The 72,089-nt window shown below is 35.5% G+C and overlaps 1 protein-coding gene across 1 annotated transcript; it reads left to right on the forward strand.

Annotated features, from left to right (window-relative positions):
* The first annotated feature begins 46,863 nt into the window (after positions 1 to 46,863).
* LOC143625235 (amino acid permease 6-like) lies at positions 46,864 to 50,704 on the forward strand. Its single transcript, XM_077095644.1, has 7 exons — positions 46,864 to 46,948; positions 47,075 to 47,308; positions 47,386 to 47,479; positions 47,659 to 47,873; positions 47,958 to 48,100; positions 49,935 to 50,162; positions 50,237 to 50,704. Exons 1-7 carry the CDS (start codon positions 46,864 to 46,866, stop codon positions 50,660 to 50,662), a joined length of 1,425 nt encoding a protein of 474 aa, XP_076951759.1. The 3' UTR covers positions 50,663 to 50,704.
* The last annotated feature ends 21,385 nt before the right edge of the window (positions 50,705 to 72,089 follow it).

Consider the following 72,089-nt stretch of genomic DNA (forward strand, 5'->3'; position numbering starts at 1 on the left):
GTTGAATCGTGGCTGGTCTGGAAGACGTCACCATGCCCTGAATCTGCGGTGCTAACCCATCAATGTTCATTTCGATCCTCTTGCTCGGTGGATCCACCATCCGCGGACACATCACAGCCAACTCGTGCGAACGGGTAGTGTAGGCTTCAATTTCCGAGCCCACCATCTTCAGTGACCAGAACTCCGATTCTAACTTCGAAATCTCTTCTCTCGGACAGTACTCCTCTCGCATCATGTTTTTGAACTCCTCCCAGTTCATAGCATTAGCCAGTTCCAATCCAAGGATCTGCACGTTCGAATTCCACCAAGTGAGGGCAGAATCCTCAAGTGTTCCAGCAGCAAATTTAACCCTACTGGCAGGGGGACAATTGCACATCTCAAATGCCGACTCAGCCTTCTCAGCCCAACGCAGGAAGCCTATAGCTCCCCCAGTGCCCTTAAACGTACTGGGCTTGCAGTCAAGGTAGTTCTTGAAGGTACACGTTCCACTTGGACCTCCAGCTTGATTCTGAACGTGTGCGGCTAAAGCGGCCGCTGCATGGTCGTTCAGCATAGTTTGGAGTTCAGCTGCAGTCAAGCTGATGTTACCACGTCCACGTCCAGCGTTTCTTCCAGCCATTTCCTAGAATCACAGTATAAAGTGTTAAACATGAATTTTTCTTTCATATACAACACACCATACATGTAATAAAAAGATAAGTAAGAAAAAATAAGAAACAACATCACATCACAACCACATATTAATCTAAATAAAAATTCATGATTAAAACCATTGTATTCACTATAAAGTATTTCCAATCAATCCTTAAAATCATAGAAAAATAATAGTTCGGATGGAGACAACCCCTCCATCTAAGTGTCATCATCACTAGATGTCATCGTCTGAGGACACCTCTGAGTGTGCCTCTTCCTCAGCCGGTTCTTCTTCGGGTTCCTCCTCGGGATCTTCCTCGGGATCCTCCTCAGGCTCCTCTTCAGGGTCTTCTTCAGGTTCCCCTTCAGGCTCTGCCTCAGGCTCCGCCTCAGGTTCGGCTGCGTTCTGAGCAAGTTGCATTTGTAAGACATCGCAACGCTCTAGAGCTATCTCGGTTCGGGTCCTTGCTACTTGGAGTTGCTCTTGCAAGTCTATCATCTCGGCTTGCATCTTCCCCATAATCTTTATTTGTTGATCACTAGCTTCTTGCATTTCCTTCATTGCCGCTGCCATGCGGGCAATCTCCTCCTTAGTCTCGGTTCCGTCTTTTAACAGTCCGGAAACATTCGCTCTCGTATAGCGCATGTAACCCACGTCACGCTCCAAGCATGAAACAACAGCTGCGAGAACTCGCTCTACAGGTTCGGTTATGGGTGGTAGGGTGTTGGGATAAGCAGGGTGGTTCGGGTGAGGTAACGGGGGAACTTGTTCGCGATAGACCATACGTCTGATCATGTTAGGGTACCAATCCCAGCTAACGTCGTTTTCGTATATGCCTCCGGATAGGCGGTACCTCTTCGGTGCGGGAGCTTCGAGTTCCGGGACTACTCGGGGTGGCGATGCGGTGGGTAACTGCGGTTCCTTCCCGTGAGCATGCGTCATCGAATCGGATGATGATGAGGGTGGCGTCGACCTTCTTACAGGTAAGCCGTGTATGCGCGCGCGTATGAGTGAAAGAGGTAAAGAGATAAGATTACAAGATTACACAAACCTATGCAGTGCGTATCATTATAACTAATGGGTCGTCGCGGTTATAGTCTAGTATGCATGCAGCTTCTAGTTCGCTGTAACCAATGGCTCTGATACCAATCTGTCACACCCTCAAAATCCACTAACAGAGTTTTACCGTCAGAGGGTGTGAACAAACAGGATCGGAATCATCAGTTATAATCAAACCATAAAAACGTTTAAATGAAAATAAGTGCGGAAGCGTAAAACCATAGAAACAATGTTACGTCACGCAGGACGATTTAAAACCAATGATAACAGTTAAAAGTAAGTTTGCATAGTTAAAAGTTTTTCAAGCTATGCATGTTCCTAAACCGCGCGTCCGCCTCGGCTACCTGAGAATAACATACTAAAAGTGTCAACACAAGGTTGGTGAGTTCACAAGTTTAAATAAAAATAAAGCGATTAGCGTTTGCGTTCAGCGTGTTGCGTTAAGCGTTTTGCATTACAGCGTTTTGCGTTACAGCGTTTTGCGTTACAGCGTTTTGCGTTACCAGATAGTGTTATGTCAATTATATATCGATAGGTAGCTAGTCTATACAACAAGTAATACTAAGTGTTCGACACCGAAGCTGACTCGTTTATTAAGTGCCTTGTCACCAGGTCCTCCAGACCATGGTACGTGTTAGTCAAAATTACACCCGTTCGACCTCCAGTCGAGTTTAGCGTTGGGTGGGGTTTGTCAAACCCAGTAGTACTACTCAACAGTGACTCGCTATTCAAAATATTAACCGGTTCGATGTGTAGGACTTCAAATGTTTCGTTTGCCACTTAGCCTTTACAAGTGATATATAATTTATAACAAAATCTTAAATGCGTTGTGGAGTATGTTATCTCCCCCAAGTGAAAAGCGTTTGAAAACAGTTTAAAGAGGTGAAAGTGAAACTCACTGTTTGCGAAGAATTTCCCAAATTAAATCACCAAGATGCGCGTCACAGAAAAACTCTCTCTAGCGTTCTAAAACAACAAAGGGATTTTTCTAAATGTCGGAATATTATCGAGTCTCTAGACCCGGCACATAATACCTATGCACATAACATGTTTCGTGTTTCGTTTGTGAATCGTGTGTGACTTTAACAAGTGTTTTTGTGACACATTACATGTGTAAGCAATCATATACGTGTCATGTATTCATAAAGTACATCACTATCAATTATTCCCCGTAAGGGCATTTTGGTCAACCAATAACAATTAACTAGCCATTATTCCCCATGAGGGCAATTTGGTCAAATCATGGCAATTGATTAGCAATTATTCCCCGCAAGGGTATTTTGGTCAAAACATAACAATTATATAGCAAGTATCATGTTTCATGCATTTTTACACAACTCAGCAGCTAGTTTCACAGAGACAGAAATCCTACTAGAAAGATTGTACTATTTCACCGATCATAGCATCTCAATTAATTTACCAAAAATCATCACAGAAGCACATATGTCTTAGGTTTCCATAACATATTTAATTATATTTTTATTCCACATAGTGTTCTCACAATCATCAAATCATTACAGCAAACTCATAACAGTCAAATTCATGCGCAACAGAATGTTATTTGCAATTCCCGTTAAAAGAAAAATCCAATAAATGCAAGACCACTTGGGTTAGGTTCCTAACTCAATAAGTCAACTTCCAGAAGTGGAACCAACCCAATTGGTCTCGTAGTTCATGAGATATAACATTTACAAAACAACCTAACAGCAGGTCTAACAGCTCAGCTTTGCACAACGTTTTTGTAAAATCATAAAACTTAACTTCTACTTGTCCAAAAATTACAAGTTTATACTTTATAGAAACTAGACTCAACCTAGTTTACTGTAGTACCAATAATCTCAACCAAATTTCACGTTTACACTTCTTTACAGTCACTTAAACATCATATACCCATTCTGTCCAGAAACTGTTTGCATCCAAACTCAATATATTAACAACCTATGAACTATCATGCATTCATATAACACTCTAGACTCCATAAACACCATTCATGCACATCAATTACCCATTACATACATGATTAGGGTTTTTGTTTGAACTCAAACCATAGACACAACAATTAACATGCAACAACATTCAATCTAGTTATCAAATCATCATCAATCAACAACAAACATATTAACTACATACATGAAAAATTGGCAGCTAGGGTTTTCAATTAACCCATTAAACATCAAAATCAAGTAACAAGGATGTATAGGATAATCAATTATACCTTCCTAGCACCTAGTTCTTCAATCAAAGGCTTGATTTCTTGGTGTTATGTGTGTGTATAGTGGACGGCAGCCAAGGGAGCAAAGAGGAAGGAGGCCGATCGGAAGTAGGGAGAAAGAAATAAGAGTTAGGGTTTAGTTGTTAATGATATATTTATAGAATACTAAGTTACACTCAAGTCCCTCCACTATCAATTGTTGTTTTTCTAACTTAACTAACTAGTTTACATCTTGAGTTAATGTTCATAACCATGTTATCACGTAACACATAAGTCTAACACATAATTATCACATAATTACTGTTTTGACGTTTTTCGTTTATTCATCAATCGTTTGCGTCAACTCGTTTGCGTTTCGGTGCAAATCCCAAAAGACTACACATGTAGTAAGTGTTAAGCGTCATTTAAACCCTAGTTTAAATGTAATGAAGTGTGCGTTATAGATTTAGTGATGTTAAGTTTGAATTGACGGAGTTGAGTTAACGGAGTTAACCTGAAATTGACGATTGTCACAATTAATGTCTAATGCTAGGTCTAGTGGGCTAATAATATCATTTGTATTATTGTAAGGGGCTGATTTATCATTATGTAAAGTGTAGCGTATAAGATAGGGTGTATAAGTTTATATATCCGTATAAGCTTATACAGTGCCTAGCTTATACGTTGTTACTATCGACACTATAAATAGGGCTTTCATGTTTTAATCTTGAAACAATTAACATTCTGATCAGTTTTGTACTCTCATTGTTATATCAATATATTGAAGCTTATGAGTGATTGTGTTGTAACTCCTTCATATTATATTTCTGCTATATCGTATAGTATAGTAAATACATGTTATTCGATCCATATCATATCGTTTATACACGTACATGATGTTTTGCAAGATGAGGATCATGATCTTACATTTTTAACTTTCGAGTAAACTTAGGTGTTTTATTTGAAGTTTAACTCGTTCGAGCATACTTGATACTTGTTTTCTATGAATATGTTTAATATTATACTTTCGATTAAACTTTGATGATTATGAAATTTCAAGTAAACTTAGATGTTTTATTAAAAGTTCAACTCATCCAAGCATACTTGATGAATGTTTAATATGAATGTGTCTAAATATGCTTTATGTTTGAGTTTCGAGTAAACTTATGTGTTTTAATTGAAACTTGTCTATTTCAAGCATACTTTATGACTTTTAATTGAAATTGATCAAAATGAATACTTTTCGAGTAAACTTGACTATTTACTTGTTGTTTAGCTCTATCGAGTTAACTTGGTATATTTGTCAAGCATACTTGTTAGAATAATTGATTTACTTATGTGTTGAATATGTGAATATTTTATCTGAAATTGCAAGTTTTTTCGAGTAAACTTTGTTTATTGAGCAAACTTCCTACTTAGAGCACATTTTTATATTAAAATAATAGTTCAAGTGTTCTACAAGCATACTTGCATATTTCGGAAGATTTCAAGCAAACTTTACTTTCCGAGTACACTTTATGCTTTGAGCTTACTTGTATATTAAAAATTAATATATCAAGTCTTCTCAAGCACACTTTGCACTTTTGAAGTATTGTCGGGTAAACTTTGTTTACAAGTATACTTGAATGTATATCTATGAACAATGTTAACTCTTTGCTTTTCTAAGTAAAATCGAGTAAACTCTGTGATGGTAAGGTATTTGAGTAAGGTTTGACATTTAAAAATATTTCTAAGTTACTATTTTGGGATCTTTATTGATCTCGAGCAAGGTTGCCTATTTGATCAATTATACTTGATAATATGGTTTGTGATTAATTTCTCGAGCAATCTTGTATATTCGATAAGCTTCTTTCATTTTATTTACTTAGTTTATTTCTGATAACTTTATAACATGAGCAAACGTTGGGGACAAGCAAACCTTTGATAATACACTTTATCGAGCAAGCTTTGTTCTTGAATATTTGAAATTTGGGTTTTTGGCATTATTCATGTACTAAATGACAACAATTATTTAGAACCCACTTTCAAATAAACAAAGGTACACTATAAAAGAGGGACTTCGAAAAATTTTGACTTTCACCTTTTCCCTCTCTCTCTCTCTCTCTCTCTCTCTCTCTCGCATTATTATCCTCTTGCTCGCGACCTAGACACCTAAACGTTGCTCTTTAATCCTACCCATAATTAGTCACCCACTTAATTCCGACTCGGTAAGCTTCAATTGAATGATTTCTGACACTCATTATATGAGTTTAGGGTTTCCATTTTGTGTTTACTGACACCTTTGTTTTCTGTGTAGGTTATATATTTGTCGAAGAACGGGTTCATAAAGATTATCCTTTTTATACTTTCTTCTTCAATTTTAACTTTATGCATGTTCAATTTATGATATTTAATGATTAATTATTGCTTTGAATGTATTTTTGTTTGTGATTGTGCAGAATAATGGTGTATCCATTTGAGTCGAAGCACAATATGTGCACCTTTCTCCAAATTACAGAGGATAATAGGCATGTGGAGCTAATGATTAGATGGTTGGTGCACTCCAATCTTCGGTTTGCTTTGACGGAAAAACCAATTATATACAGAAATCATCATTTGAATTTATGGCGATCGGCTCAACTAGAAGATGATATTAACGGTCGATGAATTGAGGCCACAGTGTCGAAATTACTGAGAATCTTACTCGTGCAAGTCTCTAACTGCAAGATAATCTGGAAGTACAACTATCTTACACTACTACCTAAAGATTGTTGAGGATATTTCAAGAGACAATGGGGTATCAGGGAAATGTGAATGAAGGCCAATTCCAGAAAGGAATGTTCCCAGTGCTATACAGGTTTCTCATTCATCACGTTAGCCATGGATTTACACCAAGGGGAACTTGGACCCTGATGAGCCGTGAGATCTCAACAGCCACTGTTGATGTTCTATATGATTGCCCTTTCAATTTTTCAAGAATGAGTTTCGAAGGGTTGGTAGTCAACTTGACGAAGGATTAAAAGGATCATTTTCTTATGTATCCTCGATTCCTACAAATTATTTTCAATATTCTGCACCCATACCTTCCAACTACTGGAACTACCCATGTTCTACAAGACCCCAATGTATTTCGAAGAATCAACAGATTGGGTTCTACTAGCTGTTTTAACCCGGAAGTGGAATATGATATCCTTCCGTGGTTGGTTGACAATGAGGTTGAGATTATGGAGGTTCCTGCGTCACCGAGGATGAGCACTGATGAGGAGGATAGTGACGAGGATGAGGATGAAGATACTGTTTCTGATGATGATAATGATGGAGGAGGTGATGTGCAGAAGGGCAATAGTTTTATTGTTGAAGGTGATGTTGAGAGAGAAAACAAAGGTGATGTTCATGGGGAGAATGTAATTGATGAAAATGAAGATGCTGTGAACATGGACAACATTGTTTTACACCACCTACTTCACCACAAACTCAATCAACACCCCAAGACCAAACCCATGAGCCATATATACCTTCACCACCACACCATTCCCAAACATATGAACCTTTCATTCCATAACCACCAACTTCCCCATTAACCCAAGCCCAACCTGAAGCCCAATTAGAAACCCAAACACATAACCAAACCCAAATCCTAACTCACAATGAACCAGAACCTTAAATCCCTGAAATGATCCCATACCATCTAGTAAACCATCCGAATACACCATACCAATCACCAACACACTCCATTCAATTTGAACAACAAGGCACATCTTCATCTTCACCAACCCATGGCCCAACACCTTTGATTCAAACACTTAACCCTTTACCAAGCGTAAGTGATCAACTCATTCAAAGCCCACCCCATCAACCCATACCAACAGAATCCACTAAACCATCCGATTCTGATCCCATTTCCCTAGTTTCATCCCAATACTTATTAAAGACAAACTTTTATTTGATTATTGAAAACAGTGACTTGAAGACTGAAAATCAAAATTTAAAGAGACAGAATCAAGACTTGGAGTCTCAACAAGAACATGCTCTTCTAAAAATTCAAACCCTTGTGACTGAGGTTGAGAAAACCTCAGATGCACCAAAACAGGGGAGAATTTACTTGTTTCTAGTGTGATTATTAATATGGAGGATTATTATTATTATAGATTGTAACGATTCCGGCAAATCCAGGTATACCCTAGCCGGAATATACTATTTACGTGTCATTAAATACTGATTATATGAGTTATAGTACATCTATACGGATATATATGATTCACAGTATGAATCATACTCAATTATATAGTGAATCATATTGGAATTTCGATCAACCAATGATCGGTTATTGAAACCCGAACGGATCGGGAATTACGTTGTAGACGGAATATATAATGTTAAGTGATGTTTACGAAGTATTAATGCTTCGGGATAGGTGAATTATAGCACAGAAAAAGGATTTCGATTTAATGGTACGTCGGTACGCTAAACGAAACCTTTAACACCAAACCAAGCAAGAGACGATCAATCAAGCCGAAAAAGATGCGTAATTATTAATAATATGATGTCTTAATGTCATGGGTTAAGTTTTTAAAGTTTTTAAATCAGTTTTATATAAATTTTATTTTAAACCGAAAAACGACCATTTTATGCTCGTTTTAAGCCGAATTACGAGTTTAAACGAGAAACGAACTGAACCAGATTATCCACAACATTATCCAGATTGCATAATCTAGATTTGTGGACAATATTGAATTTGTGGGGCCACCCCCACACCTCCCTTAGGCCGATCGGCCATAATAATAATAATACACCATAGATTTTTTTTTTCTTTACAACATATGCACCAAACTCTTCCAAAACTTCCACCTTCAAACCATTTTCTTGAACTCCAACCAAGATTTTTAAAGGTATAAGCATATTATCTTGCATAAATCTTGATGTTATTTACTCGGTTTGAATTGTTTTTGCAAGAACCAAAGGGTTCCAAGTGACATATGGGTGAAAACCCGAGATGGAACCGGTTCTTGTGTGATCAAAGGATGTATACAAGTTATACAAAGGATCTTGATCCAAGTAATTAGTTAAAAGTGTTTAGAATAGATTTTTACGGTTAGAATCTTTGTTTTTACATAAAAACCGACACTAGGAAAGGAATGGCTTGATTGTTGGTAAAGTTTGCTTGGTGTGGTGTTGTTGTGCTTGAAAGTGTTGTATCTAGCGGCTAGCAAAGGCTAGAAACCGAGATCCTTGCGATCAAAAGCTAGAAAACACAAAAGAGTTCGGTTTTCGTGTGTATGAGAAAAATGGACAGATTTTCGTGTGCTTAGAGTTGGGTCACGAAATTTCACAGAAATGATCTACACATGAAAATATGAGATCTGTGAATTTTTGGTAATTTTTGGATAAAAGATGAATATTTGGTGAATTTAATGCTCGGTTTTGGCCAAAAATAGTGAAAAATAGTTAAACTTGATGAAAAATTCTGGAAAATTTAGGATAAGCCTTTTATAGCATATAAAAGTCACCCACAAAATTTGAGCTCCGTTGGAAAAGTCTAAAGAGGCTTTTCGGTGAAACGAGTTCTAGGGCTTCTAGCTCGGTTTTGGGTGAAAAAAGGCTTGAAATATGAGTTTTAAAATCTGGAAAAATTCCAGAAAGTTATGAGGATGATAAGGAGCATCCCAGAAAAATTTGGTATTTTTCTAAAGTGTTTTGATATTTTTGACATATTTAGTATTTGATAAAGATTTAAAAATATGTAAAAATATGTAAATTTACAAAAATAAATCTGGAAAATTTCCAGAAAGTTATTAGGATGATAAGGATCATCCCAGAAAAATTTGGTATTTTTCTAAAGTGTTTTGATATTTTTGACATATTTAGTATTTGATAAAGATTTAAAAATATGTAAAAATATGTAAATTTACAAAAATAAATCTGGAAAATTTCCAGAAAGTTATGAGGATGATAAGGATCATCCCAGAAAAATTTGGTATTTTTCTAAAGTGTTTTGATATTTTTGACATATTTAGTATTTGATAAAGATTTAAAAATATGTAAAAATATGTAAATTTACAAAAATAAATCTGGAAAATTTCCAGAAAGTTATGAGGATGATAAGGATCATCCCAGAAAAATTTGGTATTTTTCTAAAGTGTTTTGGTATTTTTGATATATTTGGTATTTTAATAAGATTTAAAAATAGATAAATATATGTAAATTTACAAAAATAAATCTGGAAAAATTTTATAAAATGTTCTTTCTGTCAAAATAAGTTTTGAGCAAAATTTCAAGACCCGAGACTAAACGGGTAATTATTTGTGCTAAAATGAACATAAAAACAATTATTTAAAGCTTAAAACGTGTAAACCGGCAAAGTTCGCATAAGCGAGCTGACTGGTACACGAAAACTTTAAAATAGACTATTTTCATAAATCTAAGTAACTTAAGTAAAAATAAATCATCCGAAAATAATTCGGATGATTTGGGTAATTTTACCCGATTTTACCGTTTCCAGCACCGAAATACCGGAAACGGGCCCCGCGGCCAAACGGGGTGTCAAACCGAGCTATAATTTCATCACCTTAACTAGGATATCAGTGTTCCCCGATGTACAGTTTACATAGATTTAATTTGTGGGAATTATATAGTAACGACTTAGATATCCTATTACAGATCCCAGCACGTAGCTGTTCCTCATATTACCCCGACTCCCAAAAAGGTGAGTTTTCACGAGCCCCTTTTAATGAATTGTTTTAATTATATTTTCCCGGGGCGGAAAGCATGTCTTATTTAAAGTATTTAAGTACATACCGATCGTATGGAAATACTTGTACATTTATATATATATGGACTGATGCATAGAATATATAAAATGTTTATAATGTGTTATTATTCTGGGGTAACATAGTTCCCAGGGGTTATTATTATTGTTCTGGGGCAACATAGTTCCCAGGGGTTATTATTGTTCTGGGGTAATATAGTTCCCAGGGGTTGTTATTATTCTGGGGTAACATAGTTCCCAGGGGTTATTATTATTCTGGGGTAACATAGTTCCCAGGGGTTATTGTTGTTCTGGGGTAACATAGTTCCCAGGGGTTATTATTATTCTGGGGTAACATAGTTCCCAGGGGTTATTGTTGTTCTGGGGTAACATAGTTCCCAGGGGTTGTTATTATTCTGGGGTAACATAGTTCCCAGGGGATTGTTATTGTTCTGGGGTAACATAGTTCCCAGAAAGTTATTGGAAATGTTCTGGGGTAACATAGTTCCCAGCATGATTATATTGTTAATAAATGATTATTAAAATGATTTGTCAGTGTTTATTCAAATTAGTGAAACTCACCAACTATTCGTAGTTGACCCGTTTTCTTTACATGTTTTCTAGGTATGCCCAAGTTGGATTGATTGATGTTTGCTTAACTATCTGTGCTACCTGTTGGAAGCTTGCTGCTCTTTGTTTTGTAATGAATTTATTAATGTCTTATCGGTAAAATATGTGTGTAACACCTAGACAGTAATGAAACTCGCAACAATGTAATATATTATAAATTAATGTAGTGGTATTTTCTTTATAAGCAATGCTGTTGATATCAGATGTGTCTGTTGCATCCCGTGTACGTTTCCGCTGCGGTTACGGGGTGTTACAGAACTTGGTATCAGAGCCATTGGTTATAAAGAATTAGGATGTCTGAAAAAGATACCTAAAATATAACCAGTAGCTCAAGTATTATAGGATCTGAATATCAACTAATAATATATTGTGACGAGATCGGGATGAACTTGGATGGACAAGTGGGTTATTATGGTCCGGAACATAATAACAGACTTGTCTGCACGAGTGAATTCAGGGGAAGTCACGGGGGACTTAAATAGGTAAAACTGGCAACATATGTGTAAATGTATAATAATATTATTATGTGGCTAAATTGTATAAGTAGTGCATGATTTATTTAATTATGAATTACACTATGGAAAAGACTATATGTTTGTTAACTTGTGTGCAGGTAATAATGGAAAGAAACCCTAGTATGTCGACGGAAGAGGACCCGGAAGAGGTCAGTTCCGGGGCCTCTGGAAGCCCAAGTGAAGTACCCAGCTCCGAGCCTTCAGAGGCTAGTCTTAGTGCCTCTAGGCAGACCACCCCAGCTAGGAGTGCTAGTATACCCTCCCCTGTTAGGGTTACCAGGTCTCCTACCCCGCCCGCACCACAGACTGGCCCGATTCCCCTTAGGCGCGGTCCTCGCCTCACGGCGCGGATCAGTGCCCCATATATTCCGCCCACTGTTACCCCACCCCGATCCACTTACCATGTGGGCGAGTCTTCCCGCCCTCAGCCCGAGCCTGCAACCCTACCTGTGTGGGGTCTCCCAAGGCAGGAACGGGACTTGACGGGGTGGCTACGTGTTCTCACCGAGCAGGTGAACGAGCACTCTGCTGCCCTGGTCGTGGGGGTTCAGCGGCGGGCGTACCTAGGGGACAACATACTGGACCACCAGTATGCTATCAACCAGTTAAAGAGGGAGTGCTCATACTCCCACTGGTTGATCGAGCAGATGGAAACCCGAATGCGGGTTATGGTGGCGGTGTTGGTGGCGCTGGTGGCGGTGATGGTGGGGTTGGTTTACCACCATGTGTAGACGTGTTGGGATGGTAGAATTTTGAACCGCTTTTTGATACTCCGTGTAAGTAGTAAGTGGTGATACTAACACGGAGTGAATCTTGTTTAGTTATAGTACAACCACTGGCCCATAGGGGGTCTCTTGTAGGGCATATCATTATCGATACTTTTGGGTATCATTCAAGCACTGACCCATTGCGGGTTATGTCGAGGATGATACCAACATAGGCCCTTTGTATTAAATCTTAGTTGTGTAATGTTGACTGAAAGTATGTAAATTGATGTTTGTGTAATATGAATCAATGTTTATTAATGAATGAAGTATGTATTGTGTTTTATGTTTTGAGATGGTATTGATTATATATATTTCTTTGATGATTGTGTAGAATGGCACCGAAACGATCAACGAAAGTATCGGAAGTAGATGTGAGCCGTTTGATTGCTCAACAGTTGGAGGCGGCGATACCGGATATAGTATCGCGCATCGCCGCCAGTATTAATAACTCGACCAATCCAACCCCTCCGAGCAATCAAACGCCCATAAATAATGATGGGGAACAAAACGCTAATCCTCCAAGGAATGACAACACTATGCCGAGTACTGACGCACCGCCTACGGTGGTCGCTACCGACAGTAATGGCCCAATCCCTACTGTAGAGACCAACCGCACTGGACCATCCAGGGGTTGTTCAATCAAGGATTTTATGTTATGCAAGCCTTTAGAATTTAACGGGTCGGAAGGACCGAATGGGTTAGTGAAATGGTTAGAGAAAATAGAATCAGTGGTAAATATCAGCAACTGTCCTGAGGATTGTGTCGTTAAGTACGCCACCTGTACGTTCACAGACCATGCCTTGACATGGTGGAACACCATAGTACAGACTCGAGGTCAGGCGGCGACAAACCGCATGACATGGGCAGAGCTTAAGGATCTTGTTTTGAAACATTTCTGCCCAAAGAATGAATTGCAGAAACTGGAACATGAGTTGTGGAACCTAGAGATGCATGGGGCGGACCACTTGGGATATACCAACCGGTTTAATGAACTGTCACGATTAGTGCCGTGGTTGGTCACCCCAGAGTCAAAAAGGGTGGAACGTTATATTTGGGGACTTACTCCAGTAGTGAGGAGCATAGTTAACGCGGGAGGGCACCAGACGTATGAGGGTGCAGTGACACAGGCTGGTATTGTCACATATGATTTCTTAAGGAGCGGATCGATAAAGGCGACGGGAGAGTCGGCTGGGGGAAAGCGAGGTACGTATGACAATAGGATCCGAGAGAAGCAGCAAAACAAACGAGCTAGGCCCGCTGCCCAGAGCTATGCCATGACTAGTTCGGGCGGAAGGCAAGAACCGCAGATGGGAACGTTTCCTAAATGCGGGAAATGTGGTTACCACCATAGTGGCGTGTGCAAGGAGGTGGTGTGCCACCGGTGTGGCAGGGTTGGACACTACGCACCAAATTGTAAGACAAATCTGAACAACCTGAACCGTCAACCACAACCTATTCGGGCGCAACCATTTAGAACTCAACCAGCCCGACAGCAGAACACGCAAGGAAACCAGATGGTGACCACTAGCCGTGCTTGCTACGAATGCGGCAGCACGGATCACTTCAAAAGGAACTGCCCGAAACTGAATCAGGGAGGAAACGGGAGACAACTCGCGGGTCAGCCATCGGCGTCCAATCCGGCGCGAGGCCGGGCATTTGTGATGGGAGCGAACGAGGCGCGCCAGGACCCCAGCGTAGTGACAGGTACCTTCCTCGTCTCTGATCATTACGCTTCTGTATTATTTGATACAGGCGCCGATAGAAGTTTTGTCTCCGTTAGATTCCTTTCGATAGCAAACCTTCCTATTGGTGAAACCATAGAACCCTACACCGTAGAGGTTGCTAACGGTAAAACCATGATAGTTAATCGGATTGTTCGGAATTGCCCTATTATTCTAAGCGAACAATCCTTCCTGATTGACTTGTCACCGGTAGAATTGGGTAGTTTTGACGTGATAGTGGGAATGGATTGGTTGGCTCGTAATAGGGTAGAAATAAACTGTGAAAAGAAAACCGTCAAGATCCGGGTGTCGGATGACGAGGAGGTATTAGTGCAGGGAGAAAAATCCGGCACCATGATACCATTTATATCCCACCTCAAGGTGTTGAAATATATACGTCAGGGATGTGTGGCGTATCTAGCGAGCCTGACGGCCGCTGATTCTGAGGAAAAACGGGTGGACGATATTCCCGTGGTGCGCGAATTTCCACAAGTCTTTCCAGAGGAACTTCCTGGATTACCGCCAACCCGACAAGTCGAATTCAGAATCGACTTATTACCTCAAGCCGGCCCTGTTGCTAAGGCCCCTTACAGACTTGCACCGTCCGAGATGCAAGAACTATCCAACCAGTTGCAGGAATTGTTGGATAAGGGGTTTATACGTCCCAGTTATTCCCCGTGGGGTGCACCTGTACTATTTGTGAAAAAGAAGGACGGGAGCCTTCGAATGTGCATTGACTACAGGGAATTGAACAAATTAACCATCAAAAATAGATATCCTCTTCCCCGAATCGATGATTTGTTCGACCAACTACAAGGTGCGAGCTATTTCTCAAAAATTGATCTTAGATCGGGATACCACCAAGTTAGAATTCAAGAGGAGGATATCCCAAAAACCGCGTTTCGGACTCGCTACGGCCACTACGAATTTTTAGTTATGCCTTTTGGGCTAACAAATGCGCCGGCGGTGTTCATGGATCTCATGAACCGAGTCTGTAAACCCTATCTTGACAAGTTCGTCATTGTATTTATTGACGATATTTTGATATACTCGAAGAGTAAAGAGGAGCACGAGCAACACTTAAAGTTAGTTTTAGAGCTCCTGGATCAGGAGAAGTTATATGCAAAATTCTCCAAGTGTAACTTCTGGTTACAAGAGGTGCAATTCCTCGGTCATGTTATAAACCACCAAGGAATACACGTTGATCCGAGTAAGGTTGAAGCTATTAAGAATTGGCAAGCGCCTAAATCTCCGAAAGAAATTCGCCAATTCTTAGGCTTAGCTGGATACTATCGTCGATTTATTGAGAACTTTTCCAGCATCGCCCAACCTTTAACCCTCCTGACTCAAAAGGATCGGAAATATGAATGGGGTGAAGAGCAGGAAACGGCGTTTCAAACACTAAAACAAAGATTGTGCCAAGCGCCAATCTTAAGTCTCCCCGACGGAGACGATGGATTTGTTGTATATTGTGACGCATCCCGTAGAGGGTTAGGATGCGTGTTAATGCAAAATAAAAAGGTCATAGCCTATGCGTCTCGACAGTTAAAAGTTCATGAGAAAAACTACACTACCCATGACTTGGAACTGGGAGCAGTCATCTTTGCACTTAAAATCTGGAGACACTATCTCTACGGTACAAAGTGCACCATATTCACTGATCATAAAAGTTTGCAACACATATTCGATCAGAAAGAACTGAATATGAGGCAACGAAGATGGGTCGAGTTGCTGAGTGACTATGACTGTGACATACGATATCACCCCGGCAAGGCTAACGTTGTAGCCGATGCCTTGAGTAGAAAGGATCGAGTCAAGCCACTACGTGTGCGAGCCTTGGGGATGATAGTCCAGTCGAACCTTTCAGATATGATTCGAGTCGCTCAACGCAAGGCGTTGAAAGAGGGCCAATTGGATAAAGAAGGACTTTACGGGAATGAGAAGAATTTCGAACAGCGTGTGGACGAAATTCTTTATTTCAAAAATCGGATTTGGATCCCGACCCTCCATGACCTTCGTGATTTGATCATGGATGAAGCACATAAATCGAAATATTCCATACATCCGGGATCAGATAAAATGTACAAGGATGTGAAAGAATTTTACTGGTGGCCAGGAATGAAAAAGGATATAGCCACATACGTCGGCAAGTGTACGACGTGTGCGAGAGTTAAGGCGGAACACCAGAAACCCTCGGGAATGCTACAACAGCCGGAAATTCCGGAATGGAAGTGGGAACAGATCACAATGGATTTTGTGACACATCTCCCCAAGACACCCCGAGGTCATGATGCGATTTGGGTAATCGTGGATCGGTTAACCAAATCGGCACATTTTATTCCAATTAGGAATACTTTTAACACTGAGAGACTTGCGCAAATTTATATAAATGAAATAGTGTCTCGTCATGGCATCCCCATCTCGATCATCTCCGATAGGGATAGCCATTTCACCTCCAAACTTTGGCAAGCTGTCCAAGAAGCATTGGGAACACGTATTGACCTAAGCACAGCTTACCACCCTCAGACCGATGGTCAGTCCGAGAGGACCATTCAAACATTGGAGGATTTGCTTCGTGCCTGCGTAGTGGACTTTAAGGGAAATTGGGATCAACATCTCCCACTCGTTGAATTTTCCTATAATAACAGTTACCATAGCAGTATAAAGGCAGCACCTTATGAAGCATTGTATGGACGTAAGTGCCGATCACCACTTTGTTGGTCTGAAGTGGGTGACCCGCAGATCATTAGATCGGATCTGGTCCAGGAGACGACCAGCAAGATTCTTGAAATTAAGAACAACCTAAAAGCCGCACGGGATCGACAGAAGAGTTATGCCGATACCCGTCGAAAACCGTTGTCATTTGAGAAGGGTGAAAAGGTATATTTGAAAGTATCACCGTGGAAGGGTGTGGTCAGGTTTGGCAGGGCGGGGAAGTTGGCCCCTAGATATATTGGACCATTCATTATTACTGCAAAGATCGGTCCGGTAGCTTACCGACTAGAACTGCCTGAGGAACTAAGTGCAGTTCATAACGTGTTTCACGTGTCAAACTTGAAACGGTGTCTGTCGGATGAGACATCGGTGTTACCTCTAGAGGGTGTTCAAATAAGTGATAGGCTCAACATTGTAGAGGAGCCTATAGAAATAGTAGACGGGAAAATCAAGCAACTTAGACACAATAAGATCTCGTTGGTCAAAGTTAGATGGAATTCGCAACGAGGCCCAGAATTTACTTGGGAACGAAAGGACGAATTTCGGAAGAAATACCCCCACCTATTTCCTCAAAAGGAAGTAGTGGTCGCGTAAAATTTCGAGGACGAAATTTTTATAACGGGGGGAGAATGTAACGATTCCGGCAAATCCAGGTATACCCTAGCCGGAATATACTATTTACGTGTCATTAAATACTGATTATATGAGTTATAGTACATCTATACGGATATATATGATTCACAGTATGAATCATACTCAATTATATAGTGAATCATATTGGAATTTCGATCAACCAATGATCGGTTATTGAAACCCGAACGGATCGGGAATTACGTTGTAGACGGAATATATAATGTTAAGTGATGTTTACGAAGTATTAATGCTTCGGGATAGGTGAATTATAGCACAGAAAAAGGATTTCGATTTAATGGTACGTCGGTACGCTAAACGAAACCTTTAACACCAAACCAAGCAAGAGACGATCAATCAAGCCGAAAAAGATGCGTAATTATTAATAATATGATGTCTTAATGTCATGGGTTAAGTTTTTAAAGTTTTTAAATCAGTTTTATATAAATTTTATTTTAAACCGAAAAACGACCATTTTATGCTCGTTTTAAGCCGAATTACGAGTTTAAACGAGAAACGAACTGAACCAGATTATCCACAACATTATCCAGATTGCATAATCTAGATTTGTGGACAATATTGAATTTGTGGGGCCACCCCCACACCTCCCTTAGGCCGATCGGCCATAATAATAATAATACACCATAGATTTTTTTTTTCTTTACAACATATGCACCAAACTCTTCCAAAACTTCCACCTTCAAACCATTTTCTTGAACTCCAACCAAGATTTTTAAAGGTATAAGCATATTATCTTGCATAAATCTTGATGTTATTTACTCGGTTTGAATTGTTTTTGCAAGAACCAAAGGGTTCCAAGTGACATATGGGTGAAAACCCGAGATGGAACCGGTTCTTGTGTGATCAAAGGATGTATACAAGTTATACAAAGGATCTTGATCCAAGTAATTAGTTAAAAGTGTTTAGAATAGATTTTTACGGTTAGAATCTTTGTTTTTACATAAAAACCGACACTAGGAAAGGAATGGCTTGATTGTTGGTAAAGTTTGCTTGGTGTGGTGTTGTTGTGCTTGAAAGTGTTGTATCTAGCGGCTAGCAAAGGCTAGAAACCGAGATCCTTGCGATCAAAAGCTAGAAAACACAAAAGAGTTCGGTTTTCGTGTGTATGAGAAAAATGGACAGATTTTCGTGTGCTTAGAGTTGGGTCACGAAATTTCACAGAAATGATCTACACATGAAAATATGAGATCTGTGAATTTTTGGTAATTTTTGGATAAAAGATGAATATTTGGTGAATTTAATGCTCGGTTTTGGCCAAAAATAGTGAAAAATAGTTAAACTTGATGAAAAATTCTGGAAAATTTAGGATAAGCCTTTTATAGCATATAAAAGTCACCCACAAAATTTGAGCTCCGTTGGAAAAGTCTAAAGAGGCTTTTCGGTGAAACGAGTTCTAGGGCTTCTAGCTCGGTTTTGGGTGAAAAAAGGCTTGAAATATGAGTTTTAAAATCTGGAAAAATTCCAGAAAGTTATGAGGATGATAAGGAGCATCCCAGAAAAATTTGGTATTTTTCTAAAGTGTTTTGATATTTTTGACATATTTAGTATTTGATAAAGATTTAAAAATATGTAAAAATATGTAAATTTACAAAAATAAATCTGGAAAATTTCCAGAAAGTTATTAGGATGATAAGGATCATCCCAGAAAAATTTGGTATTTTTCTAAAGTGTTTTGATATTTTTGACATATTTAGTATTTGATAAAGATTTAAAAATATGTAAAAATATGTAAATTTACAAAAATAAATCTGGAAAATTTCCAGAAAGTTATGAGGATGATAAGGATCATCCCAGAAAAATTTGGTATTTTTCTAAAGTGTTTTGATATTTTTGACATATTTAGTATTTGATAAAGATTTAAAAATATGTAAAAATATGTAAATTTACAAAAATAAATCTGGAAAATTTCCAGAAAGTTATGAGGATGATAAGGATCATCCCAGAAAAATTTGGTATTTTTCTAAAGTGTTTTGGTATTTTTGATATATTTGGTATTTTAATAAGATTTAAAAATAGATAAATATATGTAAATTTACAAAAATAAATCTGGAAAAATTTTATAAAATGTTCTTTCTGTCAAAATAAGTTTTGAGCAAAATTTCAAGACCCGAGACTAAACGGGTAATTATTTGTGCTAAAATGAACATAAAAACAATTATTTAAAGCTTAAAACGTGTAAACCGGCAAAGTTCGCATAAGCGAGCTGACTGGTACACGAAAACTTTAAAATAGACTATTTTCATAAATCTAAGTAACTTAAGTAAAAATAAATCATCCGAAAATAATTCGGATGATTTGGGTAATTTTACCCGATTTTACCGTTTCCAGCACCGAAATACCGGAAACGGGCCCCGCGGCCAAACGGGGTGTCAAACCGAGCTATAATTTCATCACCTTAACTAGGATATCAGTGTTCCCCGATGTACAGTTTACATAGATTTAATTTGTGGGAATTATATAGTAACGACTTAGATATCCTATTACAGATCCCAGCACGTAGCTGTTCCTCATATTACCCCGACTCCCAAAAAGGTGAGTTTTCACGAGCCCCTTTTAATGAATTGTTTTAATTATATTTTCCCGGGGCGGAAAGCATGTCTTATTTAAAGTATTTAAGTACATACCGATCGTATGGAAATACTTGTACATTTATATATATATGGACTGATGCATAGAATATATAAAATGTTTATAATGTGTTATTATTCTGGGGTAACATAGTTCCCAGGGGTTATTATTATTGTTCTGGGGCAACATAGTTCCCAGGGGTTATTATTGTTCTGGGGTAATATAGTTCCCAGGGGTTGTTATTATTCTGGGGTAACATAGTTCCCAGGGGTTATTATTATTCTGGGGTAACATAGTTCCCAGGGGTTATTGTTGTTCTGGGGTAACATAGTTCCCAGGGGTTATTATTATTCTGGGGTAACATAGTTCCCAGGGGTTATTGTTGTTCTGGGGTAACATAGTTCCCAGGGGTTGTTATTATTCTGGGGTAACATAGTTCCCAGGGGATTGTTATTGTTCTGGGGTAACATAGTTCCCAGAAAGTTATTGGAAATGTTCTGGGGTAACATAGTTCCCAGCATGATTATATTGTTAATAAATGATTATTAAAATGATTTGTCAGTGTTTATTCAAATTAGTGAAACTCACCAACTATTCGTAGTTGACCCGTTTTCTTTACATGTTTTCTAGGTATGCCCAAGTTGGATTGATTGATGTTTGCTTAACTATCTGTGCTACCTGTTGGAAGCTTGCTGCTCTTTGTTTTGTAATGAATTTATTAATGTCTTATCGGTAAAATATGTGTGTAACACCTAGACAGTAATGAAACTCGCAACAATGTAATATATTATAAATTAATGTAGTGGTATTTTCTTTATAAGCAATGCTGTTGATATCAGATGTGTCTGTTGCATCCCGTGTACGTTTCCGCTGCGGTTACGGGGTGTTACATAGATTTATATGACAGTGAGGTGGAAGAAGAGGATACGAAAAATGAGGCAGCTAATGCAGGTTATGAGGCTGATATATCTTATAATGTTGATCATGATTACAATGTAGGTGAGAGAATTGATGATGCTGTTGATGAATCTGAGAATGTTGAGCTTAATGAGAATCAGAATGAGGCTGAGGTTGAGATAAATGATGAGGCTGGGGTGAACAATGAAATGATTGTTGAAAATGTAGTTAAGAGTGTGACTGAAGAGATAGTTGATGATGTTGTTATAAATGCATGAGATGAAAATGTTAAAAATCAAGAAGATTCTGATCTTGAAATATTTTACGGAGATTTTGACAATGTTGAATCATTGATTGTGATAGAAGAGGAGAAAGAAATGGATAAAAAGATGGATGACCTGATGAGGGAAATAGATGAGTTCCCACCCACTATGGTGAGGGACATTGGACCATCTAGTATGGAGGATTTTGAGGATGAAAGAAGAAGAATCAAAGGTAAAACTGTTGCTAAACATGAGGGCCAACTGATACCTTTGAAACCAAAAGTAGTAGAATCCAGTGATGAAACTGTGGAGGAGAGGATAAAAAGACATGATAAGATTGATGGTGAATGGATTTAGAGAGATATGCTAAACAGATACCTAACTGATAAGGAGATAGAGGAACAGAGGATTTGGTTAGAAGAATTTGATTTGAAAAAGAATCTGAATGAAGAGAAAGGGGGGGGGGAGGGTAGAACAAGAGGTGATTGAAGGTTTGTTGAAATTACAGCAAACAGAAGAGGCTGACGATGCTTTGGTAATAGTCATATATCAATTTCAACAACCTAAGACTTCTGAACAGATTGTTCCCATTGTTGAGCCTATGAATAAAGAACCTAATAAGCAATTGGTAATATATCTCAATGCACAAAGAATACAAGAAGAAATTATTAAAAGAGCCAAAGAAAAGGCAGCTGAAATCCTTGGAAAGGAGATTAAATAAAAATGAAAAGGACTGGCCAATTAATCTGGTGAAATATACAAGGAGAAAGAAAAGATTTGGAGATCAGTTTCCTATGAGTTAATGTCCAAAAAAAAAGAAAGTAGATAAAGAAAAAGGACAGGGGCAAAGGGAAAATGAAAGTAAAACAGATGAACTAAATAAAGCTATCCCTTTACAAAGTATAAGACCTGAAAATTTTGTGGAGAGTGAACCTCACATTGATGTTTTGAATGATCTATCTAATTTAGAAGATGAGGATGAGGATGATGAATAGAAAGACAAAGAAGAAGAACATACTTCTCCCCATGTGAACTTGACTGATGTTCACAGGGAAAATATTCAAGCTAAACTTGATGAACTAAAGAGAAAAGATCCAAGGATCATAAGTCTTATGGGCAAAAGATTTGAATTTAAGAAATTGGCTGAAATGAGTGAAGAAGAGTTAGACATGTTGTTTGAAAAGAAAAGGGAAGAGTTGAGAAAAGTCAGAGATAGAAAGAAGAGACAGACACAACATTATCTGAACTATCTCAGGCTTCATGAATACTATGAAAAACAACCGATCCATATGAGTTATGATGACTTAGAAAATGTATACAAAGCCACAAAAGAAAAAAATTGAAGAGGAAGAGAAAGGGAGAGTTGAAAGAAGAATCTCATATCAATAAAAACGAACTGGCCAGATTTTTAGTAGATTCGGGATTGAACATGGAATTGACTATGAAATAGTAGATTCTATGAGCATGAAGGAAATGGAGAAAAAGTTCAAAAAGATGTCACAAAAACTGCAAGCTGAGGCAGATGCTGCTGCAGAACAGCTAAAACAAAGAAGGTTGAGGGATATGAAACTAGAGGAGGAAGAAAATAGAATAAGGAGAGAAAAGGCTGATAGAGCCAGAGTATGGTTGGCTGAGGAGGGAAGAAAGAAACTATCATAAGATAAAATAACTCTTCTTGAAAGGTTGATGGAAGCAAGGGGGTATGAGATGAGATTAGCAAGCTGACTGAAACTCAAAAGGAAGAATTATATGATTCAGAATTTGCTAAGTATAGGAAGGAATTGAAAGAATCATACCAATCCGGAGAATCAACTCAAGCTCCTTCCTTGAAATCTGATGTCACACCGTGACTTACGGCTTAGGCGTGTGACCAACAGTTGGTACTGTTTTGAAAATATATCAGAGTTTAGCGGAAGTCTTTAAAAAGTATTAATATATTTAGAAATATAGTAACATATCTCTTAAAACATTTTATTTACAAATCTTTATTTTGTAATAATATTCAAATTTATTTAAAAAGATTTTCGAATAATAAATATCCGAGTTTTTTTTGTTTATAAACCTCGTTTTATTTTACAAATCATATAGTTTATAATCTTTTAATAATTAAAACAAATGAGCCATCTCTACCTTATGAACATCCACTTCATGAATGGCTCCAATTCTTGATGCTGACATTTCCTGAAATGTTAAAAAAATTACGTCAGGGATATGCTGGTGAATACGCCGACGCTAAAATATTTTCTTTTACTTAATCACCCCTCGAGACCACGTAAGTCTCGGCCCCTCTTGGCTTAGGAATAATTAAGTTAAAACAATATCATTATAAACTCGAGTCTCTACACTAGGTCACCCAGCAAAACACCGCAGCGTTTCAACAAACTTAGGTACCAACGGGAACATACTTAGGTCCGGCCCATCGTGGCTGGAGGTCGTGACCAAGTGTGGAGCGATGTGCCTACCGCATTTTACCACATATTTAAGGATCCAGACAAACGTATACTACTGTCTGAGGGCTAGGCTTTTACTCTTATTTATAATATTTTTAGAGACACTTAGTCTCATGTAAAGTTTTGCATATAACAAGTTGACTCGTTTGAAAACAAGATTGTAAAAGTTGGGGCGTATTCACCTTTTCGATTTGGATCAGCTTCAATACACCGTCCGAGGGTCTTTCCCGTTGTTACCTCGCACCTATAGTACGAGTATAACCTTTTCTTTTTGGATCAGATTCAATACACTGTCCTAGGGTCTTTCCCTCTTCTTTGTTATCTCGCAACTATAGTACGAGTATAACTTTTTGTTAGTCGAATATACAATCCGGCTTAGGACCTCTAGTCTCTTTTATAAAATCTTTACCTCGATTTTAATTTCATTATGAACCTTTAGTTCAAAACATATTTTCTTTATTTTAAACCATTAGTTTAAAATATTATTTCGTTCTTTTATTTTTCAAGTTAAACTTTAACTTGTTTTCCTTTTTCTTTAATTTCTACGTTTCTTTTTTCATTATGAAACGTGCACGTTTACTTATAATAATAGCCTTAAATAATTTTATCAACTATAACTATTTTCTACTTTATATGTTCCTTTTCTTTTATAATATGTTTGAACTTATAGTCCAAATCATATATTTCTTATTCTCATATTCGAACCTTTAGTCCGTCATGTTTTCTTTTCTAAAATCTATGTTTCTAAAACGTATACTTATATATATATATATAGGGAGAAGATCATGAGAGAAATCTATTTTATGGAGAGAACTAGAGAACTAATAATGAAATATTTTTAATTTAATTAAAATAATATTTTTAATTTTTTTTTCTTTCATCCTTCTTATATGTTGTTATTCTTCACCACAAAAAAATATAAAAATAAAAAAAATTAACGAGTAATGCATATATGCAATACACCGACTTTTTTTATAATGCATATGTGCAATAGTGTGCATTTTGATATTTTAAATAGTGTTGAATAGCATATATATAGTTGTTTGTATTGTATATTTGCAATAGTATTATATTATATACAAAAATTAGGAAAATCGATATAGTTCATATGTGCATTAGTGTTGTATTACATATATGCGTTAATGTGTTTTGCATACAATTATTAGTGTTGTATTTGCATATATTCAATAGTGTGTATTGGATAATGCAATTGTATTGTATTATATGCAATAAAACACTATTGTATATATGCAATAGGCATTAGTGCACATATGCACTACAGTACTACACCAACAAGTTTTTTTTTTTTAGGAAAAATATCATCTTATTAGAAGGAGGAAAGAAAAAGAAATCACAAAATATTTATTTAAAAATAATTAAAAATAATTCTTTACTAGTTCTCTAGTTCTCTCTTTAAAAGGAGTTCTCTCTAGATCTCACCCCTATATATATATATATATATATATATATATATATATATATATATATATTTTCATTTACTTATTATTATTTAAAGAATCTTTAAATAATACTTTTATCTTTATTTATTAATAAAGATTGTTTTATTTATTTCTCTTTTTATTATTATTTAAAATTTGTAATTATAGTTATATTTATATCTTTCTCTTTATATAACTTCTTTTCTTTATTTTCTTTTGTATATTTTCGAGGTATAGACTATACCCTTTACTAGGGTCCAAGCCTTTATTATTTTATTAATATTTTATTCGGGCATTATGTCTACCTTGTTTGGCTTATTATTTTCTAAACTCACGGGCAACACTTCGACGTTGGCACATATATCGAGAATGTTGATCAACACCTCCTTGGCATGCAAATCGAGGCACGTTGGTCTTCAAGTCTCGTCGGTACGCACTTTGAGGCGGGTCTTCGGGGTCGTCTCGGGTCGTCATGTACTTCGAGGCGGGTCGTCGGGTTGTCTCGGGTCAGCACGTACTTCGAGGCGGAACGTTGGGTTGTCTCAGGTCGGCACTTGCTTCGAGATGATGTCGTTGGTATGTGGGAGTATTTTCAGTTTATTAGTACGGATTACGAGGTGGTCGGTACACGTTTATCGAGGTAATTTTTAGAGAGAGAGTGTGAGGGTATTCTAGAGAGAGAAAGAGATGTGTGAATGGTGTGTGAAAAATGAAAGGCTTAATGCCTCTATTTATAGGCTGAGTCGCCATGCCACGCGATACGCGGTGGCCAGAAAGAACCCCGCCGCGTATCGCGGCGTAGGGTTGATGAGTCATCCGTAGGTCTTCCACGTGGCAGATGCGGTGCCACGTGGTGACACGTGGCGAGCCTTATGCCAAGTTGTGACACGTGTCAGTTGGAGTGCCACGTGTTGGGCACGTGTCACATTATCATGGCCTTTTGCCACGTTGTGACACGTGTCAGTTGGAGTGCCACGTGTTGGCACGTGGCATGACCCGTGTCGGGTTGTCAAACATCGCCATCGCGATACGCGATGGCGTTGTGTCCAAGTACGTCGCGTATCGCGATCGGCCGCGAATTCAAAATTTTTCATTTATGATCTTTGAACTTTTGAACTTTGATATTTTTGACACGATATTTTTGTGATGTTACATCCTCCCGACCTTGAAATAAATCTCGTCCTCGAGATTGCTTCTTTCTAGAACGAGTGGGGGTATTTCTTTTTCATTTCGGATTCGAGTTTCTAAGTATACTCGGGGCCTGTTCGTGAGTCCTACTTTACTTTCACAATCTTTAATGTTCGTCTTTTTTCTTTCTTTGTTTTCGAATCTTTGATTTCGAATTGGTCGTTCTAAATATTAAATTTTCATTTATTTCTATATCTTTTAAAAGGTATCGATAAAGATTCATGGTCTAGACATTTATGCAGATTAGAGACATGGAATACATCGTGTATCCTTTTTCATTTCTTTGTTTAATTGCAAACGGTATGCAATAATACCAATTTGCTCAAGTATCTCAAGTGAGCTAAGTTTTCTTTTCTTACCCAAGCGAATGACGTTTTTCTAAGGCGAAATTTTAATTAACATTTTATCGTATATATTATATTCTAATGGTTTATGATGGACGTATCACTCATTTGGCGATCTCACGACATCTTAAGTCGTTCATAAATTTGTTATATTTTATTCGTCGTTTCTTGGACTACTTCGGGTGCAATCATTTGGTTATCTTTCGTTTAAACCAATACACGGCGTTTGGTTTTTATATAACGTATCATAAGGTGTGACTCGAATGTTTATATGGTAATTATTATTCGAGAATTCTATTAGGAAAATTAATTACCCATCTTCCATTTAAATATTTTATACTTACGCGGTGTATAACCTCGTAGGTTTGGATTATTCTTTTCACTTTGCCCATATATGATAGATTATGCTAAAGTTTAATCGAGTTCTTAACGTTAGTTAGAAAGTATCCTTTAAATGGGATGTAATTAAATTGTCTTGATTGGAGATTATAAATAGGGGCACATCATGTAGAGACACGATGTTGTTTACATGATTTCATGCTAATCTATCCATCGAGTATGGATCGTTTATTGAGAAAAATTTAGGCAAACTTTGTTAGTTTATCATCAATAATCCATATTATATCGTATTGGTATGAATTCTTGGGAAGTTTTGTAATACAGTTCATGGTTATCTTTACTCATTTCTACATGGGGAGTTTGGGTTGTTTAAAATAATCCAAAGGTTTCTTGTGCTTGGTTTTCACTTGTAATTGAATTTGATCTTTTATTACATACGAAGTGATATCTTATTCATATTCTTCTATTAATAATTTGTGGTATGTTCTATTACTTTTGAGTGCATCTTGTACTTATGAGCTTTGTTCATTATCATCTCGTATAGCTTTCTATTATCAGTATCAAATTTTGTTTTTTTTAGTATAAGTATTTTGTCATCATTCTTAGCTTTAACAAATCGATTGTATCATAACATTTCTCAACAGAGATTTGATTTTTGTTGATTACTTACTCTTGAGGTTTTCTTAGTTTTGCTTTGTCTACGTCTATTTAGAGTTCTAAACTTCTAATTATCTAGATTTTCTTATTTTGTTCCGTTTTTGGGTAATAAGATTTTCAGACTTAATGGTTTTATCTTTAGAAACTATTTGGATCTACTATCTTAAGTAGATGTTCTAATGTTATACCATCTTGTTTTGCATTCATTCTTTTATATAATTATGCAATCTTCTAAATACATTTCCCTGATTTGATTAGGAATAGATAACTTCCTTCTATAGTTAACTTGTTTGACTTTTTACTAATATTTCCAAGTGTTGTAGTATATATCTTTTGTTAATTTTATGCCTTTGGATGATATGGTAAGTTTATAATTTAGAATGTCGCAAGTAATTGTAAATCGCTAAACACAGTGGCTAATTGTGTTTAATTATTTACCTTACTTTCAGTATTCTAAATTTCTCGGATTCAATCTATCGAATCTTATTCTATCCTTTTTAACTTATCATTCTTGATAGCTTTCAAGATTTTCATACTTGTTTTACGTAATCCCTTGCTTCATGAATTTGATGGATTCTTTCCGTTTATTTCCCTTGAACTTTTAAAGTTCAGATAATTGATTTTCTTTGAATAGACATGCTTTGTTTAATTTATCATTCATTTTAGTTCATCTTTCTATAGATGATACATATTTTCTTGTATTTTGAAAATTTTATCTCTTTTCTTTTGCATATAAGCATTCATGTGTGTAGACACGATCTATATGCTAATATTTTCTTTATATATATTAGGAAGTTAATTATTCATTCATTGTTACAAAATCTCCTGTTTATAACGAATTTATAAACGGGTTACATGAGTTAATTTAGACTAATAGTTATTTACAATACTTAACATTCCGTTGGCCTACCCTTGTCTTTGTTTGATTGTATTGATATTTCTTTACGCGTTCGTTGTGAGTGTTTCAACGTTCCTCTCTTTATCTTTGCTCTTACTTGTTTGATTTTCCGTACATTCGTTCTTGTAATGTCCTTTTCTCTTACAGAAAATGCACATGACTATTTTAGTATTTTTGCATTTTCCATGATGCCTTTTTCCACAATTTTTACATATGGATCTGGTGAACTTAGGCGATCCTTTTTCATCCTTACTTTTCTTCACTTCCGTTGTTTTGTTAATCTCTTTTTCTTTTTATTACACATTTGGCTACCATCCTAGCTTCAGAGGTTTGTTTGTAGTTTTACTATTCTTCTGTCTCTTTGGGTTGCCTAGACATGTATTTCATCATTTTTTAAACTTCAAATTATTTAATCGTGGAGTTACTTGACAATATTTTAAGAATTTAGCATTTTCATTATCGGAACTATCACTAACTAATCATTATTATCATAAATGATGGCCGCCACTCTTCTGGTTATATCGTTGTGTATTCTTATTCTGGGTTCAACTTACAAGCACTTGATATTTTCTTATGGTTTAATATGAAAGCAAAAATGATGGAATATATGTATATGAACGCTTGTGTGTACACATTGTTTTTTAATCAAAACAATTGAGGCATCAGTGAGCCATACACCATTCCTATTATCTGAATATCAAGATATATATATTATTAGCATAGTAAACATTTGGTTGACACGTGCTGTATCCAAAAGAAATGGATGGAACGTGGCATCCCGTAGTTCCTTTTCTTAGCCTTTGAGTGTTTGTAAACTTATCTGATTGTAAGTTTTATATCTTTGTATTATATTAAGTGAGCTAAATTGTGGATGATATTTATCATGTGTATATCATAATATATTTATATACTACAATTCTTGTTGTTATGTACGTTTACTCCTTTTAAATTATATTTGCTTGAAAATTTATACTATCAATTTATAGTATGTTATCTAGCAATTATTAGTGTGACATCGTTCATAGCGATTATTAGTTTTAAATTCTTTATAATTTCTTTTTCTTATTCATCGGGAATGTGGGTCTTAATATCTTTATTTAATATTCCTCTTACTTCTTTGGAAATGTTTCTTTTTATATTTTCTTCTTTCTATAATAATGCGTAGATATACTAAATTGTTTATCGAAACATTTATTGTACTATGCAATATTTTCTACTATGAAGTCTATGAAATGGTTTGTTGCTACCAATTGGACGAATGTATTGTCTTATTTCATATTTATAATCCATCTTCACTCACATATGAGGATCTTTATTTCTTCATATATTCTTATTGATTTAGTTTACTTGATCATGTTTCAAGTATTTCTCTTTTATTTTTGCTTGCTATTTTTCAAACATCTTCCATTTGTTTTTGCTTGCTTTAACCCTTTTTACTATTCATATAGTAATTTTTGGGTTAAGCTCAATTTCGTATTTTCTTCTCCCTTTTCTATCGGAAGTTGCATTGTTTCCCATAGTAAACTTATTTCCACATTTCTAAATTAGATGTAATAATGTTTCTTTTCCTATCTGTACTTATTATATCTTATCCCTAAATCTTTATATATATATATATATATATATATATATATATATATATATATATATATATATATATATATATATATATATATATCATTTAAATTTTGATATTGTTAATTTAAGTATTTAAACTTTTCTAATGCTTATAAAATCTTGTAATAAAATATTTATCTATCATTTGATCAAAACCTAGGTATAACTGAATACCTAATTCACTAAGATCGATGGCTCTGATACCAATCTGTCACACCTCGACTAACGGCCTAGGCGTGAGACCAACAGTTAGTACCTGTTTTGTAAATATATCAGAGTTTAGCGGAAGTCTTTAAAAAGTATTAATATATATTTAGAAATATAGTAACATATCTCTTAAAACATTTTATTTACAAATCTTTATTTGTAATAATATTCAAATTTATTTGAAAAGCTTTTCAGATAATAAATATCCGAGTTTTTTTTATTTATAAACCTTGTTTTATTTTACAAATCATATAGTTTATAATCTTTTAATAATTAAAACAAATGAGCCATTTCTACCTTGCGAACATCCACTTCATGAATGGCTCTAATTCTTGATGCTGACTTTTCCTGAAATGTTAAAAAAATTACGTCATCGATATGCTGGTGAATACGCTAACGCTAAAATATTTTCTTTTACTTAATCACCCCTCGAGACCACGTAAGTCTCGTCCCATCTCGGCTTAGGAATAATTAAGTTAAAACAATATCATTATAAACTCGAGTCTCTACACTAGGTCACCCCAGCAAAACACCGCAGCGTTTCGACATACTTAGGTACCATATATATACACATGGTCAGTCACACTCGAACATATTTAGGTCCGGCCCATTGTGGCTGGAGGTCGTGACCAAGCGTAGTGCGATGTGCCCACCGCATTTTGCCACATATGTAAGGATCCAGACAAACGTATACTACAGCCTGAGGGCTAGGCTTTTACTCTTATTTATAATGTTTTTAGAGACACTTAGTCTCATGTAAAGTTTTGCATATAACAAGTTGACTCGTTTGAAAACAAGTTTGTAAAAGTTGGGGCGTATTCACCTTTTCGATTTGGATCGGCTTCAATACACCGTCCGAGGGTCTTTCCCGTTGTTACCTCGCACCTATAGTACGAGTATAACATTTTCTTTTTAGATCAGCTTCAATACACTGTCCGAGGGACTTTCCCTCTTCTTTGCTATCTTTCATAACTTTTTGTTAGTCAGATATACAATCCGTCTTAAGACCTCTAGTCTCTTTTGTAAAATATTTAACTCGATTTTAATTTCATTATGAACCTTTAGTTCAAAACATCTTTTCTTTATTTTAAACCTTTAGTTTAAAATATTATTTCTTTCTTTTATTTTTCAAGTTAAACTTTAACTTGTTTTCCTTTTTCTTTAATTTCTACGTTTCTTTTTTCATTATGAAACGTGTACGTTTACTTATAATAATAGCCTTAAATAATTTTATCAACTATAACTATTTTCTACTTTATATTTTCCTTTTCTTTTATAATATGTTTGAACCTATAGTCCAAATCATATATTTCTTATTCTCATATTCGGACCTTTAGTCCGTCATGTTTTCTTTTCTAAAATCTACGTTTCTAAAACGTATACTTATATGTATATATATATATATTAGTTTATATTAATATAAATAATATATATATACATATATTCATTTACTTATTATTATTTAAAGTTTCTTTAAATAATACTTTTATCTTTATTTATTAATAAAGATTATTTTATTAATTTTTTTATTCTTTCTCTTTTAATTATTATTTAAAATCTATAATAAAAGTTATATTTATATCTTTCTCTTTACATAATTTCTTTCCTTTATTTTCTTTTGTATATTTTCGAGGTATAAACTATACCCTTGACTAGGGTCCAAGCCTTTATTATTTTATTAATATTTTATTCGGGCATTATGCCTACCATGTTTGGATTATTATTTTTAAACTCACGGGCAACACTTCGACGTTGGCACGTATATCGAGAATGTTGATAAACACCTCCTTGGCACGCAAATCGAGGCACGCCGGTCTTCAAGTCTCGTCGGCACGCACTTCGAGGTGGGTCGTCGGGGTCGTCGTGTCGTCTCGGGTCAGCACGTACTTCGAGGCGGAACGTTGGGTCGTCTCAGGTCGGCACATGCTTCGAGATGATGTCATCGGTATATTGGTATATTGTTGGTTTATTAGTACGGATTACGAGGTGGTCGGTAAACGTTTATCGAGGTAATTTTTAGAGAGAGTGTGTGAGGGTATTCTAGAGAGAGAAATAGATGTGTGAATGGTGTGTGAAAAATGAGAGGCTAAATGCCTCTATTTATAGGCTGAGTCGCCATGCCATCGCGATACGCGATGGCCAGAAAGAACCCTGTCGCGTATCACGACGTAGGGTTGATGAGTCATACGTAGGCCTTCCACGTGGCAGATGCGGTGCCACGTGGTGACACGTAGCGAGCCTTATGCCACGTTGTGACACGTGGCATAACACGTGTCGGGTTGTCAGACATCGCCATCACGATACGCGATGGCGTTGTGTCCAAGTGCGTCGCGTATTGCGACCGGCCGCGAATTCAGAATTTTCATTTATGATCCTTGGACTTTTGAACTTTGATATTTTTGACTAGATATTTTCATCATGTTACATCGGAAGTGAAGAAAGAACCCTTAGGGGTTAATTTGAAGAAAAATCTGATGCGTTGGGAAGATGCAGATAGAATCAGTGCTTTGAGGCAAGCCATGTTAAACAAAGGAATGCATGCAAGTGTGTTTGACAATCTTGGTCAAGACCAATTGAAAGATCTATTTTACACTGAAAAGGTCTATTGGGAGCAAGTATAAGAAGAACACAAGAGACTGATGTCTCTACAATATGAACCTAAAAGAAAACCAGTACAAATACCTAGATCTCCACCAAGTGACAATTTGACAAAGAGACAATGGAAATGATTAAAATTCCGTCTAAGGAAGGAAGTGACTATTTAAAGTTGATTATGATGAGAAAAGAAGAGATTGTGAGGATATGAAGCCAAAGGGCATGTGAGAAGACCCCAAACCAAAAGAAAATATACATCAAGGGCTTCCACTATCAGAGTCTCTATTCTAACAACAAGGTCAAGACTTTAAAGAGAACAAAGGACACCTTCCGATGTGGACCTACCTAAGAAGCTATACTTTGACTTAATAACAAAATCTCTAAAAATTATCATGAAAAGTAGTGAATTGAAGAAAGTTGTGTTTAAAGATGACTTCCAAGAATTCAACAGAGAACAACTGGAGGAAATAGATAAACTCAATTTGTATGACTACCAATAGAGTCATAGATTTGTAGGAAAACAAAGGAATGAACTTTCTAAGTTCTTGAAAGAACAATATAGAAAGGGAGTTTCTTTACTTAACAAGAAAAGGAAGCTGGAGTACACTGAAGCTGAAAGAACAAACAGGCAGAGGAGGATGAGTGACATCAGGATGACTGAATTATCCTACAAACAATCAAGAAAATCCTCTAATCCTCTAGCCACCATGAGGGAGTGTATCAGCATGAAGCAGCAGATGATAAGGCCAAACTGTGAAGTCCAGAATATTGGTCGAATTACTAGATAATCTATGAACAGAAGACTCAATCATTTATCTAGAGAAATTCAGAAGGACAGGTCTTACGTATCATTGAACATGACACAGAACTAGAGTATCTCCATGTGGAAGACCTTGATGACATTGTCAGATGGAATCTTTCATCTCAGCATCCACACCATAGGGAGATCTCTTTATTTCCTCAGAAGGCAGCTGTAGTCAAATTTGATAGAAGACATGAAGCTGGAAGCTCAAGAAGATAAAGGCTTTTGGTTTTTATTTTGTTTAAATTTGATTTGTAATGTCCATGTGACAACATTTACGAAAATAAAGGCTTTTTGAAAATGTTTTTTGATCATGAAATTTTAATAAGCATAAGAATGATTCAATCATTAAAAATGTTAGAGTCAACTTTAGAATAAACAATATTCTCTGAACATTCATCTTAATGTATTTGATAAATGTTACACAGAATATGCTGAAGCTAGAAGCAAATTTTGAACTTAAAAGAAAATTGGATATTTTCAAGAATTCAAATTTTATACTTAATCTTATTAATGAAACTCAAGTTGTTCTGGGAATGGTCAAGGTCGTGCATATGCCGAGATTCCTCCACCATTTATGTATAATTATTCGAGCACACGTAACAAGGAAAGTCTACAAGACGTCCATATTTCTTTTGACGGAGATTGTTTAATTCAAGCTAACTTGGACAAGATTATGTCTGGTAAATGAGTGCTGATGAACATGAAAGTTTTGTGATAGTGAAGATTTGGATTTTTCTGATGATGAAGCTATTAAGGATTCAAGTTTCTCTTCACATAATTTGAAAGATAAGCTATATGCTCTTATGGCCAAGATAAAAGAGGAAAGTTCTTGTAATACTTGTGAATCATCTTTAAGAATTATATGATACTGATTGTTCCAATTCTTCTTCATGTGAACATTGTTCAAAGGATCTCTCTAAGCTTGATGGATTCCGTGAACATAACAAACGAAGAAAAGAGACAACTGCAAAACGTTTCTTAATCATGAACAAATTTATAGGAATAAGAATGATTCTTTCATTAAAGATGTTAAAGAGTTAAAAAATCAAACTTTAGAATAAACAACATACTTTGAACATTCAGCGTAATGTAATTGATAAATTTAACAGAGAATATGTTGAAGTTAAAAGCAAATTTTGAACTTAAACAGAAAATTGGGTAATTTCAAGAATTCATATTTAATCGTTAATCATATAAATGAGACTCAAGTTGTTCATGGGAATGGTCAAGGTCTTGCATATGCTGAGATTACTCCACCATTTAGGCATAATTATTCGAGCACGCCTAACAAGGAAATTTTATAGTACGTGGATATTTCTTTTGACCGAGATGTTGGAATCGGTCTGCCCAAGACACATATTAGAGTTGATGTGGCTAGTACGTTTTGATCCAAATCGGGTCATACCCAATAACAAGCTAGACAAACACCCACAATATTTATTTTAAGATATGATCTAATAAATAAATATCAACACTTACGATATTTAGAAAATGGGTTTCTAAATATTTGCACTTGTGTAATAAATAAATTATATGGATAATTTATATTTTGAGAGAAGACATTTAGTAATGTTATTTAAGTTGGTTAAATAACATGATGCATGTTACTTACATTATGTTATGTTACATTTTACTATTATGTAACAAATATAACATAAGTAATCAAAATGAAAGGGTTTAAATTTTGGGTGGGAAATATATTTCTCTCTCATCTATTTATTAATACACCTTTTCAAGAACATGCAAGGTAATCAATTGGCCAAGAGAAGAGTGCAAAGGTTGCATCTTCTCTCTCTCACACACAACACAATTTTGCAAGTAAACTCCTTATTCCTTCTTCATCGATTTTGCCCAAGAACAAGGTTGAACAACACGGAGTTTTCAAGTGTGAAATCCTAGCATATCAAGGGTGTCTTTTTGGTGGCTTGTGGGTATACGAGCTTGAGGTGTTCTACTTTGAAGACTAGCCGTTCAATCCTCATCCCCTTCGTATTTCTTAGCATCTTGAAGGTAGTATGCTAAAACACCCTATGGTTGTTTTTGATAGCATATATTATCGTATATGGATCCGGGCATTGGGTTTTATATAAAATTGGGTTATATATAAAATCGGGTTTTATATTAATCAATTTAACAAGATTTAAAACTTTTTTATCCGCTGATTTTTTCGTATAAATGGGTTTATATGACTTTGATATTCTTGTTAAAACCCAACAATGGCATCAAGAGCCGATTATACGGATACATGCTTCAATAGATCTAAAATTTTTCGGGTTTTATGGTGTAGTTCACCATATGACTAAAAGTTTTTTAGCTTTTGGTTACCCCTTGGTTCTTCAAGAGTATATTTTACATGCATGTGGTAATCCTGAAGAATTAAGTCATATGGATGATTATTTATTTTGTTTGGACAAAACCCAAAACTTTCGGTTTGGTTAGCCTTGACCGAAAGTTTTATGGGTAAGAGGGGAACCATTTTGGTCTTCTAAGACCTTGCATATTTGGATGTTCATAACCTAGCCATGACCTTTTGGATGTGTGTTTGTGTTGTGATTTATTCGGTTTATTCAATATGGTTGTAATATTCATTTATTTGGGTTTGTAATCTATTATTCATTTCATATTGGTTTGTAATAATAAGTAGATTAGTTGTATTTCTTTTACTAGAGAAAAATGTATTAGGATATATTTTTTGTAAAAGAAGATGCAACAAAGTTGTGGTTTTGGTTTTGGGTCTTAATGGACCTTATAGTCCAAGATGGGATTTTAGCCCAATGGCCAAAGCCCAAACATGGAGGCCCAAGAAAGCTGGGAGCTGAAGTTGGAGCCCAAATGGAAGCCAAAATAAAGTGAAATAGTCACAACACATGGTGGACACTTGAAGCATTTGGATGCGGGATCAAGTGGGAGTTCACCGACACATGCCTTGTGTGTCATTCTCGTCCCTTAGGAGAGACCTTTTGACACACTTGTTTCGGTCAACAAGTGTTGTCATTTTAGGTGGCTATGGTTATGGACTTGTGGTTGTTTTATTTATGCTTGTTTGGTTGATTTATGTTTTGTTTTGCCTATGGATTGTTAACAATTAAAATCAACAACTTGCATAAAATTGGTTCCTTAGAAATCATTAGGTAATAAAATTGGTTTTATTAAAGGTTAATGATTTCACAATAAAATAAGTTTTATTAAAGGAACTTTGAAAATTGGTTTTCAAACAAAGTACCATACATTTGAATGCATGCAAATGCAAGATCCAAAATAGTTTTCCAATATATAATTTAGAAAACTTAAATCCCTTTTAAAACAAGTTTAACACCATCCTTTTATACAACACTCGAATCACTTGGGAACTCGATGTGGGATAAAGGTCACCTAACCACATTGGAGCAAACTTGTGAGTTTGAGGTGGGTTTGCCATATTTGTAGGATAAATGTCACCTAACCACTTGTATGTGCAAATTCACACGTGTGTGTTAGTAGGACGACTTGATTTGGAAACCATGTGAATAGGGTCACCGAAGCATGGCGTACAAATGTGTTGATGGGATTAAACATGCCAACTAAACATAAGATGTTTAACCGATCCCATAAAACTAGAAGTTGCAAAGGGTTGCAATCGTCAAACGTTGACTACCTTGTTAATTCAATAGTAGGATAAAGGTCACCTAAATAATATATGAATGTAACGTCGGGTTCTAGATTTTAATCTTTAATTGTCTTGAATACGTAAAGGGTATTAACGATTAAAATTGATTAATGATATCGAAATACTAAAATTGAGCTTTGTTAAATTATGTAGATGGCTGCAATCAATAATCCACCTAACGCAATTATCCCACCTGTGCATAACCTATCACTAAGAGCTATTCTTGACAAGGATCGTCTTAACTACAACAATTTTATGGATTGGTATTGAAACTTGAGATGTTGATTCCTATATATTGGAAGATTCTATTCCCGAATAACCAAACATTGACGATGTTGATTCCTATAACGATTGGTTAAAATACACCGAGGATTCGGTGCAAGTTTCTTGTCTCATGTTGGGAACTATGATTCCCGAAATTCAAAAGGATTATGAAAATCATAGGGCATATGACATGATCACCCAACTTAAGAAAATTTTCCTTACTCAAGCTATGGTGGAACGCTTCGAAACAGTTCGAGCGCTTTGTGCATCTCATATGGAAGAAACCCAATCCGTTTCATATTATGTGTTGAAGATGAAAAGCCACATTGATCGACTTGAACGGCTAAATTGTCCCGTCTCAAAAGAGTTAGCCACGGATATATTCCTTAATGGCCTAACCAAAAGATTTGAGACTTTTGCTATGAATTATAACATGAATGGATGGGACAAGAGCATTGGTGAGCTTCACGCAATGCTCAAGACAGCCGAAACGGGAATGGGTAAAAGAGTTTTACCTGTTCTCACGATCAATGAAGGTGGCAACAAGAAGAGGCATCACCCGGAACCTAAAGAAAAGGTTGAAAATGGTAAGGGACACATCAAGGGTAAATTCAAAGGGAAGGAAAAAGTGGAACCACCCAAACCGAAGAAGCTAAAGGTTAGCTCGGAGGATCCCTGCTTTGGTGAGATAGGACATTGGATGAGGAATTGTCCAACCTATCTCAAGGAGTTGAAAGCTAAGAGGGACGTGGGACAAACCTCTGGTACAACTTTCATGATCCACAATGATCTTAATATTATTTCTTCTAACATATGGGTATTGGATACCGGATGTGGAACTCATATCTGCAATTTATTGCAGGAGTTCAAAGGAAGAAGTGACTTCAAGAAAGGAGATATAAGTCTCTTCATGGGCAATAGAGCAAAGGTTGACACCCAAGCCCGAGGAGATTATGTTTTGAAGCTTCCAAATGGTTTGGAAGTTATTTTGAAAAACATTTTGTACGCTCCTAGTTTGACTAGGAATACTATCTCTATTTCTTTAGTAACACAATTTGGTTATGATTTAAAGTTTGTAAATGATGGTATTTATGTTTTCATGAATGGTGTCTTTTATTTTAAAGTGATGCCGTCTAATGGCATTTATGAATTAGTTCATGATAGCACATCTATTGATAACTTGTTGAACCAATCTAGCACCAAGAAACTCAAAATGGATTTGAGTAAGACCTATCTTTGGCATTGTCTCCTTGGTTACATTAACAAAGATCGCATACATACACTTCAAAAGAATGGTCTTTTGGAATCAAATGATGATTCATTTGATAAGTGTGAATCTTGTTTACAAGGAAAGATGACCAAGGAACCCTTTAGTGGAACTAATGAAAGGGCGAACGACTTATTAGGTATCATACATTCGGATGTATTTGGTCCTTTTAAGGCAATGACAAGGAATGGTGAAAGATACTTCATTACCTTTATCGACGATTATAGTCGTTATGGGTATGTGTTCTTGTTAAGGCACGAAGATGAAGCCTTTGAAATATTCAAAGTCTTCCAAATTGAAGTGGAAAATCAACTCAATAAAACAATCAAAGTACTTCGTTCCGATAGAGGAGGTGAATACCTCAATGATGCTTTTCTAGATCATCTTAGGAGTTGTGGGATTATCTCACAACTTACTCCAACCGGAACACCGCAACATAATGATGTATCTGAAAGGAGGAATCAAACTCTATTAGATATGGTTTGATCTATGATAGGTAGAAGCATATTGCCTCTATCATTTTGGGTTTTCGCATTGCTCTCGGTAGCCCGTATTTTAAATATGGCACCAACCAAGAAAGTGGATAGAACACCTTTTGAAATATGGCATGGAAGGGTTCCATCATTATCATATTTAAAGGTATGTGGTTGTGAGGCTTATGTTAAGCACAACACCCAAAACAAACTTGAAAGCTGATCCACTAAGTGTATCTTTGTAGGATATCCCAAAGACTATGGGATATTATTTCTACAACCCAACCGAGCAAAAGGTGTTTATTGATCGAAAGACCGAGTTCTTGGAAACTAAGATCCTTATGGAAGGAACTAATAGAACGGTGGAACTCGAGGAGGATCGAGAACCACAAGCCGATACACGTTTGGTTGATACTAGTAATCAACAAGAGGTTGTTGAGAATGATCAAAAGGTTGATCAAGACACACAAAACGTTCGCAAATATGGAAGAATTAGTAATCCACCCGAAAGATATGGATTTTTCATGGATGGATGTTACGTGGTAGATTCGGATGAACCCACCACATACTGTGATGCAATGTCACAATCCGATTGTCACAAATGGCTTGAAGCCATGAACGTTGAGATACAATCCATGCATGACAACCAAGTTTGGGATTTGGTTGTACCACCTCTTAACTCCAAGCCGGTTCGAAGTAAGTGGATTTTCAATAAGAAAACCGACCTGCATGGAAACATGGATACTTATAAAGCAAGACTTGTAGCAAAAAGGTTTTACTCAAACTCAAGGGGTTAATTATGATGAGACTTTTTCCCCGGTGGCAATGCTAAAGTCTATTAGGATATAATTTTCCATAGCCTCACATTATGACTATGAGATTTGGTAAATGGATGTCAAAACTGATTTTCTAAATTGACATCTTGAGGAAGATGTCTATATGGTTCAACCCGAAGGTTTTGTTGATCCACAACATCCTAATAAAGTATGAAAGTTAAAGAAATCAATCTATGGATTGAAACAAGCATCTAGAAGTTGGAATCACCATTTTGATGAAGAGGTTAAGAAATTTGGATTTATCAAGAACGCTGATGAGGCTTGTGTGTATAAGAAAGCTAGTGGGAGCATCATTACCTTATTAGTATTGTATGTAAATGACATACTACTATTTGGAAATGACATTCCAACCTTGGAAGGTGTAAAATCCTGACTTGGGAGTTGTTTTTCCATTAAAGATCTTGGTGAAGCCGCCTATATTTTGGGAATAAAGATCTACAGGGATAGATCAAGGCGGTTGATAGGTTTAAACCAAAGTGCATACATCGATAAAATCTTGAAAATGTTCAAGATGGAAAACTCTAAGAAAGGTGTGGTACGTATTCAAAGAGGAATGGTATTGAGTGCGACTCAATGTCCAAGCTCAAAGGATGAGCAAGAGAAAATGAAAGGAATCCCATAGGCTTCGGCTATAGGATCGATCATGTATGCAATGATATGCACTAGACCGGATGTGTCATGCGCCTTGAGTATGACAAGTAGATTCCAACATAATCCGGGAAGTAGCCATTGGATGGTAGTTAAGAGTATATTGAAATACCTTAGAAGGACTAAGGATAGTTTCTATATGGCTCAGGTGAGGAGGAACTCGTTGTAAAGGGTTACACGGATGCGAGTTTCCAAACTGATCGAGATGATTCTCGATCACAATCGGGATATGTTTTCGTTATGAATGGTGGTGCAGTCTCTTGGAAGAGCGCAAAACAAGATGTGGTAGCATTGTCCCATCGGAATACATCGCCGCCTCATTGGCAGCTCTAGAATCTGCGTGGATAAGGAAATTCATTTCCGATCTAGGGGTAGTCCGTACCATTCAGGACCCTCTAAAGATCTTTTGTGACAACGAGGGTGCAATTGCTCAAATTAAGGAACCCTGTGCACATCAAAAGAAAAGGCACATTGATCGGAGATTCAACTACATAAGAAATGAAGTTGAAAAAAGAAAGATATGTAATCGCAAAGTTCACACCGATCAAAACATTACAGATCCACTCACGAAGCTCCTTGAAAGGTCAAAGCATGAGGGTCATAAGACTTCGATATTCTAGTGATTGGATTTAATCGTTTTTGTATACGGAGTCATTGAGGCTTGTGGCTGCTAGGAGTGAGGGGGGGGAGAGTTTATGTTATAATATTCATCAAGTTTCACTTTAAGCCCTTGCACTTTGTAATTCGATCCTTCTTGCTTCCTAAGTAAATAAAATACTTTTCGGACATGCCCATAGGTTCCCAAGCCCTCAAGTGAATCCCGAGAAATTAATTTACAAACTTTACACTCGCGTCATTCGGTTTACGAGAATTTTTGGGGTGTTACAACAGCATACTTTGAACATTCAGCATAATGTAATTGATAAATGTAACAAAGAATATGCTGAAGTTAAAAGCAAATTTTGAACTTAAACAAAAAATTGGATAATTTCAAGAATTCATATTTAATCGTTAATCACATAAATGAAACTCAAGTTGCTCATGGGAATGGTCAAGGTCTTGCATATGCTGAGATTACTCCACCATTTAGGCATAATTATTCGAGCACGCCTAACAACGAAAGTTTATAGTACGTGGATATTTCTTTTGACCGAGATTATTTAATTCAAGCTAAGTTAGACAAGATTATTTATGGTGAATTGATTGCCGATGAACATGAGGGTTTAGTGAGTAGTGAAGTTTCGGATTTGTCTGATGATGAAGCTATTAAGGGTTCAAGTTTCTCTTTACATGATTCGAAAGATAATCTATATGCTCTTATGGCCAAGATAAAAAGGAAAGTTCTTGTAATACTTTTGAATCATCTTTAAGAATTATCTGATACTGATTGATCCAATTCTTCTTCATGTGAACATTGTGCAAAGAAACTCTCTAAGCTTGATGGATTTCGTGAATATAACTTACGCTTGATCACATATTAATTTAAGCAAAGAGACAACTACAAAACGTTGATTGATCATGAACAAATGTATATGCATAAGAATCATTCTTTTATTAAAGATGTTAAAGGGTTAAAAAAATGAACTTTAGAACAAACAACATACTCTGAACATCCAGATTAATTTAATTGATAAATGTAACAAAAAATATGTTGAGGATAAAAGCAAATTTTGAACTTAAACAGAAAATTGGATAATTTCAAGAATTAATATTTTATCCTTATTCATATAATGAAACTCAAGTTTTTCATGGGAATGGTCAAGGTATTGCATATGTTGAGATTCCTCCACCATTTAGGCATAGTTATTCGAGCACGCCTAACAAGGAAAATCTATAATACGTGGATATTTCTTTTGAACGAGATTATTTAATTCAAGCTAAGTTGGACAATATTAGATTTGGTAAATTGATTGCCGATGAACATGAAGGTTTTGTGAGTAGTGAAGTTTTGGATTTGTCTGATGATGATGCTATTAAGGATTCAAGTTTCTCTTAACATAATTCGAAAGATAATCTATTTGCTCTTGTGGCCAAGATAAAAGAAGAAAGTTCTCATAATACTTCTGAATCATCTTTAAGAATCATCTGATACCGATTGTTCCAATTCTTCTTCATGTGAACATTGCTCAAAGAATATCTCTAAGCTTGATGGATTTCGTGAACATAACTTACGCTTGATCACAGATTTTTATAAGCAAAGAGACAACTACAAAACGTCGCTTGATCATGAACAAATTTATAGGCATATGAATGATTCTTTCATTAAAGATGTTACAGAGTTAAAAAAATCAAACTTTAGAATAAACAACATACTCTGAACATTCAGCTTAATGTAATTGACTTTCAACACTTCAAGAACTTTGAATTCTCCGGATCTACTCATTATGTTCATTTTCCGGGTTTATTTCTCTTGAGTTGGCTCAACTCGCTTATTCCAAATCCTCATCTTATTTAACTCGCCTACCACTCTGAAGTGAGTAATCACACTCCTTTTATTTTATTGTATATTTGGAAGCTCTATACATACACAACTTTAATATTTATTTATTATACAAGTATATACTTAAACATAATTCCAATATTTGCGTAGTTGTGATATTGCTCGATTAGTTGCTAGTAGATAAATGACCATGTGTTTACAGTTTTTATAGTTGGTTGGTATCTTATCCGCATCCTCATAGTATGATCATACGACATCCGAGTAAACATGTCCAAATCTAGTGGCATGTCGAAAAGACACTTCTATTTATGTTATGCTAGTTGATGTAATGTACATTATTATAAGGAACTGTCATTTTTATTATTATACATATCTCAAATTGTGATAACTTAATCAACTTTATGTTGACAAAATATATATCTTTTTACGCATATCGCATGTATCTATACGGGATGAAGTGAAGTTTTGAAGACTTAGTTTGGTGCATAGGTTTGAATAAAAAAAAACAAAGAACAATATGTTAGTTTGAGTTTGATGTATAGTTTTGGATGATTTTAATTTGTGAAACTCTTATGTACTTTGTTGAATAAATAAATTTAGATATTGACACTTTATACTATATTAGTGTCTTTGAGCTATGACACAAATATGGCGTGCCCCGACATGTTCTGTCGTTAGATTGTGGTGTGACAACTATTCATGTTTTGTTCAAATAATTTGTCGGATCTATATCCTTTTTTCCAACAAAGACTAGATGCAAGAGGTAGACGCGGCTTCGTCAACTAGTGTATGGAACTCCGTTAGACGCAATGGATAAATACTTAGAAATGCCTGAAAAAGTTGCGCGAGACTCGGTTCATTTTTTCTGTCAAGGTATAAATATATACATATATGTTTTGTTTAGTTATATCTTTATATTGTTCGAGGGTTTACTTGACAATGTTTATACATAGGGATCATATCGAATTACTCACGGAGATATTTGCACAAGCCAACTTTGTATGATATCCAACGCATATACGAGGTGCACAATGAAAAACACGGTTTCCCCGAAATGCTCTGAAGCATCAATTGTACGCATGTTGGAAGGGCTATGTGTCCTACATCCTAGCGAGGCCAGTTCCACCGACGTGATTACCCCGACCCAAATATTATACTTGAGGCAGTGGCCTCCCAAGATCATTGGTTCTGACATCCGTTTTTTGGTGTTGCCGGGTAAAATAACGACATAAGTTTTATCGAACAGTCACCGATATTCGATGACATTATTAACGGGGTTAAGCCAGCTCAATCTTTTTATGTGAATGGGGTATAATTCAAGCATGGCTAATACTTGGTTGACAAAATTTACAATGAATGGACGACACTTGTTCAAGCTTATGCTTCTCCAATTGAAGACAAGCGAAAGTACTTTACGAAGAAGCAAGAATCAAAAGAAAAATTATTATTTGATTTCGAGGTCACTACGGATTTGGTCAAGAGAGAAAATAATGAAAGTCGTCTACATTTTTATAATTCTTCATAACATGGTTATTGAGGACCAAGGTAGTCAAAACTACCAAGGTGACGTCCCAAGACCCGAAACGATAATCACCGATGATGAAAAACTCCAAAACGTCATCTATATCAAGAATCACGAGATCTACGGAAACCTTTGTCATGAGTTGGTCGAGCATTTATGGGCTAGACGTCCTAATCAATTTGTACTAGACTAGTGTTATTTGTTACTTTTAATATTTTTATTTTAATGTAATATTAGTTAGTTTCCAATTTTAGAAGAAAAAATTAAATAAATAAATAAGAAAATTCGTTGAAGCCACCGTTTGCTTAACCACAACAGGCTTAGACGGCTTCAGCAAATGTCCAGTCAGCACTGTATGACACAATATTATTGGATGAGTACACAGGCCGACTTTAACAACAATACATTGTCTTAAATAGAGAATCCAAATATTCAATTTAATCGTTTAGCTTCTTTTCTTTTTTCAAAGATATTTAATTATTTAGTTAATATTATAATGTTAAAAATACAAACACATATTTGTTCTTTAGTAGAAATTAATAAAGTAATATAAGATAAGAATTATTCATATCATAAAAGGGTGTAGCAGGAACAAGCGTCTGATTTGTATAAGACTTCATATTCGAATTTTAATTTCACCGATATTCCAAATTCGGTTTCCAATAAAATTTCTCTTAGTAAGGGGGGAGAGGTGGTTCATTGTGATGATTTTTCCATCATTTTAACCACCCAATGATAATGTACGACCTCACTCTAACAAAATCCATTATTAGTAATGGAATTTAATGAGAGTGGTGGTGTGATGGTGGTGTGATGGAATTTGTGTTGTAATAAGACACTTGATTGACCGGTCCCCAACCAACAATCAGTTTTCCAAGCGTGATCACCACCACGATTCCCCCCCCCCCCAATCAAGCGTGATGGGGACCGGCGGCGGTGTTCCACGCTCTACCACGCTTGGTGGGAGCCCCATCACGCACCACCCCGACCGCCCTAAAAAGGTAATGTTAAAATACATAGAGAGATAAAAATGAAATGTCTAAGAAAAATTTGTGATCACACAAATAAAACCCCTTTAAAAATAAAAATTAAAAAGTTTATAACTCAAAATATAAATAAAAAACGAAAAATTTAAAAAACTAAAATGTTTCCGCAATCATTCCCGTTAAAAAAATTAAACATAATAAACAATTGACGAAAACATATAATTATGAAAATGAAAGTATTACACAATTATAACTAAAAATAACAATAGATCGTAAAATATAACACAATTCCAAACAAAATATTCCACAATTTTGAGTAATATAACACAATATAAAGAAAAAAAAAACAATGTTAAGAAAAAAAAAGACATAATTAATGACAATAATAAATATAAAACACAGTGATAAAGAAAAAGACACAATAATTTTTTTCAATCATCATTGTTATTTTTGGAACAAAAAGACAAGGAAATATTTTTGTGTTTATACTTTTCTCGTTTTTTTATTAATTTTGACATATGAATTTATTATTTTTCTTTGTTTATTTTTTTGTTGGTTTTTTTATGCAGATAAAAATCTTTTTTATTATTCTTATTTTTATTCTATAAAAAAAACATAATCATTTAACCTTGTAATCGTTTCTTTATCTTATACATATATCCACCCAATACGAAAATGACATAAAAGTTAAATAATTATTTATATTTTTATTATTAAACTTTACAAAAAAAAAGTTTATTGTGAGACGGTCCAACACTACTCTTAGTCCAAGAAAATATGAATATGTTTGAGTTTATTCGAAACTATCTACTTCATTTTCATTAAATGTTTTTGTGACACTCTTACCCTTTTCCTCCCCTTTAAAAACCCTTGCACGGCTAATTACTTGTGCAAACCAAACACAATCATGGAGTCGACACCATCAACGCTTCATATCATCAATAACCCGACTTCCAAGAACCTCGATGATGATGGCCGTGAAAAACGGACCGGTAAACTCGGATAGATTATTTTGTTTAATGATCACCTTCAACAATATATAGATAGACATGCATGTTTGTATGATTCGTTGGTGCTGACATATATATATATATATTTGTGGTTTGCTTTATAACTAGGGACTTGGGTGACCGCGAGTGCACACATTATAACCGCTGTGATCGGGTCCGGGGTGTTATCGCTAGCATGGGCTATTGCTCAGTTGGGTTGGGTCGCGGGTCCTGCGGTTCTTATCACCTTTTCCTTCATTACTTACTTCACTTCCACCCTCCTTGCTGACGCTTATCGTGCACCAGACCCCGTTCATGGCAAGCGCAACTACACCTACATGGATGTCGTTCGAGCCAGTCTAGGTATACAATTTGTTTCTTTTGTTGTTTTTTTAATCTTTTGCCGATGGCAAATTCTTTTATTTTTTATTTTTTCGCAGGAGGGAGAAATGTGCTTTTATGTGGGATAGCACAGTATGCTAACCTTGTGGGAGTTACAGTTGGGTACACCATAACTGCATCTATAAGCATAGTGTAAGTAAATTAAATATTACATTTGTTAGTTATTAAACACTTACAATTGGTCGGTTAAGTTTTTTTATTTTATTTAGCAGTGTTTAGAAGTTTTCTAATTTCTTTTTTTGTTATAAAAGTTATGGTGTATCTCTGTTGAGCATGTTGTTTTAATTGTGTTTTGTTATTTAAATTTATAGGGCGGTAAAGAAATCTAATTGCTATCATGACCATGGTCACAGCGCACATTGTAATCCGTCAAATTATCCGTTCATGGCAGTGTTTGCAGTAATTCAGATGGTGTTAAGCCAGATACCAAATTTTCATAAATTATCATGGTTATCGATAGTAGCTGCGGTTATGTCTTTTGCTTATTCTCTTATCGGGCTCGGTCTCTCTATTGCTAAAGTAGCTGGTAAATCTCATTTTATTTGTTAAAACATGTAAATAACGTGAAGGTTTTTTATTGATAAATAATTAATGTATTAATCATGATCAGGTGGGGTGGATACCAAAACAACACTAACTGGTACCGAAGTAGGACAACATTTGTCAAGCTCGGAAAAGGTGTGGCGAATGTTTCAAGCAGTTGGAGATATTGCTTTCGCTTATGCTTATTCAACTGTTCTCGTTGAAATTCAGGTTTATTTTTCAAATCATAATTAATTGACATTATGAGGATTGTGATTCGTCAAAATTTAGTTTTATATTAAAAAAAAAAAGATGATATAATACTTAGTTAAAATATTATAATATATTGATAATGGCGATTTAAGTGTATAAAAACAAACAAGTGTTTTAGGTTAAAGCTATGTGTCGGGGATGACGGTATTGTTGTTTGATTTTTTTTTTTAATTATTAATTAAAACTGTAATCATACTTTTAACTTCAACTCATCCATCTCATATTTTACAATACATCCCATATATCTCATATTTTAAATTTCATCTAATCATATAAGTTTATCACATGTAGTTAGGCACACGTATGTGTTATAAATATTAAAAAAGAGTAAACAAATATAGTTTAATGGAAAACACAAGGACCCAGGCGTAATCCTATTTGACAGATGTCACGATGTTTCTGTCTTCTTCGTTTGACGTATCCATAAAGTCTATCTTTATGTTGCCCAAATGTCATCATTTCACAATCAGTCCTTCAATTTAGAAAACATATCACTTGTAGCCACAACAACATATTCCATGTGCATATCTATTTCCTCCTAACTCAAAACCCTCGTAAATGCTTTAAAGACCTGTCACTTGTAATGTTTGGTTCATAATAGTTTAAGTAACTAATGGAATGTGGTTAGTGATAACGGAACTCATAATATGCCATATGTCGGGTTAATTTGTTTTTTAATCTTTTTTTATTTTTAGTGGTCTATAAAACATCAAGTGTAACAAACATGTGTCTTTATAGAATGAGAAGCTTGTGAGATTTAAACCGTGACAAGAATGGTAAGATTCTTGTGGACCATTAATTGATGGACCTCAAATAATGGTGACTATATGCCACAAAATGTATTTGGACTTTTCTGCTGAGTAACGTGGGTATGGAGTAGATGCTATAAAAAGACAACCTTTTTTGGCATAACTATATGCCCTTTTACTACCTTCAATTTTGTGGCAAGTGTCAACCACTAAATTAACCAGTTGATGTTCATTGAATAATTGATATATTTGCGTTAATTTATTACACCTCAAAGCAATTTAAAGGGAAAATTCTGTAAATGTCGTTTTAGTGTAGAAAGATTCAACTTTTTCATCCAAAAACTCAGAATTCTAGCTATATCCCCTCAAAACACGTCTGTGGCGATCGATTTGGAACAAAACATGTGTCTCATATGATTTGGGACAAAACACGTCGTCCTGTCTGATTTGTGGAACAGTTCATGTATCTCTTTTTAAATAGAATATTTTGAGAATTCTCAATTATATATATGTTGGTTTAGTTAGATAAGCATATAACCAAAAAAAAACCATAATTTGGGACAATATATAAATTAAGTCTATATAATATGAATTGAATATATTATAAGCTGTTTGTAACCTTATATTTTACTTGCATAGTCTTCCTTTGTCGAATATTTTATGTTGTTTGGTCTTTGAAAAGTTAGGCATCAAATGATTTGGCTTTTTTTGAATGATTGAATGAATAACGTTAGTTTATGTCATGTCACGTCTCATTAGGGTCAATTACCTTGAAATCTACATCTCCTGTGCCTCTAAAAGCAAAGTCTATAAGTACTTCTTCGAAGAAAAACTACACATAAAAGATTTATTTGTTTTTTATAAGTATAATAGATGCGATGCCTTTTAGGTTGTTATCGGTTGCATTGCATATGATGTGTTGGTATATAAAAAGTAATATTTTACGTAAACGAAATGATTATTGAATGATTCTATATTCGCTTTATGTGATATTGATAATTGTAGTAGAAATAATAAAAATGATAATTTTTAAACAATTACAGGACACTCTAAGATCCCATCCACCAGAAAACAAGATGATGAAAAGAGCATCACTTGTAGGAGTTTCAACGACCACATTGTTTTACATGCTCTGCGGTTGCATAGGTTATGCCGCGTTCGGGAACGACGCCCCAGGAAACTTCTTGACCGGTTTCGGTTTCTATGAACCGTTTTGGCTCATCGATATTGCAAATGTCTGCATCGCCATCCACCTTATTGGTGCATATCAGGTTCGTACAAAAACAATAAGACATTTGTTTTCTTTCTTCGAAAAAGAATATTACCAAAATTGTAATATTTTCAGGTGTTTTGCCAACCTTTATTCGGGTTTGTGGAGTTGAAATGTAGGCAACGATGGCCTGAGAGCAAGTTTATAACAACGGAACATGAAGTTAACGTACCATGTTGTGGAGTGTACCCGATTAACATGTTTAGGTTGGTTTGGAGGACCGCATATGTTATAGTGACTGCATTGGTTGCAATGATATTTCCCTTTTTCAATAGCTTTTTAGGCTTGATAGGGGCGGGTTCATTTTACCCTTTGTCGGTCTACTTCCCAGTAGAGATGTATATTGCTCGGGTTAAGATACGCAAGTTCTCGTTCACTTGGGTGTGGCTAAAGATTCTGAGCTACACTTGTTTGGTGGTTTCGTTGGTGGCGGCTGTTGGATCTGTGCAAGGATTGTTAAGTGATCTCAAAAAATACAAACCGTTCGAGACTGTGTCATAAAATATGTTGGAGTAGCATTTATGGTAGTTTATATGTGCTTATTGTAAGAACTTGCTTTAAATACGGAATAATAATCATAGGTGATGAACGCTTTTACTCTAACGCACTCACTTTACAATATTTGTTTTCCTTACAAGTAGTGTTAAACTAGGTTAGATCCCGTGTGTGACACGGATAGAAAACAATATATATATATATATATAGGAAAAATATATGCAAAAAACTCACTTTAGTTGAGAAAACCCTGGAAACCCAATTATGTTGTTCCATGTGTGCCACACATGTCATTATTAATTTAATTGTTTTTAAATGAAAAGGGTAGTTATATAAATTCACATTTAATTTTCTTTTTCTATATCTTACACATTTTTTTGTCTGGTCATAACATTTCTTACTTTCTCATCATCCTAAAAATTTTCTCTCTCTTATCTATCTCATTTTCTCTCATATTTCTCTATTCTTTTCAAGTTCAAGAACACAAACTTATCCATCTTCAAGAACAAAATAGAGTATCTATCTATCCGGGCAATGACGTTTGCGTTAGTTCCATTCTTGCAGTGTAGGAGAAACGGTGGCAGACCGGAGAAAGCAAGTCGGATCTGATCAACTCGAAATTTGGTATATTTTTATAGTTTTTGAAGATCTGAATGTTTGTTACTTCTTTATGTTTTTTATTTCTTTTCACCTTGCATAATGTTAGTTATTTGATGTATATTTTGGTAAATCTTTATTCTTTTTCCTCATTTTCTTTTTCTTTTGAATATATTAAGTAGATCTTTGATTTTTTTTCCAAGATAAGGTGTTCTTCTTTTTTTCCTTTTCAAGATTTAAAGCATTGTATTTTAGTCTTTTCATTAATGTTTTTTTTCTTTTTATCAATAATAATACAAATGAGTGTATTTTGTTATTGATTTGTGTATATATAAACTAATTATTGGACTTGTTAGCTTGTAGCCATGGTGACAATAAGTTTATGACGCCGGGATGATCCAAGAAACGAGTAAAGCGAGATCCAAGGGCACAGGTCGGGATCCATTTTTAGGGTTGTTTGTGATATAAATTTATAATACAATTGGTTTTTAGTATTTTTTTTTATCTAAGAATATCCTCTTTATTATCATTCTTATTATATTGCATATTTTTTTACTTTAAAAAAATTGTATGTAAAAAAAGAGAAAGAGAGAGAAAGTGATGGTGATATAAAGTATTTGAAGTGATTTGACATAAAGTAATGGAAATAATAACGACATATTTTATTTTTTTTAATAAAATTACACCTAAAAGATGATGAAAAGTACCTTTGGGTGTACCCACCTACTGGCCTCTATGCGTATGTCTTGTTTGAAATTGAATCTCAATAATCAAGTTAACATAATTTTCATTTTAATTTTAGTTTTAATAGTTGGTTTTATTTTTAATTTTAATTTCAATTATTCAATATATATATATATATATATATATATATATTAATTCTAATTCAATGTGACATGTAATTATTATCCAAATTGCATTCAAAGAATGTAATAGTTTTGAAAAAGAATTATTTCCTTTAAGAATATGATTAACTAATACATCTAAAATAAATTAATATAAAACCTAAAGTTCCAAATCACCTAAACAGAATTACCGTAAACTTATTTTGCAAGAAAAAAAAATAGTGTTAACTGAGTAACTTTAATATAAATAATTAAATATATCTAATGAAAAATAAAAAAAAATTAGTATAACTTTATCACCTTTCGGTCAAGTTTTATCCCATATTAAAACATACGTTTATAGACAAGCGTAACATATGTTTTGCATATTAAAACATAAGTTTATAGACAAGCGTAACATATGTTTTGCATATTAAAACATACGTTTATAGATAATCGTAACACTTTAAAAAAAACATACGTTTTTGCATATTAAAACATACGTTTATAGACAATCGTAACATATGTTTTGCATATTAAAACATACATTTTAGACAAGCGTAACATATGTTTTAAAAATATACGTATATATTTTTAAAAAACTGGATAATAATAATTTTCCAGTACAAACTCTGAAGTTTGAACCAACCCACTCCACTGTTTTATTTTCCAATAAAAAATAAAGATGAAGATTTATTACAAAGAAAAATGAAGCTCATTTTCTACTCTAAAATATGATGCAAAACATATGTTAGGCTTGTCTATAAACGTATGTTTTAAAAATATACGTATATATTTTTAAAAAACTGGACAATAATATTTCCGGTACAACTCTGAATTCTGAACACCAACCCACTCCACTGTTTTGTTTTCCAGTAAAAATAAAGATGAAGATTTATTACAAAGAAAAATGAAGCTCATTTTCTACTCTAAAATAACAAATTTCAAAAGATGTAAAATAATATCCAAATCTAAACAAAATTTTTCAAGAATATCTTAAAAAAACTAAAATACTAAAACGACCAGATCTGAACTTTGTCAACATAATACCTTAAAATAGAAAAAAAAAAGTAAAAACGACGAGATTCTAGCAGTTTTCATCCATAAATGCTTGTTAAGAACTTTGTTAATATAAAATGTCCAGATCTGAACCTTTTGTAGAGAAAAATCACCGGATCAAGTGGTAAACGATTGGCTTGCAACTTCCGGCAACGACGTTGGACGTGAATCCGTTTTGTGGATTTGGATATGGGTTTTGGATCTTGGCTTTGATATGCTTTTGATCGTGGTTTTTATTAACATATTAACCGTATTAAAATTCTTGTTTGTTGTGTGAATGAAATATGAAGGAAGAGAGAGAGAATTTTTGGTTTGAATAATAAAAAGAGAAAGAGAGAGTACAGGGATTTAAGATGAAGAAAAAGTGAAAGAAAGAGAGAGTACATTGATTTGACATAAATCATCAAATACAAAATTATGATGTTACCCTTTTGTATATTTTTATCTTTTATTTAATATGATAATATTATTATTTTAATCATTTAATACCAACCATCATTGATCAAGATCAATGGCTAGTATATAGTTTCCATGGTTTTCTTAACTGGAGTGGGTTTTATGGTAACCCTTTCATATATATATATAAATATATATATATATACACACTATTATAATAAACAAAAACATGGTTGTGCCACATGACACCTAATTGTCCCATTATTTGTCAAGTAGCATCATTATTGTTTAATATTTAAAGTCATAACTCATAACTATCTAATTAAAACTAAAACAATTAATAAATATTTTAAACATTCCATATTAATAATTTATTTATAATTTTATAATAGTAAATAAAGTAAAGAAGATAACTATCAAATTAAAACAATTAATAAATATTTTAAACATTCCCCTATTAATGATTTATCTATAATTTTATAGTAGTAAATAAAGTAAAAAAAAAGTAGAAATAAAAGAACGTATGTAGAACTTTTGAACTTTATTTAGTATATGTGTAAATTTGCGTTGTATGTTTTTATTTTATTAGTGGCCGATTTAGAAGGTGCCACGATTCGTCTTTCCTTGATTATTTTTTACAATTAATTCTATATATAAAATTTTTTATATGTATTGATAACGTTTGCTAGATTGACATAATTCAGCACTCAAGAAGAATAACAGATTAGTGATTATGCATATCAGTACTCTTTCTTTCAGATCTAATAATTATTTGCATTTTTTTTGTCATATATTAACTAATAGTGAAATTCACTGTACTTATAAAATCACTATAATTATTTGAACTGGTTATTTTAAGAAAAATGTTACTTTTGGTTCCGAACATGTTTTCTTTACACTTTTTTTTAATTTAAACACAAATATAAAATCACTATAACCCTTTAGTTTCTTGTATGCTGTTGGAATTGAGTAAAATGTGTTAATAAGATGACATATTTGAAATCAAAAAATGTTAATAAGATGGCATGTTTGAAACCGAAAAAAATTGTGATAAATTGCCTATACATTTATTAGTGTTACACTTTCTTTGCCGATATTACTAAATATACAGTTACTCTTGCTATTTTATAACCTAAGGCAGAAAAAAGACATGAAGTAAGCCCCCAAAAGTTTATTTTTTATTGATTATGGATGTTTAATAATTTAATATCATTAAATTCTCAATTTGAATAATTTGGTAATTTTTTTACCAATAAAAACTCTTGCAACTATTAGTTCAGTGCAATATATATTGAAAATAACACAACAACATAATTAGAAGCATCTTTTTTACATTTTCAGCTCTTGTGATTTTTCAAAAGTTTTGATGTGTTTTTTGTACATGATTATTGCTACTTTAATAACCAGAATCATATTATAAGATAATGAATGAGATTTAATTTTTCAAACCCGTGTAATACACGGGTTTATAACTTAGTGTGTGTGTGTGTATATATATAGAGGGTGAGTAAACGTACAATTATGGCTTATCATACATTACGTGCGCGACCTTCCAGAGCGTTAGATTAAAAAATACGCGGTGACACTTTCGTAAATAACCCAACAGTAGTTTTCGATCAAAATTCGTCGATTACAAATCGACTCTGATCCAAATTCGGAACTCGTCGCTCAATCTAATCCAATTTCTAAACTATAATCACAGCATAAAGTATGAAATCTCTAAAGTCAAAAACCAAATTAAAATCGAACGGCGTTGAACATCAAGAAATCTTCAAAATTGATCAAAAAATGATGATTTAATCAATCGAATTGATGTGTAGAAATATTTAGATCATCAATCGATTATGGAATTTCAGAAATAATGAACTCAATCGAGCTTTGATTAGGGTTCAAAATATTATGTTTAAACGTTCCGAAACAAAAATGAAGACCTTTAAACGTTCTGACCAAAAAAGAACATCTTTAAACGTTCTAATACGTTCAAAGAAGTTTTGGGTGTTAAAAAAATGAACATATTTAAACGTTCTAATACGTTCAAGGAAGTTCTGGGTGTTAAAAAAAAATGAACATCTTTAACGACTTAAAGAATACTTAAAGATTTAAAAAGTAATAAGTTAATAAAAAGATTGATACATAAGAAAAGTAAAAGAACAAATAAGAAGAAATGCGTCCACCCCCTACTGATTTAATAACCTCTGCTACAAAGAAACTCATAAACCAACTCCGTTTGGAATTTCATCAATTATTCATCTATTAAAAAAATGAGTGAATTCGGCCAATTTTCTCATCCATGCAGTCAAGAATGTTCCATAAAAATTATCTATGTAACCCCGATCATATGACCAATCATATATAACATTTTTCATTTTGTTAGAAAAAATTCGCTTAGGACCCATTTTAACAAATGAATTAATTAAGTCCAAATTTTGAAACGAAGAATAAATAGGTTTATATAAAAAAATGTTGTAAATATTCCGAAAGAGGCTATACTGACTGAAAAAATATCACGGAGTTCCTTTGTCTCCTTCTGACAGTAAGAGATATAAATCATCAGTCTTCGTTGAATCATCAACATCTGGTACCGTTATTGACGATCAGCTGCCATCTGATTCTCGTATAAATGAATCAGACTAAAGAGCATATCCATCTGCTGTGTAGACGACAATGAATGAAATGAAGATGGTATAGGCTGCACCGGACTTTGTGGACGGCTAATTCTCATAAATGATAAAGCCGAAGGTTGTGTCGGCATCATTGTAGTAGCCGGAGAAGTTAGCATCGATGTCACAGGAGGTGTAGGCATGGGAGATAGCATCGATTGGGGAATAGAGCCAAACCTCGGATATGATGATGTATTCGTCGTAAGAGTAATTGCCGGGGTGCTAAAAGTAAGTGAAACCACCGGCCTTTGTTGCACAGACGACCTAGGAACTTGTGGACCTACATCCATACCCGAACCGTGCCTAATCCGGCGCTTGGGCGGTTAAGTTTGAAGCTTTTCCTTGCCCTTGCGTTTACGTTGAGCAACATATGAGCTAGCTGCCTCAACTTCAGCACGTCGTGCATCACCCCCATTTCCACCACCATCACCATTTATGTTCCCTCTTCACGTTCAGAATCTGAGTCGTCATAAATCCAACAATCATAAGAAGGACATACATAATCAGGATTCGCCAAATGACCAATTAATCGTTTGGTCCTTGGACGATCTTCAGGTGCTTGATTGCGATACGTCGTCATTCTCTTCATCATATAAGCCGTCATGTGTTCTAATAAGGAATCAAGTCCTAAATAAATAATTGCATGAATCGTGGATGCATAAGAAACCTGTTCCGAGGATTCTTAATCAAACAATTCTCCTTTAGATGGTAAAAGATAAGCTCAGAGAAATTGAACGGTTTGTTCAATATAAGAGCAACGAAAGCAGATTGGAGCATTATCCGACATTCGTCAAAACCACCTTTTCATCCCCCAAGGCAATGAATCAGGACGTGTAATAAGTACAAGTATGGAGCACTCAAGTACGCTATGTTATATTGGGAGCAATCAAGGTCTCCAGTATAAAACAACCTTTGAAATAACCCACGTATCAACGCCTTATCAAATTCACATGGAAGATCCATTTTTTCAGCAAATCTTAGCACCCGACGTATCACACCAGGAGTGATCATGATAGTCGTCTTGTTGATCTCAGCAACGATGTGGTTCTCGGACTCCACATACTTAGCTGAATCACAGAATGGATGGATTACGCTAAAATGTACGGGGACATTAACGGTTGTAGCATGATAAATCCAGGATCAACGTAAGAATGTAATAATGTATCCAAAGACGTCCTGATCCGCAAAGTTCTCTTGTACTAATGCACAAATATTGTGCTTCTTGTCAAACGATAACGCAGGAACAACTTGAACTTGCTGTTACTGCATTGGAGGCTGTTCTTGTTGAGCAGCAGGTTGTGGATCGACATCTGGAGCATCTTGGATCATCTCATCAGCCATTGCTATAAATACACAAACACGAGAATTAGTAAGAACGATCTTAAGTTAAATTTAAATAAAATTTCAATTTATAATTAATAATATTGAAGTCTGTTTAAAATTACAAGTATCAGTCGATGTGTCATTCGTGATAATGAATGGCTTAATTCGTGTCATCACACTACCGAATGAGTAAATAACGAATGTCTATGAACGAATGAGTCCATTCGTCAATTATGTGGAGCGAATGAGGATTCATTCGTTACATAATGACATGAATGTGGCTTATTCGTTATGAAGGTTCAACGAATGTGTTCATTCGTTTCTTTCAGGCACGAATGACCAACTATTCGTTATCCATAATGAATAGGTATCAAGAATTATACAAATTTGACTCTATTCGTCAACGTCAAAATTGATTGAACCTCAGTGGCCAAACATGCAAACTGATGATCAATTAAAACGTAAAAAACGATGAATCTACAAAAAACTCATATTAGTAGACTCGGAATATTATCGTCGATCAACCTCATTCAACAAATAATACAATCAATCTACTTTTAATAGGTTCATTGATTAATACATAATACCGGTTAATAAATCAACTAATTAACCTATCTAGACTTGATAATTTTTGACGAAAAACATTGCGGTAGACTCCTTAATACCTTAAGAATCTCAAGTGATCAACAAAAACTAGTTTGGTGAAGGACGGAAAAAAATTTTTTTTGCAGGGTTTTGCTTGTATTTGTGACAAACGAGGTGAACGAATGAGTCGATTCGTTCACCCCCTATTCATTATAAGGGACAATATTGCATACAAACCAAGACACACGAATGAACCCATTCGTTAATTCAAACTTAACCAATGGTTCATAATTGTTGACTCATTCGTTAACAAAGGTCAAGAATTAATCATAAGTTAAATTTGATAACAAATCAACCAAGATTTGTTCTTCATTCGTTATCAATATTAAAGAAGAATGAGGTCATACGTTATCACTGTAGCGGAAGCGAATGATGTTAACGAATAAGCTTATTCGTTATGCTATTAAAAGATGAATGACCTTCATTCGTTATCAATATAGATAGCGAATGGACTCTATTAACCAGAATAGGAAAATGAGAAAGTTGAACAACTTGCAGAAACCTCAAAGAAGGGAGAAACTTGAGAAACAACTGATGAAATGAAAGAAAGACTCTCCAAGTTACATGAAGAATTTACAGCAAAAGTGAATAGATTTGAAAAGATTTATACAAGAAAGAGGAAAGCAGAGGAACAAGCTGAAAAGGAAAAATCTGTAAAAAGGGGTAAATGGGATGAGAAGAATGAATATTATGTTGAAAATATGGAAAGCCCCTTAAAGCATGTTCCACTTCAGACTCAAAGGTCTGAAGATGTACCAAATCTGAAAGAAGCAAAATGGAATGATGAGTATGAATATTTTGTTGCAAGCCCTGAAGAACAGCCAAGTCCATAAGGCCTGTTCCAATACAGACTGTTAGGCCTGAGAACTTACTCAATCCCGAGGAAGACAAAATTGAGGCTGTCAATGAGTCAACAAAAATGGATGATACATCTGAAGATGACAATGATGATGATAATCAGGGTGAAACTGCCAAAAATGTTTATATTGTGTCCCCACAAGTAGAAATGACAGAAGGACAAAGGGCAAATATACAACAAAGCTTGAATGAGGCTAAAAGGAAAAGTCCTTTGGGTATAAAGCTAATTATTCATGGATTCAAATTTGAAGATCTTGCCTCTCTAACTGATGATGAGTTACAAAGAAAATTGGACAAAGAGAGGGATACTATAAAGAGAATGATGGAAAAGAAAAACAGGGATAGTCTAAAATTCAGAGTCTGCTAATGAAGGTTACAGATTCGGTCAAGAAGAAGAAACTTATGATATCGTAGGCGCTCATGGTTATTTTGGCCGATTGATATTCCAATATGCTTGTTTCAACAACTCTCGTTCTTTTCATTTCTTCCTAGTTGCTTGGCCTGTAGTAGGTAACTGGTTCACTGCTTTAGGTATTAGTATTATGGCTGTCAACCTAATTGGTTTCAATTTCAACCAATTGGTAGTTGAGAGTCAAGGCCGTGTAATTTACACTTGGGCTGATATCATTAACTGTGCTAACCTTGGTATAGAAGTTATGCATGAACGTAATGCTCATAATTTCCCTCTAGACTTAGCTGCTATTGAAGCTCCATCTACGAATGGATATGACTTCGGTCTGATTGTATAGGGGTTTTTGAACTAAAAAAGGAGCAATAGCTTCTCTCTTGATAAAACAAGAGGGCGTTATTGCTCCTTTTTTTATCTAGTATTATTTGCCTTATATAGTTTATTTCAAAATAACGATGACTTTTCTAGTTTGGTTCGATTTGCGTGTTTTTCTTTGTATTTATTTTTTTATGCATTGATATTATAGGTTTCTATATCATATACTTTTCCGAATATTTTTTAAAGTTTTATTTCCAATTCAAAATAAATCGAAAATATAGACAAATGTAAATTTTGCTTATTGATTACTTTTTTTATTAGAAAGAATCTATTTTTTTATGTTGATTTAAAAATATAGTAATACTAGATACTAGATAATAGGAGAGGGGCAGATGTAGCCAAGTGGATCAAGGCATTAGATTGTAAATCCACCATGCACGGGTTCAATTCCCGTCGTTCGCCCAGGTTATTATTATTTCTTTTTCTTCTTATGTGTTAAGGTTATTTATTTTTTTAATAAATTATTCGCTACAAAAGGTTTTTTTTTTGTGAACGTGTCACAACTTCCTCCTATTTGTTTTGTAAAGACGAAGAAAGAAATTCTATTATCTCTCCTATTTACTATGGCGAAGAAGAATCAAATTATTTATTCCTTTTTCGACTTCTTTTTTCAAGTGTAGGATAACCCCAAGGGGTTGTGGGTTCTTTTTTACCAATTGGGGCCCTTCCTTTACCACCCCCATGTGGATGGCTTGCAGGGTTCATAACTACTCCTCTTACTATGGTCATGCTTGCATTTTTCATTGCACACGGCTTTCCCTCTGTATACATCTAAAACTCAGTTCTTTCATTAGACAAGAAAAGATTGAATACTCAATTGAGTTAATTCTTAGTACATACTACAACAACATTTCAAAATAGAAAAAAAAAATTCTTTTTTTAGATTTTCATTTCATTATTGAATTCTTTATTAGTATTAGAATATTTAGTTATCAAATTTTTATTTACAACGTTTCATAACGCATGATTGGCCAAATCATTGATACAAACAATATCCAAATAACAAATCTGCCTTCTTGATAACCTTCACGAAATAGAAGAAACTCTTGGAAAGGTCAAGGAAAAACTTGTTCTTCTTATGTAAAGAATTCTTCCAATAATTGTGAACCGAATCTTTTCAAAAAAGCACGTAAAGTTTTTTTATGCTTACGAGCTAAAATTCTAGCACAAGAAAGTCTAAGTATATATTTTACTCGATACAAACTCATTTTTGTTTTTGAAGATCCACTATGATAATGAGAAAGATTTCTGTATATATGGCCAAAGCGCTCAATAATATCAGAATCTGAGAAATCGGCCCAAATCGCTAATGTGTTACAAAATTTAGATTTAGCCGATGATCCAACCAGAGGCATAATTGGAATAATACTATCAAACTTCTTAATAGCATTATCGATTAATAATGTATTTTCTAGCATTTGACACTTGAACGATAACCCAGAAAGTCAAGGGAATGGTTGGATAATTGGTTTAATTTTATATAAATCCTTCCTGGTTGAGACCACAGGTAAAAATAAGATTTCCAGAATTTGACAAAGTAATATTTCCATTTAGTCATCAAAAGAAACGTCCGTTTTGAAGCAAAATTTGCAAGAAAGAATCTTTGAACAACCATAAGTTTGCTTAACAAGCCCTGGCAAAGACTTCTGCAAGATGCTCTATTTTTCCATAGAAATATATTCGTTCAATAAGAGCTCCAGAAGATGTTGATCGTAAGTGAGAAGATTGGTTATGGAGAAAGAGGAAGCTAGATTCATATTCACATACATAAGAAGTATATAGGAAGAAGAATAGTCTGTGATTTCTTTTTGAAAAAGAAGAATTCGCTTTCTTTGAATTTGAAGTAATAATACTATCCCAATTATGACACTCATGGAGAAAGAATCTTAATAAATGCAAAGAGGAAGCATCTTTTATCCAATAACGAAGAGCCTGAACCAAGATTTCCAGATGAGCTGGGTAAGGTATTAGTATATCTAATACATAATTTAAATGTGAAAATTTATCCTCTAAAAAAGAAAATATTGAATGAATTGATCGTAAATTATCGGATTTCATTACCCCTTTCCTTTCTAGGGAAGATATTAATCGCAGAGACAATGGAATTTCCATAATGGATGAAGAAACCTCTGACATTACTTGAGAATAAAAACTATTGTTGTGCCCCAAAAATGGAGTTTGTTTACATTCATTAACATAAAGAATAAAATGATTATGTTGATACATTCAAATGATTAAACTTTTCACAATTAATAAACTGGATTTATTGTCATAACCTGCATTTTCCAACAAAATCGATCCATTTAAACCATGATCATGAGCAAGTACATATATATATACTCCTGAAAGATAAATGGATATAAGAAGTAGTGAGATCTATCTAGCTCTATATAGCTTTGGAATTTATCCATTTCAAAAATAAATTTAATTAAGGGTAGAGATTTTGAGGGTTATAAATGATACATAGTGCGATACAGTAAAAAAAAGGTATTATACTACAAACCGAATAAATACCTCGGATACAGATAAACTTCTCAACAGATTCTCTATCCTATCTTTTTCCTTTGTTTTCATTATAGGATAACAAGATGATTAGAAATCCTTTACTTTTTTCAACCCAATCGCTCTTTTGATTTTGGAAATTTTTTCATCAGTATACTGTTTCTTATACACATAATTCTCCATTATGGAATGGAGGATGGTAATATTTAGGATTCATTAAAAAAATAAAGAATACATTCCTGGGAGAAAGCCTTCCCGTATTGGGCACTAATATTTTCTTAACGTCTAGTTAGATCGGGTAATCATTCAAATTAAGAACGGAAGCTCGTGGCTTTTTCTTTCCCTATAATCAAAATGAAATTAATTGAAGCAATAGGGCCCTATCCATTTATTAATTCGACCCAGCTTAAAACTTACTTCTATTTGCCCCTTTGAATAATTTAAACGAAGGTTTTGTCTTGAGCCGGAAAGAATAAAAATATTCTCAGAACTCTTAATTGATTCGACATGCTATTTTTTCATTCATTCCCTTTGAGGATCAGTCATGGTCTTCCGAACTTTACCGATGGTATGGACGAATCCTTCGTTTCATCTAAATGTGTAAAAGATCCTAGCTGCACTTAAAAGCCGAGTACTCTACCATTGAGTTAGCAACCCACACAGAAAAAGGATATGTTAATACAATCAGAATAAACAGAATAAAAAATGATTAAATCAAACCATTATTCTACGTAATCTACAAAACAATTTCCCGAAAAAAGAAATAAATCAAAAGAAAGAAATGTAAAAATGTTGGACTATCCCTTATTTATAGGTTGTCCACTTTTTCAACCAAAAATCCGAGTAGCAAAGCTAATCCAACGAACCCATCATTTGAATCAATAGGTAAAAAATCAAACCTAAAACCTATGGGACAGAAATAAATAGAGCTGCTTATCACGATGAATTATATTTGTTCGATATAATATTGTCAATATAAAGGTTAATAAAAGAATACGATGGAAAAAGTACAAGAACTAAAATTAAAAAAAAGTAAAAGAAAAAAAGAGACTTGTGTTGGATTGACGCTGAATATGCATATATACTAAAAGTTTTAGTTTAGGTGGAGTATAAATAAAGATAAAGTAAAAAAAGGATTTATGCAATCAATAGTGTATTGAATCCATATATAATAAGTCGAACTTCGATTCCTTGTTTCTTACTTGGTATTAGAGTTCGAAAGAAAACTGCAAGTAATGTCAGAATTTCTATTTTTTAAGGATCCATCAAATAATGTTTACTTAGAAAAAGATTCTATAAAAGCAATGATAAATAGATATGAAGATAGCAAGAAAATAAGTAGAGCAAGAAAAAAAATAAGGAAATAAAAAAAACGTAGTATAGAAAAGATATCCAAAATGATATAGAAATCACAATCCTATACTTAGTTTTTATTTCGTGAAATGGTTCATGCATGCTGTAGCGAAACTAACTACAACACCTGTAACGCGCCACTCCGTGGGCATCTGGTAACCATGTATGTAGGGGTAGAATCGGCAATTTGATAGAAAAAGCAATAAAAAAATCCAATATAGATGTTTTGGACAAAAATCAGCTAAGGATCAAGTATCCAAATCTGTTATGTGAGGTAAGGTGCTAATTCGATAATAACAAATGTATAAGCGTGATATCGGTGAACACGATGGTTTGATCACGAGGGAAAAAGCCCTTAATCACGATAGTCTTACTTCGGTCAAAACTTGTCGAGGCAATCGTTGGTAAAATAGTTCCGGTCGAAGATTAATAGGATAATCTTTGGTCGAAGTACTTTAGTCAATGATCAACAAGGTAACCTTTGGTCGATGAGTATATGGTTATCGTGGTCTCCGGCACAAAAAACCCCCAGACGGTGAAAACTATCACCGTCGAGTTTATTAATGAACAAAAGGTGATTACAAATATTTGTGGAGTATATGATCGAGATTACAATGAAAGCTAGTATATAGAGAGAATAATTGCTACTGCTCTAGTGTGTGTGTAAGTACATGTGTTTATTTCTATCGATCTTACTCAAATATATAAGGAAAAAGTAATTAACAAACTTAACGACTTCATCCTATAAATCCACTAGTCTTCCATTCTTCACCAACGTGCTCTTTGACCACGTGCTGATAGCCACCCACTAGCGAATAAAGCGGTAGACCAGGTCTAGATACCGTTGTTATTATTTAAACGTCAATCGTCTAGAGCGTTCGTCCATAATCAGCTATGTTGAATTAGGATCCTAGATCCATTTTCCAGCTACAGGATGTCCCATGAGGATAATTGATGAAAGTTCGTCTTGAAGTTGATATACCTGTCTAACACATCACCATACTAAACGCAATTATTAGTAAACAAACAATACCGAGGATCGTCGATCCTTTATATCCTGATATATATTTCAAGGATAAACTATCCATAAGACAGTCAAGGATAAAGGATCCTCAGTACAAAAATCGTGGCCTAACAATTGCCACCAAAATGGCGGGTGACAGTGGAACACAACTGTCATTTTGAAATTTAAAATCCTGCAAAACAGAAGGTGATTAGACGTGTGTCAGGCGGTTCAATTTCTACAAACCATAATTACGTGTCGCCTATATATGTGATAATTATAATCCTTTTATAATCACACATCTATGTGTCTCTCAGGTACCCTTCTATCTTTTTTACTCATCTTTATTCGATATGTCGACTGTTTCTACATCTTCTTCATCCTATTTCTTCCTTCCTGATGAACTTTATTCACAAAATATCCTTCAATCACCTTCTTCCGAAGTCTGTAAATTCACAGACTCAGAAATTGATGAAATCCGATCATACTTTCCGGCCGATACAGTTTTCCGACCTTTCGATTCCGCAGCTCGTAGCGACAACATTTCAAAAAATTGGATTTGCTTTCCGGGCCAGCCGTTTCTCATCGGTTATAAGTATCCTTTCCCCAATTTCACTCAAAGGTTCTTCAATTTGGCGAGAATTTTTTATATCCAGGCCACGCCAATGTTGTGGAGAGTCCTTCATACCATAGAAAGGATAACCGTTGTGTGACAATCGTCAATTTCAGGTTAACTCCGTTAACTCAACTCCGTCAATTCAAACTTAAGATCATTGAATCTATAACGCACACCTCATTACATTTAAACTAGGGTTTAAATGACGCTTAACACTTACTACATGTGTAGTCTTTCGGGAATTGCACCGAAACGCAAACGAGTTGACGCAAACAATTGGTGAATAAACGAAAAACGTCAAAACAATAACTATGTGATAATTATGTGTTAGACTTATGTGTTATGTGATAACATTGTTATAAACGTTAACTCAATGTGCTAGAACTAGTTAATTAAGCTAGAAAAGTAACATTTGGAAGTGGAGGGACCTAGATGTAACATTATTATTATTAATAATATTATAAAACCCTAAACTCTTTTCTCTCTTTCTCTCCCAAACCCGACGGCAGCCTCTAACCCCCCCCCCCCCCCCCCTTGCGATCGGCCTTCATACCCACACATACAATCAAGATTGTTCAAGTTTGATTGAAGATTAAGGTGCTAGGAAGGTATAAACGACTATCCTATGCATCCTTTATACTTAATTTTGATTTTTAATGGGTTAATTACAAACCCTAGATTCCGAAAATTTCATATATTGTGTTCATATGATTTTTGTTTGATTTGATGATGTATTGATGATGATTTGATAACTAGAATTGATATTGTTACATGTTAATTTTTGTGTCTTTGATTTTGAGATCAAATAAAACCCTAACCATGTATGTATGTTGTAATTGATATGCATGGATAGTGGTTATGGTGTCTAGAATATTATATGAATGAATTGTGGTCTATAGATGGTTAATATGTTGAGTTTTGTTGCAAACAGTTTCTTGACAGATTGTGTTGTTGATGTTCAATTGACTGTAACGGGATGTAAAGGTGAAAATTAATTGAGAATATTGATACTACAGTAAACTAGGTTGAGTCTAGTTTCTAAAGAATATAAATTTGCAATTTTCGGACGTGAAAAAGTTAACATTTATGATTTTACAAAAACGTTGTGCAAAGCTGAGTTGTTAGACCTGCTGTTAGGTTGTTTTGTAAATGTTATATCTCATGAACTACGAGACCAATTGGGTTGGTTCCACTTCTGGAAGTTGACTTGTTGAGTTAGGAACCTAACCCAAGTGGTCTTGCATTTATTGGATTTTTCATTTAACGGGAATTTCAAATAAAATTCTGTTGCGCATGAATTTGACTGTTATGAGTTTGCTGTAATGTTTTGTTCATTGTGAGAAACCTATGTGGAATAAAAAATAAAATAAAATATGTTCTGGAAACCTAATACATGTATGCTTTTGTGATGATTTTTGATGAATTAATTGAGATGCTATGATCGGTGGAATAGTATAATCTTTCAAGTAGAATTCTGTCTCGGTAAAGTTAACTGCCGAACTTTGTGAAAATGCATGAAAAGTGCTAGTTGCTAGTTAATTATTATGTTTTGACCAAATTGCCCCTGCGGGGAATGCTTGCTAAATAAGTGTGGTATTTTGACCAAATTGCCCATGCGGGGAATAGTTGCTAGTGATATACATTATTAATACATGACACGTAAATAATTGTTCACACATGTAGCGTATCACAAATGTACTTGTTAAGTCACACACGATTCACAAACGAAACACGAAACGTAATTTGTGCATAGGTGTTATGTGCCGGGTCTAGAGACTCGATAATAGTTCCGACACTTAGAAAATCTCTTTGTTGTTTTAGAACGCTAGAGAGAGTTTTCTGTGACGCGCATCACTTGGTGATTTATTTTTGGGAATTCTTCGCAAACAGTGAGTTCACTTACCCCTCTAAACTATTTTCAAAAGCTTTTCACTTGGGGAGATAACATACTCCGAAAACGCATTTAAGATTTTGTTAATATAAATTATATATCACTTGTAAAGACTAAGTGGCAAACGCAATAACTAAAGTCCTTCATTCACATCGAATCGTTTAGTATTGGATAATAGCGAGTCATTGTTGAGCAGTACTACTGGGTTTGACAAACCCCACCCAACGCTAAACTCGACTAGAGGTCGAGTGGGTGTAATCTTGGCTAAACACATACCATGGTCGGGATAGACCTGGTGGCAAGGCAAATGATAAACAGTCAGCTTCGGTGTCGAACACTTAGTAATACTTGTTTTATAGGCTAGCTACCTATAGATATATAATTGACATAACACTATCTGGTAACGCAAAACGCTGAACGCAAAACGCTGAACGCAAAACGCTAAACGCAAAACGCTGAACGCAAACGCTAAACGCTTTATTTTATATAAACTTGTGAACTCACCAGCCTCGTGTTGACACTTTTAGTATGTTATTCTCAGGTAGCCGAGGCGGGCGCGCGGTATAGGATCATGCCTTGTTTGAAACGCTTTTGTTTATGCAACCTGATTTTAAACTGTTATTATGGGGTTTTGAGTCGTCCTGCGTGACGCAACTTTTATCTTTTGGTTTTTACGCTTCCGCACTTATTTTCATTTAAACGTTTTTATGGTTTGATTATAACTAATGATTCTGATCCTGTTAGTTCACACCCTCTGACGGTAAAACTCCGTTAGTGGATTTTGAGGGTGTGACAGATTGGTATCAGAGCCATTGGTTATAGTGAACTAGAAATTGCATGCATACTAGACTATAACCGCGACGACCCATTAGTTATAATGATACGCACTGCATAGATTTGTGTAGTCTTTGTTATCTTATCTCTTTACCCCTTTCACTCATACGCGCGCATACACGGCTTACCTGTAGGGATGTCGACGCCACCATCATCGCCATCCGATCCGATGACTCATGCTCATGGGAAGGAACCGCAATTACCTACCTCATCGCCACCACCCCCGTGTAGTCCCGGAACTCGAAGCTCCTGCGCCGAAGAGGTATCGCTTATCCGGAGGCATGTACGAAAATGAAGTTAGCTGGGATTGGTACCCTAATATGATCAGGCGTATGGTTTATCGTGAACAAGTTCCCCCATTACCTCACCCGAACCATCCTGCTTACCCCAACACCCTACCACCTATAACCGAACCTGTAGAGCGTGTGCTCGCAGCTGTTGTTTCTTGTTTGGAGCGTGATGTTGGTTACATGCGCTATACGAGAGCGAACGTATCCGGTCTGTTAAAAGATGGAACCGAAACTAAGGAGGAAATTTCCCGCATGACAGCGGCAATGAAGGAAAAGCAAGAGGCTAGTGATCAACAGATGAAGATTATGAGAAAGATGCAAGCCGAGATGATAGACTTGCAAGAGCAACTCCAAGTGGCAAAGACCCGAACCAAGATAGCTTTAGAGCATTGCGATGTCTTACAAATGCAAATTGCTCAGAACGCAGCCGAACCTGAAGCAGAACCTGAAGAGGAACCCGAAGAAGATCCCGAAGAGGAGCCTAAGGAGGATCCCGGGGAAGATCCCGAGGAGGAACCCGAAGAGGAACCGGAGGAAGAACCGGCTGAGGAGGAGGCACACTCAGAGGTGTCCTCAGACGATGACATCTAAGGATGACAACACCTAGATGAAGGGGTTGTCTCCATCCAAACTATTATTTTCTATAATTTTAAGGATTGGTTTTAAATACTTTGTAGCGAATACAATGGTTTTAATCATGAATTATTATTTGGATTAATATATGGTTGTGATGTGATGTTTGTTACTTATTTCTTTCTTACCTATCTTTTTATTACATGTATGGCATGTTGCATATGAAAGAAAAATTCATGTTTAACATTTTATGTTGTGATTCAAGGAAATGGCAGGAAGAAATGCTGGACACGGATGTGGTAACAACAACCTGACTGCAGCAGAACTCCAAACTCTGCTGAATGACCACACGGCGGCCGCTCTAGCCGCACATGTTCAGAACCAAGCTGGAGGTCCAATTGGAACGTGTACCTTCCAGAATTACCTTGACTGCAAGCCCAGTTCGTTTAAGGGCACTGAGGGAGCTATAGGCTTCCTGCGTTGGGCTGAGAAGGCCGAATCGACGTTTGAGATGTGTAATTGTCCCCCTGCCAGTAGGGTCAAATTTGCTACTGGAACACTTGAAGATTCTGCCCTCACTTGGTGGAATTCAAACGTGCAGATCCTTGAATTAGAACTGGCTAACGCTATGAGCTGGGAGGAGTTCAAAAACATGATGCGAGAAGAGTACTGTCCTAGGGAGGAGATTGCAAAGTTGGAATCAGAGTTTTGGTCATTGAAGATGGTGGGTTCGGAAATCGAAGCCTACACCACCCGTTCTCACGAGTTAGCGGTGATGTGTCCACGGATGGTAGACCCGCCGAGTAAGAGGATTGAAATGTATATTGATGGGTTGGCACCGCAAATTTAGGGCATGGTGACGTCTTCCAGACCAGCCACGATTCAACAAGCGATCCGGTTAGCTCATAAACTGACGGATCAAGCAGTGACCCAAGGTGCGTTACCACCTAGGGGTTCAACCACTAAAGCCCGTGACAACCCGGGTACTGACAACAATAGCAACAGCAACCCGAGTAGCGGAAAGAGAAAGTTTGACAACACCAGATCCTCATCCTCGAACCCCCCACAGCAACAACACTACCGTAAGCCCGAACTCACTCGGGGCTTCAACAATCAGGGTCACAACAACAATAACAACGGTGGCGGGCAGGGTTCGAGCGGATATGCTGGGAAATATCCGAAGTGCAACAGGTGCAATTATCATCATGCTGGGCCGTGTGACCGTGTCAAGTGTCTAAGATGCGGAAAGATGGGTCACCAGGCAAAGGATTGTAGAGGAGACCTTGCGGCAAAGGGTGCTCCTAAACCACCTATGACGACGAAGGGATGTTTCGAATGTGGGCAGGAAGGTCATTTCTGGAAAGATTGTCCCAAGCTGAAACCGAACGACAACAATAGAGGTAATGGAAGTGGCAGTGGTGGTGGAAACAATGGTAAAGGAAGAGCTTTTGTTATTGGGTTGAGTCAAGCCCGCAATGATCCGTACGTGGTGACTGTTAAGTTCCCTGTGAACGATTGTTTTGCCTCTTTATTGTTTGACACTGGAGCTGATAGGAGTTTTGTGTCGAAAGCCTTTAGTCAACTCTTAGACTTAACTCCAACCCCGTTAGATGCTAAGTTTCCAGTAGAATTAGCCGACGGAAAGTCTGTAGAAACGACTCATGTACTTGCGGGATGTAAGTTAAAACTGTCAGGTCATGTTTTTGATATCGACCTTATTCCTTTTACGCTTGGTAGTTTCGATGTCGTGGTCGGCATGGACTGGTTATCCGAGAACCGAGCTGAGATTATATGTCACGACAAGATAGTCCACATTACTACCCCTTCCGGCGAGATCATTTCGATCCGAGGTGAGAGAAGCGGCATGACCACCAGCGTTATCACCCTCATGAAGGGGCAGAAGTATCTACGAAAGGGTCATCCGGCAATTTTGGCGCAGATTGTTGAGAAACCCGCGGAGGAGAAGCGAATTGAAGAGATACCGATTGTGCGAGATTTTCCGGAAGTTTTCCCGGAGGATTTGCCTGGACTCCCTCCTATTCGACAAGTTGAGTTTCAAATCGAATTGACCCCCGGTGCAGCACCTATAGCACGAGCCCCGTATCGGCTCGCACCGGCGGAGCTTCAGGAACTGTCTACTCAGTTGCAAGATTTATTGGATAAAGGTTTTATTCGACCTAGCTCATCGCCATGGGGAGCCCCCGTCTTATTTGTCCGAAAGAAGGACGGGACTTTCCAAATGTGTATCGACTACCGGGAGTTGAACAAGGTGACGATTAAGAACCGTTATCCTTTACCTCGAATTGATGATCTGTTTGACCAGCTCCAAGGATTGAGTTACTACTCGAAGATCGATCTGCGGTCTGGTTACCATCAACTAAGAGTGCGCGAAGAAGATATTTCAAAGACGGCTTTCAGGACTCGGTATGGTCACTATGAGTTTTCGGTTATGCCTTTTGGCCTAACCAACGCACCAGCCGTATTTATGGATCTCATGAATCAAGTATGCAAGGCGTACCTCGACAAGTTTTTGATTCTTTTCATTGATGATATTCTCGTCTACTCCAAGGACGAGGCTGACCACGACGAACACCTGAGGTTAATTCTGGAATTTTTGAAGAAGGAACAACTGTATGCTAAACTCTTGAAATGCGAATTTTGGCTTCGCGAGGTTCACTTTTTAGGACATGTGATTAACGAGAACGGTATCCATGTCGATCCCGGCAAGGTAGAAGCCATCAAAAACTGGGAAGCACCTAAGACTCCGACTGAGGTGCGGCAATTCCTAGGACTGGCCGGCTACTACCGGCGTTTTATCGAGGGATTTCAAAGATTGCTCAACCCCTCACCGCTTTGACTCACAAAGGCACTAAGTACAATTGGGGTGACGCGCAAGAATCCGCTTTCCAACTGTTGAAAACCAAACTCTGTAACGCCCCTATTTTAGCCCTCCCCGAGGGAACAGAGAATTTTGAGGTACATTGTGACGCATCGATACAAGGTCTCGGTTGTGTGCTGATGCAACTCGAGAAGGTTATAGCCTATGCCTCTCGACAACTACGGATTCACGAGAAGAACTACACGACCCATGATTTGGAACTCGGAGCTGTGGTGTTTGCCCTTAAGATATGGAGGCATTACTTGTACGGTACCAAGTTTACCATTTACACCGACCACAAGAGTCTCCAACATATCTACGATCAGAAGGAGCTGAACATGCGA

Source organism: Bidens hawaiensis, unplaced genomic scaffold (assembly GCF_021521415.1).
Source record: "Bidens hawaiensis isolate Kalapana, Puna unplaced genomic scaffold, B.hawaiensis_p1.1 tig00004021_1, whole genome shotgun sequence".
Lineage (NCBI taxonomy): Eukaryota > Viridiplantae > Streptophyta > Magnoliopsida > Asterales > Asteraceae > Bidens > Bidens hawaiensis.

Bases quoted from the DNA above. Each gene is read 5' to 3' on its own strand.
- LOC143625235 (XM_077095644.1), top strand. From the start codon at position 46,864: ATGGAGTCGACACCATCAACGCTTCATATCATCAATAACCCGACTTCC. The intron at 46,949-47,074 runs GTAAACTCGGAT...CTTTATAACTAG, and splicing joins TGGCCGTGAAAAACGGACCG to GGACTTGGGTGACCGCGAGT. The intron at 47,480-47,658 runs GTAAGTAAATTA...TTAAATTTATAG, and splicing joins ACTGCATCTATAAGCATAGT to GGCGGTAAAGAAATCTAATT.